This window comes from Nicotiana tabacum, chromosome 2 (genome assembly GCF_000715075.1).
Source record: "Nicotiana tabacum cultivar K326 chromosome 2, ASM71507v2, whole genome shotgun sequence".
NCBI lineage: Eukaryota > Viridiplantae > Streptophyta > Magnoliopsida > Solanales > Solanaceae > Nicotiana > Nicotiana tabacum.
This window is the reverse complement of record NC_134081.1, coordinates 68,838,530-68,910,618: the sequence shown is the minus strand read 5'-3', so window position 1 is coordinate 68,910,618 and position 72,089 is coordinate 68,838,530. Positions and strand designations below refer to the sequence as shown.

General features: G+C 39.7%; 3 protein-coding genes and 1 non-coding gene across 8 annotated transcripts; 2 read left to right on the top strand and 2 right to left on the bottom strand.

Annotated features, from left to right (window-relative positions):
* Window positions 1-2,021: 2,021 nt before the first annotated feature.
* On the bottom strand, window positions 2,022-2,128 carry LOC142174065 (small nucleolar RNA R71). The gene has a single exon (XR_012703421.1). It is a non-coding gene; the product is annotated as a small nucleolar RNA R71 (small nucleolar RNA).
* Window positions 2,129-4,107: 1,979 nt separating this feature from the next.
* LOC107817796 (uncharacterized) lies at window positions 4,108-4,719 on the top strand. The gene is made up of 2 exons (XM_016643670.1): window positions 4,108-4,353; window positions 4,435-4,719. The coding sequence occupies exons 1-2, from the start codon at window positions 4,108-4,110 to the stop codon at window positions 4,717-4,719; spliced, it is 531 nt and encodes a 176-aa protein (XP_016499156.1).
* A 17,199-nt stretch (window positions 4,720-21,918) lies between these two features.
* Window positions 21,919-33,112, top strand: LOC107817810 (uncharacterized). Of its 4 annotated transcripts, none has more exons than XM_016643704.2 (16): window positions 21,919-22,241; window positions 23,867-23,980; window positions 24,889-24,948; window positions 28,328-28,372; window positions 28,441-28,536; window positions 29,149-29,232; window positions 29,323-29,441; window positions 29,523-29,624; window positions 29,876-29,992; window positions 30,849-30,914; window positions 31,082-31,148; window positions 31,327-31,380; window positions 31,469-31,564; window positions 32,220-32,282; window positions 32,366-32,404; window positions 32,580-33,112. In XM_016643704.2, exons 1-16 carry the CDS (start codon window positions 22,224-22,226, stop codon window positions 32,697-32,699), a joined length of 1,260 nt encoding a protein of 419 aa, XP_016499190.1. In that variant the 5' UTR covers window positions 21,919-22,223; the 3' UTR covers window positions 32,700-33,112. The 4 variants fall into 4 exon arrangements, with proteins under 4 accessions (XP_016499190.1, XP_016499182.1, XP_016499175.1 ...); XM_016643696.2 differs by having other exon boundaries at window positions 28,322-28,372; window positions 29,152-29,232; XM_016643689.2 differs by having other exon boundaries at window positions 28,322-28,372.
* A 335-nt stretch (window positions 33,113-33,447) lies between these two features.
* LOC107817833 (glycosyltransferase BC10-like) lies at window positions 33,448-35,886 on the bottom strand. Of its 2 annotated transcripts, none has more exons than XM_016643729.2 (2): window positions 34,423-35,886; window positions 33,448-34,285 (listed from the first exon to the last, which is right to left on the bottom strand). In XM_016643729.2, exons 1-2 carry the CDS (start codon window positions 34,603-34,605, stop codon window positions 34,055-34,057), a joined length of 414 nt encoding a protein of 137 aa, XP_016499215.1. In that variant the 5' UTR covers window positions 34,606-35,886; the 3' UTR covers window positions 33,448-34,054. The 2 variants fall into 2 exon arrangements, with proteins under 2 accessions (XP_016499215.1, XP_016499207.1); XM_016643721.2 differs by having other exon boundaries at window positions 33,452-34,288.
* Window positions 35,887-72,089: the final 36,203 nt, after the last annotated feature.

The window sequence follows — 72,089 nt, the reverse complement described above, 5'->3', positions numbered from 1 at the left end:
AGAAAAACTTGCACTAGCACTCAAAATTGTTGCGCGAAAGCTAAGATGATATTTTTAATGTCATCCTATTTTGGTGGTCTCTACTTTCCCGTTGAGGAGTATTCTCCATATGCCAGAACTATCGGGTGACTCGTCAAATCGGCGGTCAAATTAAGTGCGTATGATTGATATTTAGCTTAAAGTATGTATATTTATATGCATATCGCCTCGCATTTTACTCATATTTCATAGATTTCGGATGTGAAATATAATGATTTGTTCTAATTCGTAATTTTGTTATATGTAGGAATCATCCAAAAATAATATGGGACAAAGGTGCAAGATTGGAGGCAAAAAGGAGCGAAATGGGAAAAATGCCACAGAGAAGCGCCCAGGCTAGCGTGGGGCGCTACCTGTGGCGCAGAAGGCAGAATGCTAAAAAGTTCAAGCGTCATGGCTAGCGCCCCACACTACTCTGGGACTAGTGACGGGAAAAATCTTCTAGTTCGTCCGGGGCAATGTTATTTTGGCCCAAGACCCCCCTCCCTCCCCCCCCTCCAACTGGTATAAAAGCAAGACTAAACATATTTTGGGGGGAGAACACGCCACTTTGGAGGGGAAACCACAAACCATGCTTGGGAGGAGGCCTCCAACTAATTTTTCTTCTCTTATCTTCCTTTAATCTCATTGTTTATTAGTTCTAGAGTTTTGGGGTGCTACATGAACATTGTAGTTGAAGCTTGAATTGTTCTTATTATTTTATCATATTGGTTTATTTATTCAATCTTGCGCTTAATTGTTTGATTGCTTGATAACCAATTAAATACTATCTACAAATCTAGGATTGATCGGGAGAGGGAATTCTAGATTGCATATATGATAGAGTAGAACGAGATCTTAAACCTGAGTGTTAGAAACGGATTTGCTGTTAGGATAGGGATATACCTAATCACCTTTCTTGGTTATTGTACAAGAACTATTAATGCATTCTTGTTAATCCTAATTCCATAGGAATATAGGCGTTAGGTTAGCTTGAATAGGCGAGTAGTACTTCGGGAGAATGCTACGAGTAATATTAACCCCGTCAATCAATAACTCAAATAAATTAATTAGACAATTTAGGTAGAAGGTTCAACGGGATTGTTAGCTAACCCATAGCTCTAGAATATCGTCTCTCATTAAATTTGTCTCTAATATTGCCGACTTGTTTTTCTTTAATTTCTTAGTTCTCGACTCTAGATTAGTTTTAGTTAAATATTCATACTTTAGAAAAGTCACTTGAATAGATTAATTGTCTTAGTTTAATTTAGTAAATAGTTAATCACAAGTCCTTGTGGGTACGATATCTGGACTTACAATCTTATATTACTTGTACGATCACGTATACTTGCGTGTGTGTTTGGGAGCAACGAGTTTTTGGCGCCGTTGTCGGGGACTTGAATATTGACTACTTTCTAGCTTTTACTTTAGTTGTTTATTTTGTCAAGTCTAACGTTTCTTATTGGGTGCTCTGCTCTCAAGTACTTTGATTAAATATGAAGGGTCAGAAGCCAGGATAGACTTCAAGGCTTTGACCCTGAACCTGAGAGAACATTTCACAGGAGGTTGAGGGAAGCAAGGGACAAAGATAATCTTTAGGCACTTAATCAATTACATGTGAACATAGCAGAGGAGCAACATATGGTTGTTCAGGAGGTGGCGATGCCCTGCATTGCAAATGTCACCTCCAGCATCGTGAAACCTAGAATCACTGGGCACTTTGAGCTAAAACAGAGCATGATTTAGTTACTACATGCGAATGGATAGTTTTTGGGGCTTCCACACGAGGATACACAATAGCACATCCTTAACTTCTTGGAAATTAGTGATACTTATATCACTAACGGTGTCACTCCAGATTACTGAGGCTCACACTGTTCCCGTTTTCTCTGTTAGGCGAAGCAAAGCGGTGGTTGAAGGCGGAACCAACTAATTCTATTATATCATGGAATGATCTGGCGAGAAAATTTTTTGCATGGTTCTTTCCTTCAGGCAAACCTACAAAGATCAGAAGTGAGATAGTCACCTTCAAACAGAAATCAGGGGAGTCTCTATATTCAGCTTGGGAGAGATTCAAGGGGCTGCCCAGAGATTGTCCTCATCCCAACCAGACAAATGAAGTGTTAGCTCACACCTTCATAGAAAGGCTCCATCCAGAGACAAAAATTATGGGGGACGCTGCAACGGGAGGTCAAGTGTTGGAGAAAAGCTTTGATGAAATTTATGCCTTATTGAATAAATTCTCCAAAAGCAATCCTGATTTCAGATGTTCAAGCGATATTTCGTTGGACTCGGGATCTTCAAGCGTCCACTTCTGCCTGCTTCACATCCCATGAAATGTTGAGATTAATTTTTTTATTTATAGCAAAAGCTATTTGTAATATATAAATATGTAGCAATAGTCGTTCCGATTATCAGAACTAATGGTGAAAATAGATAATATTCTCTTGTATTTTCTTGTGGGTGTTAATACATTACGTCCAATATAAGAGTGTGTCTATATTTGGAAATGTAATGCTCCAGACGAAGAGTGCAAACCAACTATATTTTCTCTAATCTCACTTTATTAGTATAAATGTTATTTAATTTTCCACCCTTATAATTTAGTGTCTGATACCATATGAAAACTTTACACCCACTCGAGCAAAGTTGCAATATATGTAAGACATCATATTTTCTAAAATCACACACTTGATTAATATAATTAAGTTTTTTTAAAAAAAAATTATCACCATTAAAATTTATAGTTGATACTGGGAGTACACAGAAACTCGCAAAGTAGCATTATACGTATGACATAGAAAAATTATTATTTTATTATTTTCTAATTAAATTTCATGTTATAGTAGATTACAGTAGGAAAATTTGCTAAGCACGTGCATTTTGCCGTAGAAACTTTGTAAGAATTAATTACGAGGCTCATTTATTGCTTAAGAAAGAAGTCCAATTTGACAAGCCTAAAATCGAAAACTCAAACCGAAAAGAACCGCACCAAACCGCAAGAAAACTGAACCGCACCGAAAATACTTTGGTTCGGTTTTGGTTATTAAAATCCAAAACCGAAAACCAAAAAAACCGAGTCGAACTTATATAAAACCGAATCGAACCGACCGACGCCCACCCCTACCTGATATGCAAGGAGAGATGGGCAGACACACAGTGCAAAAATCTGTGGGGTTCCTCGAGTTAGACGTTGTTTCTGTATTATCAGCGCAAGTTGCCACATTAGCCAACTAAGTCAATAAGATGACCTTGGTTATTAACAAGCAACAAGCTCAGTCAGTGCAACAGGTTCAAATATTTTGTGAAGTATGTGGAAAGGGTCACACGAGCGACTTATGCCCAGCTAATCCAAAGTCTATCTATTTTGTGGGTAATGAAAATAGGGGCCAGACAAATCAGTATGGGAACACTTACAATCCTAACTAGAGGAACCACCCAAATGTCTCTTACGGTGGAAACCAAGGTGCTCAGAATCAGTACAGGCCACAAGCTCCTCAACAACAATATAGAACACCATAAGCTAAACAACCTACAAACCCGACGAGTTATATTGAGGAGATACTAAAGAAATTGATGGTTGATCAGTAGGCCCAGGCAGCATCCCACTCTATAGCTATTCGGAATTTGGAGAGACAAATAGGGCAACTAGCTAGTGTCCAAAATACTCGACCAGCTGGATCTCTTCCAAGTGACACTAAGGCTAATCCTAAGGCATCTATTACTGATGTGTCATTGAGGAATGGGAGACAGTTAGAATAAGTCCCATCGAAAAAGAGAAGGCAAGTGACCTTTAATGAGAAATTGGCCACCATAGAAGCAAAATCAGAAAACGTAAAGGAGTCAGAGAAGCCAATTGAAGAGGCGGTGGCTAAGCAACCCCCACCATTAGTTGCGAGGGAACCACTCCTGTTCCCTCAGAGATTGCAGAAAGTGAACGATAACGCTGCTTATAAAAAGTTTCTTGATATTTTGAAGTAGGTGCAAACCAATATTCCACTAGTAGACATCCTGCAAGAAGTTCCCAAATATGCCAAATACATCAAAGACATAGTGGCAAATAAGAGAAGGTTGGTAGAGTTCGAGACTATGGCACTCACTGAAGAATGTAGATCAAGAATTCAAAGCAAACTACCTCAGAAATTGAAGGATCCAAGTAGTTTCACTATCCAAATCTCGATTGGTAAGCACGCAGTCGGGCGCGCTTTGTGTGATCTTGGGGAGAGCATCAATTTGATGTCGCTATCTATTTTCAGACAGTTGGGGTTGGGTGAGCCGCGCCCAACCACGGTGATTTTACAGGTTGCTGATCGCTCCCTTGCTCATCCTGAAGGAGTGATTGAAGATGTGTTAGTTCAAGTGGGTTCTTTCATATTCCCTACGGATTTCATTATCTTGGACTATGAGCCTGATCAGGAAGTTCCATTTATTTTGGGGCGTCCATTCTTAGCCACGGGACGAGCTATTATCGATGTATATGAAGGAAAAATGACAATGAGAGTAGGTGTTCGAGTGAAGGTATTCAATGTGTATAAAGCACTCAGATTGTCAGCCCACTATGAAGAGCTATCTATGATTTCTGTGGTGGAAAGTGATGTGACTTCATTAATGCCTTATATGAGCCCCATAGATCCTCTTGAACGAGCTTTTATGGGGTATGAAGAAGACAGTGAATATGAGATGATGGAAGAAATTGAGTAAGTCCTTAACATGTCTTGCAAGTATGTCCATGGGCTTAGGAGATTTGAGGAGTTTGACAGACATGTTACTCTGACCCTTCCCAAACCATCTATAGAAGAAGCTCCAAGGTTAGAGCTTAAGCCTCTTCCAGCGCACCTGCACTATGCTTACTTGGGGAACTCTAAAATGTTACCAGTGATTATCCCATCCGGCTTGACCAATGTCCAAGAAGAAAAGCATCTCAGAGTGCTTCGTGAGCATAAAAAAGCTATTAGGTGGACAATTGCTGATATCAAAGGAATTAGTCCATCATTTTGCATGCATAAAATCTTTCTGAAAGATGGACACCTCCCTAGTGTTGAGAAACAAAGGAGATTAAATCCTATTATGAAATAGGTCGTGAAGAAAGAAGTAATTAAGTGGCTTGATACAAGTATCATCTTCCCTATTTCTAACAACAACTAGGTGAGCCCAGTGCAATGTGTGCCTAAAAATGTCTAATTCCTACTCGCACCGTGATGGGGTGGAGAGTTTGCATTGACTACAAAAAGCTCAAAAAGCAACCCGCAAGGACCACTTCCCACTTCCATTCATTAACCAGATGTTGGACAGATTGGTTGGGCATGAATATTATAGCTTCCTTGGTGGTTAGTCGGGGTACAACCAGATTGACAAATGCCCAGAGGATCAGGAGAAGACCACTTTCACATGTCCTTATGGTACTTTTGCTTTCAGACGAATGTTATCTGGTCTTTGTAATGCACCGGCCACTTCCCAAAGGTTGCGATGGCCATTTTCACTGATATGGTGGAAACATTTGTAGAAGTTTTCTTGGATGATTTTTCAGTCTTTGGGTCTTCTTATGTTGACTGTTAATTTGAGCAATGTGTTGGCCCATTATGAAGAAATAAATTTAGTGCTAAATTAGGAAAAGTGTCATTTTATAGTACAAGAAGGTATTGTGTTGGGACATAGAGTGTCAAAGAGTACCATTGAAGTTGATAAGGCAAAGGTGGAAGCGGTTGCAAACTTACCTCCACCCATCTCTGTGAAGGATGTACGGAGTTTCTTGGGACACGCGGGTTTCTATAGACGCTTTACTAAAGATTTTTCAAAAATTGCTACTTCTTTGTGCAGGTTGCTTGAAAAGGATGTGACCTTCAATTTTGATGAAGCCTGCCTGAAGGCATTAGAGAAGCTCAAAGAGAAATTGGTGGCTGCCCCTATTATTATGGCACCGGATTGGTCCTTATCATTTGAAATTATGTGCGATGCAAGTGACCATGTTATTGGGGCAGTGCTAGGCTAGAGGAAGGACACGATGTTTTACTCATATACTATGTGAGTAAGACTCTTGATGATGCACAGTTGAATTACACCACCACCGAAAAGAAGTTGTTGACCGTTGTGTGGGCCTTTGAGAAATTTCAGGCAAACTTGGTAGGAACAAAAGTTATAGTCCATACTGATCATGCAGCAATCAGGTATCTATTTACAAAAAAAGAATCCAAGGCTAGATTGATGCGTTGGGTTTTGTTGTTAAAGGAATTTGATGTAGAAATACGAGATCGGAAAGGCACAGAAAACCAAGTAGCCGACCATCTATCAAGGCTGGAAAATCATGAGCACGTGGAGGAAGGTGGACAAATTAAGGAGGCATTTCCTGATGAGCAACTTTTTGCCATCACCCATAAACCTCCCACATGGTACGCGGACTATGTGAATTATATTGTGAGTGGGGTACTTCCTCCTGAAAATGAATCTAAGGCTAGAAAGCGGTTTCTACATGATGTGAGCTTCTACTACTGGGATGAGCCATTCTTCTACAAATAGTGTGCTGATCAGTTGATGAGGAGATGCATTCCTGAAAAGGAGGTGGAATTAGTGTTGTATGATTGCCAAGCCTCGCCTTATGGGGGCCATCATGGAGGCGATAGGAAAGCTGCAAAAGTGCTACAGTTTGGGTTCTATTGTCCAACATTGTTCAAGGATGCCCATGCATTTTTTAAGAAGTGTGAACAGTGTCAGAGAACAGGAACAATCACAAAGAGGCATGAGATGCCTTTGAATAACATCCTGGGTAGAGATTTTTTATATGTTGGGGATAGACTTCATGGGATTATTCCCATTATCTAGAGGAAACAAATATATCTTGCTAGCGATTGACTGCGTGTCAAAATGGGTAGAGGCGGTTGTATTTCCAACCAATGATGCCAAGGTGGTAGCGGCTTTTGTGAAAAAGACATATTCTCGAGTTTTGGGACTCCACGTGCCTTGATTAGTGATGAAGGGACACATTTTTGCAATCGGTTGTTGAATAACCTTCTAGTCAAATATAAGGTCCGCCATAGAGTTGCCACAACATATCATCCGCAAATAAGTGGACAAGCTGAGGTGTCCAACAGAGAAATAAAGCAGATATTAGAGAAGACAATGAGTGTGAATAGGAAGGATTGGGCTGCAAAGTTAAATGATGCCTTATGGGCATATAGAAATGCATACAAAATACCAATTGGGATGTCCCTGCATAAGCTTGTTTATGGGAAGGCATGTCACTTGTCGGTTGTACTGGAGCACAAAGCGTATTGGATAATTAAAAAGTTGAAAATGGACTTTGAAGCCGCGGGCAAAAAGAGGCTATTGCAGTTGAATGAGTTAGATGAGTTCAGGCTGCACTCTCATAAAAATGCTAAGCTTTACAAGGAGAAAACAAACAAATGGCATGACAAGCGTATCAGGCCACGTTACTTTGAACAGGGCCAAAAGGTACTATTGTTTAATTCTAGGCTTAACCTATTTCCTGAAAAGTTAAAATCGAGGTTGTCAGGTCCATTTGAGGCGGTAAGAGTCACTCCTTAGGGTGCAATTGAGTTGCGTGCTTTAAATGGTGAAAGAAAATTGTTAGTGAATGGGCAAAGAGTCGAGCACTATTGAGGAGGTGTCATTGATCGTGAAAAGTCAAAAGTAATACTCGTTGATGAGTAAGCAATGCCCTGCGTCGTGTCGCGATATTAAATCGGGCACTTGTTGGGAGGCAACCCAATTTTTATTGCTTTCATAGCTTAGCTTTTCAATTTTTTTAGTTAGAGAAGACTAGAGTTTTTTTTTGTAGGCATAAAAATCATAGGTAGAATGGTATGGGATATGTAAAATGGATATATTAAGTGCTTGGGGGGGATCGGGGATTTCCTTAAAAAAAAAAAAGAATGCGGAGAAGTAGCACCCAGCGCTACCTGGGGCGTAGAAAATAAAAACAATTTACCCCTCAGTGCCAACCTTAGCACGACGCGCTGGGCTGGGGGGCAGGTAAGTTTTATTCCCTTTCTCATTCATTATTTAAAATAAATACCCCTAAAACCGGACCCACATACCCATCTACCCTCACATTATAACCCAACCCATTCTCACTAAAATTAAAAATAACTCTAACCCCCATTAAACATTTCTCTCTATCCACGCTTCTCTATCTCTCTTTGTCCGATTCTCTTCCTCCCTCTCTCAATTTTTCTAGTTTTTTCCTCTTGCATTTATCTACAAATATCCCAGGTATGTTTCCCTTCTCCCTTTTTCTTTTATTTTGTAGATTATAATACCCCTCCCCCCTCCCAAACGCCCCAACCCCAATTCCCCCATAAGTTGTCAAAAATTGGTTGTTGTGTTGTATACGGAGTAGTAAACTATAATTTCCTCTACTTTGCTTGAAATTCTGGAGGGCCATCATGTTTCACCATTGTTGAATTGAGTTGCACACACTTAATGCCCACCATTTGTTTGGTAAAATGCTTGAAAGAGTAAATTGTGCACCGGTGAAGTTTGAGTAGCTGAGTGTAGTTATATATGATGTCGAGCTAAAGTGTAGGGTGTTTGGGGGTGGTTTTACATAATTCGAAGCTTGGCTTTAATGTTCACATTCCACCCACACCATGTATTTTGTATTATTTATGTTGCATCACTTTGTTAGAATTAGCTAGTGTAGTGTATTAGTTGTAGAGATTGGGGATCATGTGTTACTTGCTTGCACTAAGGCTAAGTCAATTCACCATGTTCGACTGCTTGATTTGAGTGGCGTAGTTAGTGAATTAGGATTGTGTGGCATGGGGAAGTCTTGAGTACTCATCACCTTGTTGTGCAACAATTGCGCGGTTTAAACCAATATTGTGAGTATATTACATAGAGCCTTCGATTTTAAGTGTGGGGTTATCTTTGACTCTCACGATAACCTTAGGAAGATTTCTTGATTCATTCTCACATTCATGATTATTGTGTTGTAGGTTGATATGGCTCGTGATAGTGCAAACAAGGGCAAAGGAGTGGGGAAGTCCTCAACCACTGCTCCCACTCCTAAAAAGCACAAGCAAGGGGAAGGGTCATCTCGGCGAGCTAAAGGGAAGCAGGTTGCCGACATATCGAGGAAAGCACCATTGGGTCCAAGGCCCTATTTGGATCTGGCTCAGGAGGATGCCATCTAGTGGTATCATAGCTTTGAGCCGTATGGGAGGCACGTCTCAAAAATGGGAATCAACGTGAAAACTCTGGAGAAGAACTTCCCGGATGTGCTAGGACGGCAGAGAAAAATCAAGATGGATAAGTTTCTAGAGTGTCCGGGACATGCAAATTTGAGCATGGTGAGGGAACTCTATGCAAATTGGAATTGGGGACCTATTCATGTCGTGGGTTCGATGAAAAGAAGTGTTGTTGGATAGAGACTCCTTATGCAAATTCTTGGGAGTTTACTGCCCTAACCCGCGAAGGCTGCAAAAGTTTGTCAAATGCCCAGGCTACCAGGCTATAGGTCACACTCTATGTGGCGCTGATTCTAATGCAAAGTGGACACGAACTAAGGGTGATGCCCATCTTGAGATGATCCGCTTCGACTTCAACAAGACAGCCAAGGTATGGCAAAACTTCGTGTATGCCAAACTAATGTCGGTTGAGCACAATGGTGAATGCACTCGAGCTCGAGTGTGTTTGATATTTTTTCTGATGAATGGGTGACACATCAATGTGGACGAGATCATGATAGGAGAGATGTCCTGCACACGAGTTAGGCGAAAAATCAAGAGGTTCTTCTTTGGCAACTTATTAATGCAGTACATGCTTTCTCTGGATATGGCTGAATACCCCGGTTATTATGAGGTTGTGGAGGCTCCAAAGGGGTTGATGGACACTACCTCCTTATTGGAGTCTACGTCCAAGCTGAGACAGGCGGCGCGGAATGAGAAGGACGAAAACTTCAACAGGTATCTCTATAGCTCTTTGAATGTGATAATGAGGAAGTTGGGCGTATCGGATGAGGAGCGTATGCATCTACGCAATGATCTATCTAGTTCTTCGAAAGAAATATTGGGAATCACACCTGTAGTCTTGTTCACCCGTCAGAGGATGGGAACACCCACAAAGGCTCAGACGATGAGGATGATCTTGAGGTTGACGTCACGGGGCCAATGGCTTTGGTGCCCCTGGAAGCGGATGATGATGATGAGCCCGGAGCTGTGGTTGGGGGACATTCTGAGAGTAAAGGATCCGAGTATGATCGCATGGGTCCGACTAGCAGGGAGTTCTTCTTTCCACCTTACTTTGCTTTAAATTCTTACATGCATCGGGGACTATGCATGATCTAAGTGTAGGGCGGGGGAACTACTTTTTGTGATGTAAATTGTATAAAGATGTTTCTTTTTATTAGTTTTTCTTTTAGGAAACCTTAGTAGACATAGTCTAGTTTAGAAAATAGAAAAACAATCAGAAAAAGCTCGAACTTTTCCCAATGATGGATCTTTTGGACAATTTTTTTGAGGGATTAAAGTCTGACTAAAAACACCAAAAAGATTTTTTTTTCTTTTAGGATAGTTAGGTAGTATCCCTTGGTTTTTCTTTGGGCGCCGGTTCTCTTCCAAGGGTGTAGCTTGAACCGGATACTTTGTTTTTTTTAGGAGTAGGATAGGAGGAAAATTGAGTTGCCCTGAGGTACCTATTGACATGTTTGGTGCTGGCACATTAGGAAATGGTCTGCGCTCTGTCTTCCCGTACATTTGATTTGAATTGTGCCTGAGTAAAATAAATAGCCTACTCTGTGATACCTTTTCTTAGTTGTTTGACTTGTATGCCACTTAGTGCAATATTGCTTAAAATTTCTCAACTATATGTGCTTGCTTGACTTGGGAGTTGAACAGAACTGTCTTGATTGAGTCATGTACAATGTATGTATTAGGATTTGTGTTATTCTATGTTATCGTGTATAGTCTAGAACTTACCCCGTATGTTAATCGAAGCGAAATCATTAAGTTGTGCTAGTCTAGGAGATAACGTAGGCAATTTTTTGTTCGATCAAAGATGTGCTTGTCACTTAAAATAAAATTTTCCCGTTGCTAGCCCCTTTGAGCCTATAGACCTTTCCCTTGTCACCCACATTACAAGTTGTATCCCTATTTTGTTCTTAATTTTAGCGTGTTGAACCTTGACCTCCGAAGGCACTTAGTCGCTAAAAGAAGTAAGGTGAGAGAATGGGAAGTAGCTTTCGAGTGGAACCATGGAAGGGCCCTTAAGGTGCACTAAAGTTATGAAAAAAGGTCACTAGCCGATGAACATTAATATATGGAGTGTGTGTAGAAGAAAAAAGAGAAAAAGAAAAATTGCAAGTAAAGAAAAAAAATAATTCAAATAATGTAGAAAAACACACATCTCATAATCTTACTAATTCGTGCTAGTGGGAATATAGAAGTGCTTAATTAAAAAATGGGCTATGTTGTATATGGTTTGTGGCGAGTGAATTGGTTGAGAAGAATATGTGCTCGAGTTTTAGTGTAGTGTATTAAAGTGCCTAGGAGGGCTAGTCACTATTCCTAAATGTATCTTACCCATCCCTTAGCCTACATTACAACCCATAAAGTCCTAATTATTCCTAGACTTGGCTAACTTAGATTAGTAGAGATGTACACTGCAGGCAAGCTTATGGTATAACCACGGGAAGCACATGAATTCTTTGTGAGAGTGAGCGATTTTTGTTCAAATTGTGTGATGTCCTTAAATTATGTTCAAAGTCATACTTGAACGTGTGGACTATTCTATATTCACTCTTTTATTTGTTGGTGAGGGCACATGATCTTATGACGGATTAGTGATGTTGTGAATTTCTCTTGTTGGGTAAGTGCGCGAGTTGAGGGTGCTTAGTGGTAACGAGTCGGCTCGGGTACCGTCTACATCTAAAGAATACTCCCCAATCCCCCAACTTCCCTATACGGGAATTTGACTAGTGGAAGAAATCGAAGGCACCAGATGGCATTCCAGTGTTTGAATCTTCATTCCTCAAATCTGAACACTGGGAAGTGGGGAGAATGACACCTTGTACAAGGTTCATACATAAAACCCAGAACAGAAGAAAAGAACCTCAAAATTTCGGTGAAGAAAAGATTGGAAGACCCATGCTCCCAAAACCTCAATGGTGCTTGCAACCTGGCAGCCAAAGACCCTAAGAGAAAAAAGCGGGGAGGATCCTTAGAAATAAGTCTACCCAAAAGAGGTGCAATTGTAAATTTAAATTAGCATAAGACATCTTTGATCATGTTACTGAAAATGTACCCAATACAACAAACGTATTCGACGTCCTTGTCTCGTTTGAATAAATAAAATTTTATTTATTCCTTCTACTTATGTTTCACTCTTATTCTTTCTTGATAAGCTTTCCGAAAAAGCATGATATAGTGGCCATTTATGTGAGAACAACCTTCATCACAAAATTACGACTAACAACGATTTCTCCCAGTGCAACGACTCTAAGAAGTCTTTGAGACCAAACAAAAGTTAAAGAATCCGACAAAACCAAAATAGGAACAATCAAATTTGCAAAAAAAGACATGCAAATAAACATATTTTATTCATGTACAAAAAGGGGCCTGGAACCCAAAAAAATACAAGAAAGCACCTAAGAAGAACTACGGACTCGGACTACAGCCAGGGACTTGAGAAGCAGACGTAGAAGGGGCATTCGGGTCATCATTGGCTATCGAAGGGATTGAGGAGTCAGGGTCAACCTCTTCCCTCTCCTCGTCTTCATCATCGAGGTCCTCCTCGTCCAAATCGGTACTTGACCCTTGCTTGTTAGGAGAAGGAAGGCCAAGCAGTACCTGAAGCTCCCTCGCCTCGACCTCAACTTGAGAAAGCGCGAGAGGAGTATCCAATTCTCCAATGTGTGCCTCATGAAGGGTGTTAAGTCAAGTCTTCATGACTGCCCAGGCCCGGTCAACGACCATCCTCTTCTGTAAATTCACGAAGGCCTCTCGAGCAAACTCCATATCTCAGTTATTAGCTAAGCCCCTCCCCTCAAACGCTTACCATTCGAACCACAGGCCCTGAACGCCATCCTCGAATCGAGAGCAATCTTTCCTCTCTCACACTTCCATGTTCGTCTTCAAAGTCAGCTCCCCTTCGAGGATCGAAATTCTCTCAAAAGTCCTAAACCGCTCAACCCAGAGGGCAGCCTCGCTGGCCAAAGCCTCCTGCATCCTCTTATTGTCACTCATTTCTGCAGCCTCCGTCCGCGATTGGAGGCCCTCATTCTCAGCCCTGAGCTCCTTGACCTCCTTTTGGAGCCTCTCAATTTTAACCTTCAGCAGCTTATCGTACCTCACCATCTCCTTAGCCATGGTTATGTCAAGCCGAACCTTTTTTAGGACCCCCAAGGAGAGGGCAGCAAGCTGCTTTAAAAATTGAAGAAAGAAAGAGGAATGAGAAGAATAACTCCATCAATGCGAATGCAAAAAAAAACTGGCCATAATATAGTTTACCTTAGCGGCTTCGTAGGTTATCTGAGTCACCAATTCCATAGAGTTCATAGAATCCATCTGAGACCACTTATGCTGGTACAACAACTTGGGGAGTTGCACCGCCATGGGTCCGGGATTCGCGAAAACATCGATGCCACCAGGCAATAAAATATTAATAACCCTCCGGTCATTAATGATTGGGCATGAAGTGACCAGACCTTGAACTGATGTCTCGGAAGCATCCCTCTAGGGTGCCTCTCATCCGTGGACTGCTTTGCATGGGAAGGTCGACTTTTTGGACTCCGGGGGGCGCAACAAACCTCCTTACCTCAATTTGGCCGGGTTTCCCGATTATTAATCCCTCTACTGGTATCAACTTAAGGCTCAAGGATGAGGGGCCTCTTCGTCAGAATCGATTGTGATGGGCTTAGGTGGGGTCGACCTTTATTCCTTAACTCTAGGGTGATCTATTCTACTCTTGGAAACTAGCGACCTTCGAGGAACGACAGGGAGGGAAATGCAGAAGAAGGGCTAGCATCCTCTCCTTGCGGCACTTTAGGAAGTAGCTCTCAGAGCAGTGTGGTGTTGTCGGCCACAGAAGGAAGACCTACTGGGCTTGTAGTTGAAAAGGGACTCTCTTCTCTAGTCTCACCCCTGCAGAATATCATTTATATTAGCAAAATGAGAAAATCAAATTTCAACCCAAAGTTAAATTTGTTAGGGAAATAAGAGGGTTAACGTGGTATTGTGCTTGGATGCCGTCGGCGATGACCTGCAGGATCTTAGACACCCAATCCTCGATGTCGGGCACCCTTTCAAGAGGCACCATGACAACTGTGTTAAAAAAAATGAGGGTCAACGATGATTCAAACCAAAATAAAGCAAAATGATCCGCACACTTACGATTGTTTTTCCATTTCTCGTTTATGTAAAGAAACTTGGTCGAAACAACCAAGTACCTTTCGGAACAACGATGATCAAGGTCGTCCCCACAGTCCGAGATGAGGGCTTTCGAACCTCGCTACGTCATGTTAATTACTCCCCCTCAGTAGATCTTGGAAGAATACAGATGGAGCAAATGCTGATAAGTTAGAATTACACCGGCCTTTTCGGTCAGGTGGAAAAGACATATAATGAGCCTCTGAGGGCCAATTTGTTCTAAGCATAATTTATACCGAATACACATTTCGGCAACCACATCATCAATGGGAAGGGGAAATCCCATGGACAAGGGGTACGTTGTTATAAATAAGTATCCGCGATGATGGCTGGTTAAACTTTTGCCACCGTGGGGAAGATCAAGGATTAGGTCTTGCAGTTTTCCCACCCACAATCTCTCCGAACATGGGGAAGTATTTCGTTGGTAATAAGAGTAGGGTAGTGAAAACTGGGAGCATTCCGATTCCCCGTTGACTTTTCCTTGAAGTTAAAGTCACTATCCTTTTTCAGCTCCCTGGGAATGATGTTAGGGATCGTCCTCTCTGGTTGAGAAGCTAAATCCACCTTTTTAGTGGTCCTCTTCCTTTTTGGCGGTGCACACCACTATCTTTTCTGTGCCATCATAGTGTGAAGCTTCATCTCGTGCATCGGAGAGAGAAACAGACGGTGACTGATCTAAAGAGCACTGATTGTGATAATCCATTAGGTAAAAATTTGACTTGATTTTATCCAAAAGGTTTTTGAGTTGGAAGGGAAAAGACAATCAAGATTTAGAAGAAATTTCAAAATTGAAGGCTAGAAGGGATGAGAGGACAAGCAATGATCCACCCCCTCCTTTTATATCCGTAAAATCAATACATCCCCAAACAACGGTTACGATTGGGTACGACCACACATCGGTTGCATTAAAGAGGCACGTTGTCAAATGCCAAGTACTTCAAAAGGACGCCTGACAGAATGACACGCCTTTTCAAGTTATCCTTCCCAAGAAAGACAAACCTAACCTAAAAGCTGCAAATACCGAACATGTATTTCTATAGATATACGAAGTTGATGTTTCATGAGCACCATGTGTCGCCTACACATATGCTTTCTCGGGGACTACGATAAGACCCTTCGAGGCTCGGAGAAGCACAGTTAATGTAATTCGAAATTGTAATTTATCATGAAAAGATTAAAGGCAAGAGTACTCTTCATTAAAGCAAGGTTCATTACAATACTGAGGTATAACCTCAGTTGAAACAAAAAAAAAAAAAGCATAACTTAGTCAACTGGGCGACACCTTAAGACTTCTATACATTAGAACCATGCCCCAAATGGTCCTCACTTGGGGATCGCGGGCCATGGGATTCGTCCCAAGGGGTCGAAGGGCTAGTGTGCAAACTTCAAGGTCCTTTGCCTCCTCCTTCTGAAGGGCTATCAAATCCCTTGTCTACGGGAATCCCCCTTCAGAAGAGGCTATATTTACATCAAATTCAGCCTCTTCCATGGCCTGCCTTGTCCTGTTTAACCATCTTCCAGATCGGGAATCCCCGCACGAACACTCTTCAATGTGGATAACTTGGACTCGAGTCAAATAACGTTCTGCACCAGCTCCAATTGCAGATTCAACTGATCAAGTTCTTAGACCACTTCGTCTCTCTCCCCCTGTATCCTCGCCACCTCGGTATGTTGGGCGTCGGTGAAATCCTTTTGCGATCCGAGGGTCTTCTCTAGGTACAATGCACGCAACTTGACCCGAACAAGTCATAAGACAAAGTGGCTTTCCCTTCAGCCAACCAGTTTGCTTGTGCCTCATTCTCGACCAAGAATGCCTCCAAGCTCTTGACCCTACCACTGTATGTGGTGCCCATCTTCTCAACCTCTTCCGTCAACTCTCTAGTGCATCCTTGTCCAGGTGGGCTAACAGCTCATAAGTGTTCTTGTTCTGAGAACGGCACTTCACAACGAGTTTTCCAGTCTTTGGCATGCTGCCTCAATCCCTCAATGGTTCTTTCATAGAATGAGAACCTTTCTTTGATCTGGGTCGATATCAAATTCGTCTGCATAGAGACAACTTAGCCTTATAAGTGGAGAAAACATAGAAAGTGAGGAGATAAAATCAGGGACATTACCCGGAGGGTAAAGTGAAGTATGTCATTGGCCAGCGCAGTTCCGAATTGGGCAGACAGTTCCTCCCTCTCCAATGGGGCTATTAATCCTTCTATCCACGCCTTTCCCTCTCCCGAGCAATTCAAAATATTGACCACTACTGAATATTAATCAGAACAGTACGAACGATGGCGCTCGTCGAAGAACTAGTAAGGGGAGGGCGCAAAGCAAAAGGATGCAGCAGATGAAGATGGGAAGGTATCTCAGAGACCTCAGCCACAACTATCACTTTTCTTGGATCCAAGGGAGAGGGTTTGCCTCCTGCAGGCTCCAAAGCGGTGGACTTCGTACCTTGGTCCCCAGAAACATCTTCCACTGACTTAGAACCGTGGGACTCCGACCCTTCATCCTCCAAATCAATGGGGGTAGTGTCTCGAGGACGTTTAGATCGGGAGATAGCTCGGAGAATTGTCAGGGACTATCAGAAAATTCGGCATTAGGGACTATCAGAAAATTCGGCATTTTTCTTTTTTTAGGAAGACCTGCCAGGATAGAAATCGGAGGGTCCGCTTTTCTTTTCAAGACACAAAGTTGCCTTACCCTTTCCTAAGCAGAGTCAACGGAGGTGGGAAGCATTATCAATACTTGCGAAGCTACCTTCCTCAAAGGGATGCCTATAAAGGGATTTAAAAAAAGACGTCAAAATAAGAAGCTTGAACAGTTGAAATGCAGTTGATACGAACACTTAACATGATCCCTGGCTCGTCACTCCGAGACCTCATATATGTATGTCCAAGACCTCTCCGTTATTGAAGAGGGCACCAAAATCTTTCCTACCCACTCTTCAATGTCCGGAATATCTTTCGGGACTAGCAACATGGCTGCCGGAAAAGAAGAAGAAAGATCAAAGTAATGAAAGATAAGGAAAGGGGGAGGGGAAAATAAGGAATATTGGTGCAAATAAAGGAAACTATGCTTAAGTCTTTCATTCCACCTTTCCGAAATAAGCCCATCCTCGGGTTTGACCAGCTCATGAGTGGGGACTGCAACAAAACGATCAAACCAACCCCTGTTATGGTCATCCTCGGCGTCAACAAGAGTCTTAGTACCTCGATCAGTCATCGAAATAATGCTCGCCCTGAGCGGTTTGAGAGAAAATATATGTAGAAGGTGCGAGAGAGAAAATGGAATGTAGGCTACACGTAATGAGAAACAGAAGCACGCCATGAGCCTACATACATTTGGCATAACTTGGCCTAAAAACACATTGAAATAGCGACAAAAGTAAAAAATCACAGGATCTATCGAGGGTTTGAACCCAAGGGTGAACGGATAAGTATAGACGAATGAAAAACCCGGTCTGTGATTGAAAATCCTTTAGATCGCCCGAGGAACATGTATGGCGACACGATCACCCCATTAATAATTACGAAGGATCTGGGAAACATGTTCTTCATGGACAAGGAAATCTATGTTATCAACATGTGAACTCCCGCATTGTCCTATCACTTTTGTTCCACGCTTCAATCACTCCATTGTAGTCCCAGCTTTTGGAAGAACTTTCCAGGTTGTAGGCTCATAGGGCTACTTTCCTTTTCTGCTTTTGTGAGATTTGGAAGCCTTCTTATCAGAAGGACCCGCGGATGAAGCCCTTGTAGGAGCGATAGATACAGAAGAGGAGACGTTTCCTGGCGGAGGTGGGGAAACACCTCTGGCTAAAGGTATAGAGGGCTGATCGTCCATTTAAAAGAAGCCAAAACTTTGGGGGTGCATGTGAGTTGCAAACAGAGGAACAGAAGAATGAAGAATTGACTAGAAAATAATGGGAATGAGAAAGGTAGAGAAAAAGATCGGAAAAGGGATTTTGAGTTAATGGGAAGGCCCACAGCCCATATATATATATATATATATATATATATATATATATATATATATATATATATATATATATATATATATATATATATATATAGAGAGAGAGAGAGAGTTAAATCGCCAAGATCGAAAAACGGTTCCATATCATAAGTAGCCATCATTACCTAGGAACTGTAACAGGTAGGAGTCCAACGAAAAACGACCATGTGTTCTGGCGTATTAAGTATGGACTGCACATGAGTCGCATTAGTCCTAGAGTTTGAGTTTTATTAAAATTCTTTCTTATAAAGGAAGAATCTCTACAAAATTGATCCTTACCAAGGAAAGAAGATTACCACTTATCGAGCATTCGTCATCGAATTGCCCGACAAGTGGGGGGACTGACGGTATGGGTCAAAATTACCCTTTCCATGTGGCATGGCAAAAACGTTCCACGTGGCAACTAAGGCCTAGAGGTCAAGCAATGGGACCCGCTCCAAGTTTGAAAAGTATCGAGATCATGGTCATCAAAAGGTCAAATACGTGAAGGGTGGACGATTTCATTCGAAGACCCAGTCAACCTTATTTACAGATTATGGATGTCAATATTATGTTGAAACGAAAGCCACTATAGGAGATCCCGCTCCCCACTACCTAATCCGCTGACGTACTGGCTTGAAACTCGGACTGGCAGTTCACCTCTTATCGCTATAAAAGCTGCCCCAATCTCCAAAGCAGGGGCATCGAATACACACACAAAACCCTCTCTGTAACAAAAAATATTATGTTGTGCTAGCCTTTTTGTGACTAAGCTTTGTAATTCCGCCATACTTGTAATCAAAGATCACTTGGGACCGAAAATATAGAAGAACTTTCTCTGTTGTATTATTCTTTTTTTAATCTATTTCGCTATTTCTTGTTTATCTTTATTCATTATATGCAACTGCGTCGAATCAAAGAAATTGCTAGTGACCCTTGAAAAATACAAATTTAATTGCTTAATCTCCAAATCAATTTTGGGGTCGAACATGTTTAATGGCTACTTTTTTTAACCACCTAATAAATAATTCACATAATATGTATTTATTACTCCTGCGGTCTTTCTGAAACCTTTCACTTTTACAGTTTACATTAATCATGTACAAGTTTTCATGGCACCTTTAGCACATTGTAAGACTATAGCTAATTGGAATAAATTGATTTTTAATAATTTTACTAATGGCTGACAGCTAGGCTACTGTAGTTACCTAATATTCATTAAAAACTCTTTTCAACCTTTAGTTAGTTTTAAAAAAAGATAAGAAGAAGACAAAAGCTGTGTGTGTATGAGGGTGGCTTTTTAAAGAATATTTTCCCCTAATTATACTGGTATATTTATTGGCTCTTACAAAATAATTGTGTTGTTTATTACAACTTGGTCACATGGAGATTAAAAATGAATCTTTCTCTTGAAGCAAAAATGATGAAAACAAAAATACTTTTTCAGCGTAAAGGAATGAATAATGATTTATCCTCATCTTCTTCTTCCCCTCTCTCCTTTTGTCTTTTTTCTTCTTTTTTTTTTTCATACAAATTTACGAGCCCAAACGAAACGTTAAGGATAATAAACTAATTACTTGAAAGAAGATTTTCAAAATGATAACTTAAATTTTTAAATCCTTGTATTGTACATTTGAACATGTATTTTATCTTTATTTAAATGACTCTAAATGAATTTTCGTATATATATATATATATATATATATATATATATATATATATATATATATATATATCCACTACCAGGGGCGACTCAAGCTCATCTGGGGCCTAAAATCAAAGTTTAATATGAGACCTAAATTTTTTAAAAGAAAGTTATAAGATATATTTTTATTTGAAGTCTATTCTTCTAAATTTTTGAGATACGAAATTGTTAATAATCTTTTTTATAATCGACTTTCTCTAATAATTCCTTTCCAATTGATAATATAGCGAACTTATTTAATCTTTCTTGAGATATTGTTGATCTTAAATAAGATTTTATATAGCAATAGACGTATAAAACTATTGGAAGTTTAAAAGTATTGTTGACCACTCGAACTAATCAAATCTTGGAGAAAGAAGGTGATGAATGGAATCTTGGAGAAAGAAGGTGAGAAAGAATATTAAGGAAAAAGAAAGAAAATATGTAGGAGTTTTCTAAAATATAAATAGATTGGGGAAAGAAAGATTGATTTGGAGTGACACGTAATCTAATGAAAAAAGTAAAAAATTAAAACGTTAGAAAAATTATTCATCTACCCATTTTAAGTAAGCAAAATTATTACTTTATTTATATATCTGAAGAGCTTTTGTATTATTATAAATTTTATTTTTATATTAAAAATATTAAATATTATTTTTTAAATACTTATAAACTTATTATTTTTAAAAAAGAAGGCTCTCCAAATTTAGGGCCCAAGTCACAAGACTTACTATTCCTAACTGTAGAGTCAGAGTGGGCCACTACAAATGAATAACAAATGTAGAAATTTTCGAGAGTAAAGCATTAACGTCCGGTGTTGATTATGCAATTTGGATTTCTATAACAAAAATAAAAAATAATAAAGGTGAACTTTACACGTCAGTAAAGTTGACAATTCACAAAATTACCTCCTTTTAAAGAAAACTTTCTTCTTCAACAAATAAATTTTAAATCATTTTATAGTGTTTGGATAGAGTAAAAAAGTATTTTTAAGCATTTATTTTTAAGCTAAAAGACAAAAATAAGTTAAAAGCTAAAATTTTTAACTTATGGTTTAAAAGTTATTTTAGCTTAAAAGTCACTTAAAATAAGGTCATCCAAACTGGCTCATTATCACATCCCACTCTTGCACACTATTCCAATTATAATTTGAGTTTGATATTTTCCAACTCAAAGAAGAAAGGGTACTAGAATGGAAATCAAATTATGTATTAAAGCAATGTCAAATTAAATCACTAATATCCAACAAATAATTATTATTTCTCCCAACTCTTTTGCACTCTTTATTTTTCAAGAGTCAAATTCACAACTTTTTGAAGTTAAATCGAGCTTATTATTTTCTAAGAGTAAAATTTAAATATTGAAAAAAAAATAAAATGAAAACTCACTAAATTTTAATTCTTAAATTAACATTATAAAAATGTGTTGTTAATTTGTTAGTATAATTACTAGAATAATAATTAGTAATTAGCAATTGAAAAAGCCACTAACCAAATCCAATGGTCGGATTCTCACATCCTATCCTAAACAATCAAAAGATGGACGTAAAATATCAAAATTTACTCACGAAGTCTCTTTTGTCCTAATACGGTTGCCCCAATATATGTGGACAATTTTCACTTTCCTCCAATTCTTTCTTTTTCTCCCGTGTAAAATGAAAAAAATGAATGTCCCAAAGTGGGGTCCACATAATGTGGCGAAAATGTAGAAAGGATACAACAGATATGATGATAGTGGCGAGAAGACAGCTCGGTCATGTTATCTATCTGGCACGACAATACATAGCAACTCCGCCACTTTTTCACGTCTCTTTAACCATTATTAAACTCTTTCAACTGTGCTCGTAAATAATGTATATTCATCTTAGTTTCTCTTTCTTTTTTGGTTGAAATTTTTGAAAAGCTTTGGAGGGTAATACTGTTAGGGAAGATAAGGAATCTAACTTTAACTTTTTTGGAGACAAAAATTCTACTACCTTTTAATTGCCTTCTTTCTCTAGGCTTTCTCTTTATGCTTTGCTTTTCCATTAGGACTATTCTCACTTTCTTGAAAAGCACCCAAAGAAAGTCCCACTTTTTATTTTTTCTTGCCTCCATCTTCTTTTTTCTGAAGAAATCAATCGCTCTCTTGTGATTTTTTGGAGCTTCATACATGCAAAGATGAAGCCTTTTAGCTCTGTAAGTCCCTCTTTTTCTTCTCCTAAATGGGGCTTCTTTTATGCTCTTTCTTCTTATGATTGTCTATATATTGCTGTTTCTAAGTTCAAATTGTCTTTTTTTTCTCTGGAAGATCTTTTGGAGGTAGTTTGTGTCTTTTTTAAGAGTCATTTATGTTTTGCTTCTTTTAGGTGTTTGAGGTTGACATGGTTAATGTACTTTACCTTTGAGGTTGGTAACTCGGCAGGGGAACAATAAAGATAGTCTTTTTTTACTTCTTTTTCCCAATATATTTCAAGTTTTCATTTTTTAAGTTTTTGGGAGTTTGAAGGAGAAACAGAATTATTGAACTGTGCTACTAAAAAAAAGTACCATAAAAGTAAGGAGGGGTCAGTGGTTTTTTATTTTTATTTTTAATGACTATGGTGCCCATGCCCGTTTGTGCTCACCTCGTCTGTTCCACCGGTCAGTGGTATTATTTTTAAATGGATTTAAGAAAATGTTCAGTCGCTCTAATCCTATGTATCAACTTATTTGTTTCATGTTAAGTTACTTTTTAATCATCTCCTAATTTTTATGTGCTCTTCAGATGCATTATCTAGTTAATAGATTAAACATTTAGATAATAAGTCTTAAGATCTTGAAATGTTTCTTAGTTTCCCAAGAGAAGTTAGGCAGTGTACCCTGTTAATTCAGTTAATTGAAGTTCTTTTTAAGTTTGCATTAACCCAAAAGCACAGTGGAAGGAGAAGAAGCTAAGGGGATAGGACTACTGGGAGTAATGTGTTTTTGGACTGGAAGCTAGATCTTTTATGACAACAGTTTGTTAGTGTTTAAATTTGTAAAATGATTACAGTTCTGGTCTTGCCCATTGACCTGGTTAATGTGTATAAGCACTATGTTACTTGGACTCATCACTAGTATGTATCCAATGCAGATATGTCTAAATATTCGGTAGGGTACGTCTAGTTATTTGCTAATATTTGGTATATTTTGAAAGATCCACACGAAGTACCCCACACCAATATCAATTCCGTTCAAAATGGTACGTAAAGGCAAATGGAGGATTCGTTTAACATAGTTAAGCACCTACTGCTAGTACTAGAAGTACAACCATTCTCATATATGATAACAGAGATCCTCCATTTATACCTATCACAACTGCCACTGGTATATTCTTCTTTTCAATCATCAGAGTTTCACTGAAAATTGACCACATTAGTCTTATTGGTTTGTTTTTAAAAGTCATGTAGAGCTTCATCTTCGATAACATGTGTGTGATAAGCCGTTAATGTGGGATAATTCACAAACTCCTCCTATTGATTAACTTTTACTACAAAAGCAAATATAGTAACCACATCATCAAGATACTCCATCTGTCCCAACAAAAATGTCAATGTTTGTCTCTGTGCTTCTATTAATATGAGAATTGAACATTTTGTATTGCTCAGCATAAATAGGGGGTTAAGTTATCAAGTTTTGTAGACATTGCATTGTCAAGCTAATGGACATTACTTGGAAAGGAAACGGGACATTGAATTTGGGATGTGATAATACTCTTTAATGTATTAGTTATTTTAATATATGCGATTATGTAGTAGGATCTGTACTTGTTTGATTTATCTATCATCATGTCATCTTTTCAGGTTTCCCTTCCTGATCCTAAAAGTAGATCATGTCTCTGCAGCATCTTCATCACTGTTGCTTTGATTTGTGCTATTTACTTCACTGGAAACGCTTTTTTGGCCAATGATTTCAGGGTACAAATTTGTTGTCACATTCTTTCATTGTTATCTGTTTCACATATGTAGAATTTACATAAAGTTCAATCCTACTTGTGTTGTTCTTTTCTTTGCCTGAAGTGTTAAATTAGTTATCCCTTGCATGCTCCGCGTAAAAGCAAGTAAACAAACATCAGATTTCACTTGCTTTAGGATGCATGACTACCATATATTGTTCTGTGTATGAAAAAACAGCTCGTCTCTGAACTAGTTCTCTACATAGCGAGTAGAGTTTGTAAACTATGGCAATAAGAATGAGATGACCCAACAAAAATTAAAAAAGGACTTCCCTCACACCATTGCATTGGTGCTATACCATTTACTCAGGGGTTACAACCTTTAGTTTATCAATATTATTTTTCTGAATGACCTATAAGAGGTCAAGAACTGTGAGAACTGAATGATTGAGTGGAGAGTGTTTTAATTAGTCTTTCATGTTGGTGTAATTAGAAAATATGCTTTTACTTGTAACGTAAAAGTGGACAATTAAAACCCTTTTATGCCTATTTAGAGTAAGGCTTAAGTGATGCTGCTATATGCCATGAGCAATCAAACTTGAAGTTCTTTTAAAAAAAAAACCGTTTTATGTCATTCTATAATCTTTAGGTTCACCTGAGATATATATCCATGTCAGCGAAATATATTCACTTTATTATTCCTGGATTTCTTTCTATAGCCTAATAACATTCTCCGAGGTTCGGGTGAATTCACGTAATACAAATTTCATGCTTTAGTAAGCGGCACGCTGATTTTTGGTCGAAGGAGCTTTCTTGTTTCTTGTGTTGCCAAACTGTCAATAATTCTGTGTAGGATAACGTCTCAAGTATGAAAATGTTGTAGTTGCATGAGATCTGGTACTATAAGCTTAATAATTTGAGTATTTGCAGGTGTTTTTAGGATTGGGAATGAACAACTCACAACAGAATGCACAATGTGGTACATGTGAGGTTTGTTTCTACAGAAAATGAACTTGAACTTGTAGGCTTCTTTTCATTTGTGGAAATTCTGCACCTGATTTCTGGTTTTATAAGCCCTTTCAAAGACAGAAGTCTCAGGTGTTGATTAGTTTTCGATTTATCTTTTTAAAATTGAAAGTTGTGACTCATGCTGTATAAAGATGTATAGAAGATTCAACTAAGAAACTGAGGATCTCTGAAAATCCTGTTGGCTACTTTCCTCTTCCTGTCCTCTCTTGACATTTGTGTAGATTGTCTTTTATCTTTTCATTGTTCTACAACTTCAGATGGTCTTTGTTTGCTTCCTCTAGTCGTTGACTTTCCAAGACATAGTTATCATGGATTCCCTTTTATCTTGTCAGTGTTCTATGATGTCAGATGGTCTCTGGTTGCTTCCTCTGATTTTGACTTTTCAAGACACCGTGGTATCTATGTCTGCCTAAGAACTAGTATCTGTTCTCTTGTAGTTGTTAGATAGTGAGGGACTTGGTGAAAAAATCGATTTTTCTCCCGTGCATTCTTACAGTAGTACCTCGTATGTGTGTGCTTTAAGCTTCGGAAGTTCTTTATGTAGCATGCATGTTAGTTCTAAGATTCTAAGGAGTTAATATGAAATTTGTATGCTCCAATTACCTGTCCCAAAAAGACAGAAATATCTTATTTCCTTCATTTTGAGGGTTCTAGTAAAATTTGGAGGCATGCTGCTTGAATAAAGATCTGTTACTAAGCTTAATAGGCAACTTAAGTAGTTTTTGCTGTTTACTCTGCATATTTCCTAGTTTCTCTCTTTAAATCATTGCCTTACTAGACGAATGATTTGAAGTTGACTTGTGGAATGGTTTGCTTGTAGTGCATATATTTGGCCATTCAGTAGCGTACACATGATTCTTCGTAAGAGGTGTCGATATTTGATTACTTTTCAAGTTTTGGGTTTTTAAGGCTGCTTAAATCTATATATTTATATAATTTAGGGGCATTGGGGAGGTGATGTGGCATGCTCTAATCACAGAATTCCCAGTTATCTTTTTTCTCAATTTTTTGCTATTTTCCCCTTTATTTTTATTTATGTGATATTTGTAAAAGCCCAAAAGACACCACTGTAAACATTTGGTCCAGACTACAACAATCCAAAAAGTCACGTCTATTACACAAACGAACAATTAAAGAAACATTTCAGTTACAAATCAATTTTTCTTTATATTAATGATACTTAATACTAATTTTATTACAAGATTTATTGTACTTCACAATATTACAAATGAAGCTTTTCAGTCACTCAGAGGACCACGAGCAACCAACTGTGATTTTTTCCATGGTAGTTGGACTATGATGATTCATTTACCTTTTACAATTCATGTTTCTGCAATTAATTCTACCACGTTTACCGCCATGCTTTTTGTATTTCTAACTTCATTACCGCTCCTGAAGCCTGAAGGTATTATTAACTTACTCTATTTCCTCTTGTAGAAGAACCTATACCTATGCTTAATCACGTATTACATTTCCATGTTTTTGCTTTGTTGTTTCTCTATTTGAAAGTCCATTGACTTTGTAGTTGTTTGTTATTTGGCGCTTGACCGTTAAATTGAACACAACTTTTCATTCAAGAAGATTTGAGTATCTCATTAACCTTTATGGCTTAAATCAAACTGAAACAATGACGACAAATTTTTGATAAAATATTTGAATCATTAAATTTACAACTGTTACTATTCTTATGATCTTCTTGGCCTTCAAGGTATTCCGTGTCCGGAGTCTGTGATAACATGAATTTATAGTCGAGAATGATTAGTGTCGAAATAGTATGAGAATCTGTTTCGAAAAAAGAACAATGTTTAAGAAAATCTGGCGTAAAAATATTTGTTTGGTTATTTTGGATGGGAAATAGTTCCAATATGCCGTGAAAAGGGGCTCCAGTATGGGAGAAGTTGAAAAAGTAATGGATGAAAAGGAAGGGAATGAAGGAGAAAATAAAAGGGAAACAAAGAGAAAGAGGATACAAGAAATGAGAGGGAAGAAACGAAAAAGAATTGCTGAAGAGTCGAATTGCATCCATCACGTATGACCGCATATGTTTCTCTTTTTTTTTTCCCTATATATATTTTAAGTAGAAAATAAGAAAATGAAATTAATTAATTTCATTCTCTTCTGAGTTCTTCCAAAAATAATTGCAGCATCCTAAATTTTGAAAACAATTTAATTTGAACATTACATTTAGTCATAATGATAAGCTTTTATGATTACACAAATATTATAACATGTTTAGGATCATAAATTCCAACTTTCAAAAGCCCAATGCTCCACAAATATTACAAAATACTTAATAAGGCCTCAAGTTTTAAAAATCATTATTTCTTTCTTAAACTTCATGTCGCTTCCAATTATGCCAGAATAATCTAAATAGAGTGGATAAATTAAAATAAGAAAAGTTAGATAACATACTTACAAATATTAAATCTTTGTAAAAATAAAAAAAATCTCGAGATTTCTAATTATGTCTAATTACCTTCATGCGAGAGTAGAATTTCTAAGTTTCGAGATAGGGCCTTCTCTATTTATCTTTTCTACGCACCTACATGAATTGCTTATTTATTTATTTGTATTTTTTCTCTAATAGCAGAAAGAGGCAAGTCGATATGTGAAAGTTATAGATTGCCTCTCAAATGATTCAGAAAGTTAGAAGCTTTGCTCTTTTTACCGTTGGTGTGTGTGTATATATATATGTCATGATAGTTATTCTAATACATCAATTGTACTATGATTTATGTTGTATTCTTGAGTAAGGTGGCAATGGCACTACATTTGTTTTCTTTTTTATTTGTTCCCTCCCGGCTGGTACAGCGCAAAGCGCGGATATATATACTAGTTTTTTATAACTCAGGCTAAATCAACGGGGTTCAAACCATTGACCTCTCAAAAAATGATATACCAGCAAACCAGTAGATCCTTCTTTTACAAGCAATGTCATTTTTTCTATTTATACCCAATATTTTCGTTTTGCTTGACCATGTTTAGTAAATTTTTTGATGAATGACACCGCTTGGGGCAATATAAATCCCCTGTGGCTATTTGTTTTGATAAAGCATACCTGGTCTTCCACAATACTGCAAATGTAGTGACAGTATATTTTACGTCCAAGATTTACCTTATAAAATTTATGCCCAAGAGAAAATTATAACTTGGGTTTAAACTAGTCAACCTAATTGATGAGAACAAAAGAATAATTTGGTTGAGACAAGTCTACCTAGTCTTTCAGAAAATAATACAATTTGATTGAGACCAGTCTACTAAAATAAATTTGGAATGTCTTGTTCTTTAATTACACTAGCATATCTGTGAATTAACTTAAAAAGTTCCTATGTAGGTACAGTTAAGACAGCAAAAAGAAGCGAGTCATACATCTACCAAATGCAAGGTTTGCTATTATTTTTATTTGGTTTTTGATTTCTGGCTTCTTTTAAATTACTCATTTATTCCTCACAGGAAAAGTGCAGGCCATTTGGGAGTGAGGCACTTCCTGAAGGAATTGTTTCGAAAACTTCGAACCTGGAAATGCGCCCGCTGTGGGGTGATGTCGATGTACGTAAACAATTCCATATATCATATATCAAGTTTTTCATGTAATCCAGTAATAATGCTCTATTCTTCTCCGTGGTTTTCTGATGACAGATTGCGCCTTGATTTTGATAGTCGAAGTAGGATCTAAGGGTGATGCCACAATTATGTTTATGTTGTAAAGTTGATGGAATATAGAATATCCAAGTCCAGAAGGAACGCATTAGTAATATGATCGTTTTATTTCATATAGAAAATGTATATAATTACTCTCTTTAGGCCACTCAACCACTGGATCTAGGATGTTGCAAAGCTTCTAATAGTGATGTAACTGTCAATTTTCCATCCATAACTTGAAGAGTAAAAAATAAAGAAAGATAGAATTACTGAGGCATGTGGAATGTCATCTGGAAAAAATGGTGATCGGATACTGCAGGTAAAATTTATGCGTTGTAATCGTCGTGCTTGCACTATGTTTCCCTGGGTGCAATGTTGTCCAAATTCATTTGTGAGAGCAGAAGTCGTCAGCAGTTCTAGCTTTTACCATTTTATCTGTCCACAAGCCCCATAACTAGCATAACTTTTTCTGATATTTTCTCTGTTTCTTATTGCTTATTATGCAATATTTCCATTCAGAAGAAGTCGCCAAATTCAGTTAATTTGTTGGCGATTGCAGTTGGAATAAAGCAAAAAGAGTTGGTGAACAGCCTCATTAAAAAGGTATATATATATTCATCTTTGCCTCCTTGTTTGGCTTGAAAATAGGATCATAAGTTCTGCTCCTCATATCGGTTATATAACTTGCTGCAGTTTCTTGAGCATGACTTTGTTGTGATGCTGTTTCACTATGATGGTGTGGTGGATGAATGGAACGATCTGGAATGGAGTAGCCTTGTCATACATGTCTCTGCTATGAACCAAACAAAATGGTTAAGTCAGTTCTGGACAACTTCTTTGTGTTTACTGTAAGTTTTGTGCAGCTTTTCACACATCTAACTCTCTGGTTATAGGTGGTTTGCGAAGAGGTTTCTACACCCTGACATAGTTTCTGAGTATGATTACATTTTCTTGTGGGATGAGGACCTTGGAGTTGAAAGCTTTCATCCAGACAAGTTAGTGCCTCATTTTCAGCTACATTATGAAAATACATCGCTTGAACATCTGAAATCTGTGTTAAAAGAGCTGTCGGGTGGTTTAGCAAAACAACTGCTTAATATTTGTTAGAAAATATAAAAAATTTGTCATGCTCAACAGCTCAAGAGAAGTGGGTACCTAAGTGATAATTCACAAGAGATTGCTAGATAGTTAGGCCTATTAGTTTGCCATTTGAAATAACCTTTTTAGTGGCCATTGTCTTTTCCAGGTATCTATCTATTGTTAGAGAAGAAGGGTTGGAGATATCACAGCCTGCACTTGATCTTGGTAAATCAGAAGTTCATCATCCTATTACTGTACGCAGAAGGAACTCTAGAGTACACAGGTTAGACAGATTTTCAACTTGGTAGGACAGAGTTAATCTTTTATGAGTGGAAGAGCTACTGAGTAGCTGAACTATCTAATGTTATATGAATTAGAGCTCATGGACCAAAGACTACTGCGCTTGGCTTTCTCTTCCTTCTTCTCATTTACTTGCTTTGGCTAGTGAGATTGAAAACTCGCTGAAAATGTAGTTGGTTTTTAAGTTAAAAAGTTCGAACAGTTTCTTTCTTTAAACCATTATTCTCCTTATGATTAGCGGTTGTTTTCATGCAACATCTACTTGTGGTTACTGAGGACATGACCTTGCTAGGAGAGTGTGGAGGTTGGGAATTCGGGTAGAAGGTTAGTAGATAGGCGGGAGTGTCTCATTTTCATGTTTGTAGCATTAGTATTAATCTCTTATCTTCATACCTTCTTATCCGTAGGTTTCTTTTACGATATGTTGATCCTTTCGCTATCTTGTCACCTTATCTCTTTATCTTGTTGGTGTTACTACATGTTGTGTCTGCTTCTTTTACTTTTATCTTGAGCCGGGGGTCTAACGGAAACAGCCTCTCTACCTTCACAAGGTAGGGGTAAGGTTTGCGTTACACTGGTTTTTTTTATTGTTGTTGTTGTGTCTACTTTTGTTTTAGTTGGAACACCTGTCTGTTTTCTAGAAGATTGTTGGATACATAACATGGGCCCCAGCATTAAGTAAACCCAACCAAGAATAGGGATAGGGATGGATGATACCATGTTGAAGTGTATAAACATCTCATCTAAAAGCTTAAGCTGTTAGAGAAGTCACATTTTTACTTAATTATTGCTGGAGAATCTCATGCCAAACTGACTTGTAATTTTGATGCTTTCAATAGGAGGTTTTATAGGTTCAAAGGTTCCTCAAGGTGTGATAACAACAGCACAGCGCCTCCTTGTGTAGGGTAAAGAACTATAAACTGTTCCTTCTCTTTATTATCAGCTTAACAAGTTCCGCTCAAACTAAATCTGGTAGCTCTAATCCTCTTTTTTCTTATGGCTTGGAATGTTTATTATGGTCACCAGTCAGAATGAACTTTATTTTTATTCCGCAAGTAAATCTGTCATGCAGGTGGGTGGAAATGATGGCTCCTGTATTCTCAAAAGCTGCCTGGCGTTGTGCTTGGTATATGGTCCAGGTATAGGAGCTTTGCTTAACAACGTAATCAAGTCGACTTATACATGGGGAACAAAGTTGTTGATAACATGTAGCTTATACCGAGAATCTGCTTAATGATAATATACTTTTAAAATTTCCTGATAATCTTGTGGCTGAAAATTGTGCTTGCCTTTAACTAATTATTCTTTTATCAACAGAATGATTTGATCCATGCTTGGGGCCTGGATAAGAAGCTTGGTTATTGTGCACAGGCAAATTCCTAAAATAGTGTTTTTGACTAACTCTTCGTTTTGAGTCTTCAATTGGTATGATGGTAACACATAAGCTCTTAGTTCTCAGGGTGATCGTACAAAGAAAGTTGGTGTGGTTGATTCAGAGTACATAACTCATCTGGGTGTCCCTACACTAGGTGGTGGTAATTCAGATGGAAATAAGGCAAGTAATTTCTTCGTCTTGTTTGATACTCTTCACGTGAACAGACATTGACAACTGTTCCACCACTGTTTGTTGTTTCATCTACTACCCTGGTGGCGTACTTCTTTATCCACTAAATTAATGCAGATTACCTCTTTATTTTCATCAGTAAATAGGATTACAATGTTGCACAGTTGTGCATATGACAAAGTGTATTGGTGTACAATATGAAGAGTTCCTAAAGTAAAAAATGTGCCTGCTATTCAGCAACGAGTGAACTTCGTATAACTGTAACGTCCTTTGCAGTTATCGACTGATCCATATCTTATCTGATAGTTCCATTTCTGTGTTTCTTTTCTGTGACGGGATTGGTTGTAGATCATTCTTGGTTGAGAAGTTAAGAATTTTCTCCAGAGGAACTAAATATGGGTTAAAGGTTGTTACACTGCCATTTATGCACTGTTCTTTGGAACCTGTGAGAGAGCGTGCAATGGCAATATGATACATTAAAACATTGTGATTATCAATATAGTTTGCGGTTTCTATTATGATAGTGGAACTGAAACATTTGTATGTAACTGGTCCTCTCTCTTTCGTGTTTGCTTCTTGTGGTAATGGTTATAATGAAGTTCTAGTTTTTGACTTGTCTCACACCGTTTGGTTCTAAATTCTCTAGTCGAGCAAAGAACTGGCAGATCATTCTCCACAAAGCAAGAATATGTCCGATTCAGAAGCATCGGTACGATGTTTAAATCTGAATTCCTTAATCGTGTCTGTCCTGTCTATGGATGTTGTCTAAATTTTACTCTCTGTCTATTGCAGGCAACTGCACTTTATGAGAAATTTGATAATAGATCCCTGGTGAGTTGAAATTCTCGTGTACAACATATCCTTTCTGCAGTGCTGCTTTTAGAGATCCGTCTTTGTTCTAACCTTACTACTAGCCTATTGAAAGCACCAGTATCCCTTTGTTTAAGGCTTTCACCAACAACAATTATCCTTCTCATATTGCTAGGTTATTTATAATATACTGCAGGTTAGAAATCGATCTTCTATCGAAATGAAGATTTTCTGGGAAAGATGGGTTAAAGCCAGCAAGGAAGATGAATGTTGGGTTGATCCATTTCAAAACCAAGAAACTGAACCTCGTGGTTAGTACATGATTGATCACCTTCTACGAAACAAGCAGCGTTTGTGTATACAATGTGTACAGAAGAGTGCTAGTGCCTCAGAAGCTGTAAATTTATTACAGCGTGGATAGAAAGATAAATCAAGAAGCAGCAATACGATCCTTTTACCTTAAGCATGTAAAGATGAATCCTCGAAGAGCGTTCTACTGACGGTGTATGGTTCATGCAGCATCTCTAGCGCGGGAAGGAGAAATCAAGTCTTTTTGTTCTTTCCTTTTGCTACTATCTTTTTTTTCCCTCTCCGATTTTCACACTTTGGTTGGGTCTGCTAAAGATTAAGTTTTGTGCAATTTGTAAATACCTTTTTCTTCTTTTGACTAAAGACTGTTGCTTGTGTAATGTACATAAATTTTTGTCAAAATCAATTTGTTTGATTTTATCTGGTTGGTATAACTGTCTTTCCTCTTCCTTTTCTTTCTTGTTTCTCACATTAATTGATATCTGCTATTCTGCTTTTATGGTAGCTCTAATTGGTCTTTATTTGTTTTCAGATTATACTATTTTGCCAGAAATTCTTCAATCAGTCAATAATATCCCCAATTTTGGTCTCGTACAGTCAAACCTCTTTATAATAACATCCATGTATAATAGCCATTCACTATAAAAGCGAGTTATTCTCGGAACCGAATATTATATTATGTTATAATATATGTCCTCTATAACAACACTTCACTATAGCAGCCAAAACATTTCGGAACAAACGAATCTGTTATAGAGAGGTTTGACTGTATAACCCATGTCATTGTCTCCTATTGGGAAAATGCACCTTTCAGCGTCTCCCCTGCCAACTATCACCAATACAATGTGATAACAAACTTCACCAGATATAAGCCCCATAAGGTTTCATTAAATAGCGAAGAATTCTGCAGGAATCATGTTTGCAGCATTGAACTCAAAGAAGAGAGGATCATGACTTCCCTGTCCAGGAGATTAGTCATTTTTATCGCTTGGAGAAAACAGATAAGATAATGTCATTTCAAGGAAAACAAAACAAAGATTACATGTTCATTTTAATATCAAGAAACTTAATCAGAACAACTCATGCAGAAAATTCATTTTACTAACAGCTGATGTTTAGATGGTGTGATTTGCTGTCATTCAAAGCATTTTTGTTACTTCTGACTTACTGTCCAATGCTATCTTGGACACTGGAAAATATGTAGTAGTTCATTTGTTTGCTCTGTGAAGTAAAGGAAGTGCCAAGCAACTATATTATGTATGTGGAAAGCAAAATTTATGTACTAACCTTAACCACTATCAATGGATACACCGATACTAATAGTAAACAAGACTACACCCATGAAAAGAAAATGAAGAAAACCTATCTCACAGACACACTACTATAACGCCCGCGCCCATAACGAGAAGGATCATCATATGATCCAACAAAACTATGAATGGACCCTATGAGATACTTGTAAACAGTTGAGAAATTGTAAAGTGGAATGCAACTATCAGAAAGAAGGACGAAACGCTCATTTGAGAAGTCCAGCAGGGCATTGGCCAAAAGTCGCCTCTCAGCATCAACCAGTGTTACAGATCCCCATTCAACCTGCTGAAAAGAAGAAGAAAAATGGTTTAGCAGAGTAATTAGTAGCATCCGTGTTTAAAGTGTATCTAATTCAAGTAATCTAAGTCTAACTAATCCAAAGCCAGTTTTCAGTCTCAAACAACAGAAATGTTGATAACCTCTATAGCGTTTTCCTGCATCTCCTTCTCCTTATCAAAGTATAATCTCACTGAAATGCAACTACACAACTGCATATTCCTTTTAACTCCACCTTTTTCTCCTTTGTTTTCTCCAAAAATCTCCATTGCAAACATGACATAATTATCACCAGCACTCCAGCCACCTAACTCGTCTTCTATCATTGTTGGACGAAAGTGAATCACACAGCTCCACAACTCAATTTTAGTAGTAAGTAGCAACACTCAGTACACCTTGTAAACCAAATTCCCATCCATTTACATCACAAGAGGTAACATATTACACAGTTCAGCATATTTTTCATTTATTCACAAACGAAAAGTTTTCCAGGAGACAGGAAATTCGATGCTTGCAGCAAAGAAGGTAACTGTGCTCCATTGCTGATCAGTGCAATATAAGATTCTTTATATATGCTGATCAGCATATGATACCTTTAGCCTCACACAAAATAAGCACGAAAGAACAGCAATAAACAAACTACAGTACTAAAGTCGTCAAGAAACCATACTCAACTTGGGATCTGGCGCTTGTAGAAAACTGAGGTATTGGAAACACTAAGCACATATCCTGGGAGCGAATGAACATATATCGAGTATTTGTTCACATCCTTCCCGTCAAAGAACCTCTCCCACAATTGCAACAATGGTAAATCTCCCCTAGTCAAGAGCATAAAAGCCACTTTAGGCACTCTCTTAAATGGATACTCTTCCTTGTAAGGCACCAATGAAGCCCTCCAAAACAATTCATCGTTCCGATAATCCATGTATCAATACTTTGGGCATACCGAAACTTCACATGCTTAAACAATCATCCTTTTTACAATTGCCACTACTATCTTTGTTCACTGTATTAGCCAATGCATTATTTGCAATAATAATCTGCTGAGGTTGGAAAGTAAAGTACCATTTAATATGTGAGGTTGAAGACAATCCAATTACTACCCCAACTACAAATATGATCAACATTAAAATCACCCTTAAAAGACTAATTGGTAAGTCTTTTGCTACTGAAAATGGTGAGTCTACGTCCTCTCCCTTATTCTTCATCTTCACCTCCTCTTTCTTCTACTTTTACAACACAACAATAACACCTCAATTCTAAACTAATTGGGTCAATCCTCTATAGTCCATTTGGATCCGTTTCAAATAAATAAACTAGTAAATTTTTAGCCTTTCACAAGCAAAAATCAAGACCCACTTTCCAGAATCAAAATTGAAATCTTTGAGAATACAACAATTATTACACTCTTCAATAGAAAACTAAGTTGAGTTTGGCTCTTCAACATATATTTTCTGAATACCAAAAATCTGAGACAATCTATAACAACAATACGCTATGCGATTATCAATCCTCTCTATCTATTGATTCTATTCTGTTCTGATTGGTCCAGCTCATTCATAATCTGTGAAGATAGTTTGTAAAATAACGACTACGGAGCACGGACAGAAGGTATTACCGTTTACTATGATGCGCTGGGCTGCTTTAATGATGTCTCTCACTTTGGTTTTTGCGCTCACAAAATTTCCTATTTTGCCATTTCTATTTCATTTTTCTTTTACTCTATCGCGCATATCAATATAGTCCATAACTAAATTACTTTCTCCTATCCACAATAAGTGATTTTTTTGACTGTTTTCACATGGATTAAGAAATTCACGTTTTAACATTAGTTAGCAATGAAATTGACCATATTAACATTTACTATCTCTTCACATAAACACTCTTAGCACATACTCCAACACTATTTACTCCAAGGGCAATGTAGGAAAAAATAATTAATTCATTCTTGAAATCTGGAAAAATCACTTATTTTGGACCACAAAAAAAGACCAAAAAATCACTTATTGTGGACCGGAGGGAGTATTTTTAATACTTTTAAATAGCGGAGCAACTATAAATTTTATTAGGAAGAGTCAAAATATAAAGGTTCGGCGAAGTTTGAAGGTTTGAAAGCTAAAAGAATGATTTTGATTGTCGATTCTTGATTTTGATATTATTCATGGCGTTTTAAGCCCTTGGATAAGTTTGGATAGGATATTGGGACTAGTTTGTATGATTGGACGGGGTCCCCTGGGCCTCGGGTGTGTTTCAGGATAGTTTCGGACTACGTCAGAGTGTTTTGTTTTTGCTGGTTGCTGGTTCTGATTTTGTTCTTCGCGAACGTGATTTGAGATATGCGTTCGCAATGATGGATTTGAGTAGGAGGTCGTTTGTGCTTTGCGTTCGTGATTGATGAGTCGTGTTCGCGAAGGCTTGGGGCAGTGGTGCTCCGCGTTCGCTACAGGCAGGTCGCGTTCGCGAAGAAGAAGCTGGGACTGGAGGCTTGGCCTTCGCGTTCGCGAAGTAATGGTCGCATTCGTGAAAGGCTGGCCTGGTAAGTCATTGCGTTCGTGGGCCTCGGCTCGCGATTGTGTAAAAGATTTTGGAGCAAAAGCTGAGTCGCGTTTCGCGAACGCGAGGCACATGTCGCGTTCGCGAAGGGTAATGAATGGGCAGACCTTATAAGTTAAAATTTCGGGATTTCTTCTCATTTTTTATTTGGGATCAATTGGAGCCGATTTTGGGGCGATTTTGAAGGGGTATTTCACCCACCTATTGCGGGTAAGTATTTCTAACCCACATTTGATTATATTTCATGAATATGTATGAATTTAGACTTGTAAATTCATGATTTGAGGAAGAAAAATATGAGATTTTTGGAAGATAACCTAATATGGTATTTTTGAGTTTTGAGTATTGGAATAAATTATATATTTGAGTTCGTAGTGCTATGTGTAATATTTATCTTTGAGAATTTTTTGAATCCAGGCGCGCAGGCCCGGGGTTGAATTTTATGAACTTTCGTGTGGGGTTGAGGATTTGTTTCAAATTGTTAAATTACGAGCTTTTTAGTATGTTTTGGTTGGTTTGCACGTTCTTTGGCTAGTTTTGGATCGTTTGGCATGTGGTTGAGGTGTTAGAGAGGAATTGGGGCCGATTATCAAAATTCGGAGCAAGACAAGTCTCATGTCTAACCTTGTAAGAGGAAATTCACCTACGTAGGTGCTATACTTGCTACATGCTACGTGTTATGGGAGCTACATACATATGACGTGACGAGCGTCCGTACATATGCTAGGTTCTTGATTATGTCCGTGTAGACTTAGAATCACACCATGCTTTAATTTTCTTGCATATTTAAACGCTTTAATTTATGTTTTAGCCTGAGACTAGAATTGCGTAGAGTATCGAACTTTGCTATTCTACAAACTTGATGTGGTACTTGATTAGACGCGGAAATTATACTTTTTCTTACGGATTTCTCCCGCATTGTATGTATTTTTCCAAAGTTTCTTGATTTAATAACTCGTACATATATTCGCGAGATGGGCTGATGACCCGCCAAAAGTTTTACTATTTTTATGGGATCGGGTTGAACGCCTCTGTAGTACTATTATGGGATCAGGCTAAATTCCTTAATAGTACTATTATGGGATCGAGCTGAATGCCTTAGCAGCACTATTATGGTATCAGACTGAACGCCTCAGCAAAACTATTATTGGATCTGGCCGAACGCCTCAGCAGTACTATTATGGATCAGGCCATACGACCTCGACAATATTATGAGATCCATCTACGGATCGGGTCATACAACCTCGATAGTATAATAAGATCGAGCCGTATGACTCGACGGTATTATGTTATCGGACCATACGACTACGACAGAATCGTGTGAGTTTGACCTTAACACTATTATGCGATGCATCTATGGATCAGTCCGTACGACCTCTGCAATTTTATAAAATCGGGTCGTGCGTCCATGGCGGGATACTGTACAATCACTTTTATGGGATCGGGCCATTCGCCTCGGTAGAATCGTGCGTAATATTCAATAGGGAGTCAACTTACATATGAGTATTCTTGACTTGAGATTTGATATTGGTTATCATTATTTCCTTCGAGGCAGTTTATGGTATTTGATGATTTCGTAATTATTTTTACGTTAGGAATCATGTTAATTATATTTATCTGTGTTGTTGTTACTTGTTGCGTTTCATACCTGTCTATTTTTATTGTACTTGATTATTGGACTACTAGTAAGTGTTGATGTCGACTACTCGTCACTACTTCTTCGAGGTTAGACTAGATACTTACTGAGTACGCGTTGATTTACGTATTCGTACTACACTTCTGCACTAATTGTGGAGGTACTGAGACGGGTACATTCGGGAAAAATCACATCCTATGGTAGGAGTTGGGTCGTGACAGATTTTTAGAAATAACATGAATATTTTTCTTATGATTGGAAGTGCTTACCTCCTTGATTCATCTTCAGCATCTGAATCACTCATTTCTATCATTCCTAGTACTTCCTTTTTAGTATTTCTTTCCAGATCTGACAGTGTCACAAGGGAAAATTTCAATGTCTTCATTTCCATGCTCTGTTGACTGTTGTCATTAAATCCCATATACCCTTTGCAGATGTACATGAGGACAACTTGTAGAGCATACTCCTTTGAAGACCTTTGTAGAGCATATCTTTCACCTTTGCATTTTTCAGAATCAATTCAAGATCTTCAGTGTTGTATTCTTCTTCTTTCTTGGCCCTTTTAGTTCCATCATTGTTCATCTTTATTGGCATCCTTGATCCATGACTGGTAATTAACCATAGATCATAGTTAGTAGCATGGAGAAAGACTTAACATACGCATCTTCATTCATCAAAATGATGTCCTTAACAGGAGGTCTTCCAATGAGCAATCCCAACTGCACAGTTGATGACATATTGGAATGTTTTCTAGTTCCTCATACTCAATTACTGCATACAGAGATATAGCTTCACTGTCACTACCTTCCTCTTCTTCATTTTCACTATCTTCATAGGCTGCCAGGAAGGCCTGTTTCATAATCTCAGTGAAGACTTTTGCTTGACTTTTACTGTGATTTAGGGCACGTTCTTTCAGTCTATCCCTTTTTTCTTCTCAGCTCGTTCTTCTTTTTTATTCAATTCCCCATATTAGGCATTCTTTGACCATGTGGTTCATGTTTTTGCACTTCTAACAATCGTCAAATGACGCCTTATCTATGGGCTTAGTTTTGCTAGAGCTTTCTTTCCTTGGGTTGTTTCTAGGATTCTTCATATATTTTTTAATTTTTTTCTACAAACATAGCCATGTCAACTTCATCATCATCAATTTCACTTCTATTAGTAGATTTAAGGACCAAGCCTTATCCCTTTTTTGGTCTTCCTAACTCCAGGTTTCTCATTTCATGAGTTTTCAAGTTCTCTATCAGTTCAGTTAGTGTGATCTTGTCCAGCTCTTTGACTTCCAATATAGTAGTGACCTTCGTTTCCCATGAAGCAGGAAGAATTCTCAAAACTTTTACTGGCTACTTCTTCAGATGTGAATATCTTTACTAGTGACTTGAGTTCATTAATGATGATGGTGAATGTTGTAACCATTTCCTGAATGGGTTCAGATATCTTCATCGAGAACAATTCGTAATTTCTCATTTGCATTTCAATTCATGACTTCTTTACTTGATTTCTTCCTTCATGAGTCATTTGAAGAGCATCCAAAATTTTCGTAGCATTTGAGCAAGCGGATATCCTCTTGTACTCATTAGGACCAATACCACAAATGAAAATTTTCTTGGCTTTAGTATTCTTTTCCATCATCCTGAAATATATTGCTACAAACTCAGATGGAACTTTGGGTACTTCTGCTCATTTTGCTTAGTGGGAACAAGAGGCCCCATATTGACTATGGTCAACAATAAATAGTCTTATACATTTAGAAAATCCTCCATTCTTGTCTTCCACCAACTTTAGTATGTATCGTTGAATAAATGAGGCCCGGTGATTGACTGTCCTTCATTAATGACGGGTGTTGCATTCATTTTTAAGGATCTCTCAAGGTGTTAGACAGATGTAACGATCCAATAGGTCATTTTGAATTCTAGCATCCCACTTTTTAATTTTAGACCTTATATAACTTAAATTGATGATTTATGAGTTGCGTGCATGGTCCATTTTTGATTTTTGGAAAGCTTAAATGTGATAATTTTTTAACTTGAAAATGGTTGGAGTTGACCACGATCAACATTCTTGGTAAATCACCTCAAATAGGGTTTTGACGATTCCGATAGGTTTGTATGATGATATTTGACTTTTACGCATGTTTGGTTGGGGTCCCGGATGGTCCAAGGCTGTTTCGACGCTTATTTTGCAAAGTTGAAAATTTTGAACTTAAGAACTTTGAAATCTTTGAGTTTTGATTGTTGATTGTTGATTCTTGATGTTATTTTTGGTGTTTTGAGCTTACGAGCGAGTTTGTATGAAGTTTATATACTTGTGTGAATGTTTGGAGTTGGGCTGAGGGAGCTCGGGTGAGTTTCGGGTTGGTTTTCGGCCATTTTTGCACAATTTGCCACAACTAATGTGTTGGTAGTGTAGTGTGTATCGCGAACACAGAGCTACTCTCGCGTTCGCGAAGGTTAATTGGGGGCAGGGGTGCTTTACACTAAGCGAACGTGAGGGAAATCTCGCTAGCGCAAGGGCCTGGGGGGAGTTGGCCTCCACGAACGCGTAGGCCTGGGCTCTTGGAGACTAGTAGGGGTCTCTTCATCACAAACGTGAACATAGGATCACGAACGCGGAGGCTTGGGGGCGATAGCCTTCGCGAACGCGAGGAGGCCTTCGCGATTGCGATGGACATTTGCTGTTGACCTAGAAGAACGCAACACATGATTCGGAAATGCGAAGAGCACCTCACTCTCCAGTATATAAAGGGCTGAAAATTGAGATTTAGCTATTATTCACCATTTTTGAGACTTGGACCACGAATATGGGAGTATTTTGAGAGGATTTTCAACCCAACTTCTAAGGTTAGTAATTTTTATCTAGTTTTGATTTATTCCTGTGAATTTTTATAGATTTTTATTCCTAAATCTAGTATTTTAAAGAGTAAGAATTATGATTTTGGGAAAAAACTTATGAGGGTTAGTTTTGGGGTTTTGGACCTCGATATGAGGTCTAATTTTGATGCAAATCACATAGTTGGTCTCATGGGAGGATGGATAAACGGGAATTGGTTATAATTTCGAATTTCGACCATGTAGGCATGTGTTGACTTTTTGTTGACCTTTTCAAATCTGATAAAGATTGAACCTTTTTAATATTAGGGTAGTTTCTAAAGCATACTTTGACTTATTTGAGTATTAGTTGGCTAGATTCGAGTGATTTGGAGGCTTGTGCTAAAGGAAAGGCGGTTTTGGAGGGTTGATTTGTGCCCAAAGAGGTAAGTGTCTTAGTTAACCTTGATTTGAGGGAATTAGGATGTAATTGTGTCTATTTGCTACATGTTATATATGTTGCGGGTGGTGTATATGCAATATTACGAGTATATATGCATTTTCTATGGATTAAGCATTGGGGTAGAACTAGTCTTATTTATGTTATGTTATTTTTGTGTATCACGTCTTACCTACTTTAATTAAATCGTGAAATTCATTTATGTTATTTATGTTGGTATCTACATTGGAATTGTTGAAATATTAGGCATCAGAAATTCTTGAAATGTTAGTTGGCTATTGGTGCAAAAGTGATGGATATCTCTCTTGTGATTTATAATACTTAATCATTCTTGCCGATGTTGTTGTTGCTCATCACTTTGTTTGATACTAATTTTACGTGTTCTTGGTGAGGATAGTATTAAGCACGACAGGCGTTTCCATGCTGTGAGGTTGAGAGATATTGTACGATGGGTGTTTTCGTGCTGTGAGGTTGAGAGATATTGCACGACGGGTGCTTTCGTGCTGTGATGTGAGAGATATTGTACGAGGGGTGTATTCGTGCTTGTGAGGAAGAGGGAATATGCACAAGGGGTATTTCCATGCTATTGTTATGCTACCTTATGTTCCTTGCTTTACCATGCGGTTTGAGGACTTGGCTATGTTATTTCGTGGTTGTTTTTAAAAGGTTTGTTTGGAGTTGTTTTTGGGAGAATGAGTTGTTGCTTACCTTAGTCATTTCTTTCATTATTTTGTCGTTCTCTATCTTTTCGTTATTATACTTGTTATCTATCTTGTCATCTTACTTGCTACATTTCTTCTCATCTTATTTGTTATTTTTCGTTACTTAACTGCACACAAGTTTATATGTAAGTGTTTTTTATTAGCCTCTTTTCGTTATTATACTTGTTATCTATCTTGTCATCTTACTTGCTACATTTCTTCTCATCTTATTTGTTATTTTTCGTTACTTAACTGCACACAAGTTTATATGTAAGTGTTTTTTATTAGCCTCGTCACTATCTTGTAGGGTAAAAGCTTGACAATTACTGAGTATATTGGGTCGGTTGTACTCATACTACATTTCTACACTTCTGATGCAGATTTTAGTGTTGGACCTAGTGGTACCAGAGGATGGATTGGCTTGCTAGTTGTGGAGACTCGAGGCAGTGCTACACTCTCTTTCACAAGCCTTGGAGTCACCTATCTTATAGTCATATTACTGTTTATTTGCTTCAAAGCGTGTATTATTTATTTTAGACTTTGTATTCAGTAATTCTGTAGATGCTCATGTACTTGGTGACTCTAGTTATGCGAGGTGTTACACGGTCGTTGGATTTATACTTGATATACTTTACTGAGTTTTTATATTTTATTTATAATTATGTTATTTTTATGTTCTTTATTGCCCTTTATTTCTGTTATTTGTTGGCTTGCCTAGCAAGTAGTGTTAGGCACTATCACGATCCTTTGGTTGGGATTTTGGGTCGTGACACCAGATCTTGGAGAACTCACTCTGATATCAATTGTTAAAGTGAGTATTTCCTAGGATTTGCTTGTGTCATTGGTTCTTTAGTTATGCAACGAGTGGTAAATAAAAACATAGAATTTAACGTAAAAAATCACCCAGCTCAAAATATACAAAAATCACGATCGGCTCTGTAGGATTTAACTCAAACTCCACTAAAATAAATTAGCCGAAAAGAAATTTTTAGATTACAAATCTTGCAATCAAGACTCTAAACCCACCCTAAACTGTACGACGACTGTTATACACTCTCAAGTGATTCTGCCTTGAGAAACTAGAGCTCACACGAACTAAAATTGTTCCAAAGTGTTAAGTGATCAAGAGTACAACTCGATAACCTAATACAACAAACTAAGTCCGAACAAACTTGCAATCAGATAACTTGTAATAATCAACTCCTCAAGTATTGCGCTTCACACTCTCAGCAATGTTGACGGTTGAACACTTCAATAGTCAAGGAGCTTGAATTGTTCTTTTGCCAGAATGCTATGCTCTCAATTTGTGTGAATGATTTTCCTGCAAGGCTAAGAAAAAATATATATACTCACACGTTAGCCCAATCCTAGATATAATAGCCTAAGATTTCAGAGTCCTAAATATGGACGGACTCTGATTTTGTGTGAGGATCTTTCCAAGATGCACACGGTTCCAGCTGTCCCTAAGATCATAAAAAATACAAACACAATCTTTATTATCTCAGTTAATAAGAATATATGTGCAGGAAATCTTTTCCTAAAATAATGCAGGGCCATATCGGTTTACTATTTTACTGCAAGTTACAGTAGTGTGCAGAAGTTCCCTGTTCAGCCTGTGAGAACCTGGTTGTTAGCACATGTTCAATGCAAATTTGTTAATAATCAAAACGTGTAACTCAACACTTCCTTTTTTTCTTAATGACATGTAGTGGTGTCAATGGTTTGGTTCGGCCGTTATTTTATAAAGTTTGTATCATACCAATTTTTCGGTTATTTCATTATGTATAACCAAAATTAAACTTTCCAAAACCGTCTCAATCATGTCGGTTTCTCTTCAGTATTGGTACGGTTAGGTTAATTTTCGATACTTTTTTTATATATCAGGTAAAAATCACTAGTAGAAGTAGAATGCAATAATATACGTACTTTTATAGGATATCGCAAAACTCTCTACATATTTTTACTGTTTAAAAGGTGATGAATTAAGAAAACATGAAAGATGGCCAGAGTATTAGATTCATCAACTATTCTACAGTTGCATAAAAGAAACTAAGTAAAGACAAAGAAAATATAAATCACACAAATGAAAAGTTATTAACCAAGCTGGGATTCAAGAATAAAGTATATGGAAGATTAAATATTCAAAAAGATAAATTTAAATCATACGAAAGGGAACATATTCAATACATTATAGTTTGCTACTCATAATCGCTAGAATATCTTGTGTCTTGCTAGCGAATATGCTAAAAATAATTTAGTTTCAATAGGAGTAGCATAATAGTTTTGGGAATTAGGATTTTGAGTTTAATTATTCGTTTGACTTTTAACCATTTTTATAATTCCAATGCTCAAAAAAATATTTAATGCATTATTATTTTAAAACTTAATATATAAATATATTTTCTATATGTAAATTTATTCGGTATGATTCGGTATTTTTTCGGTTTAGTTTCACAGAATAAAAAACCTACCCTAATTATCGGTACGGTTATATATTTATATAAAAACCTACGGTTTTATTAAAAGAAACCTAAAAATCAGTTCGGTACGGTATGGTATGATTCGGTCGGTTTAGTCGATTTTTAAATATCCATTGACACCATTCAAAATTTGCTAATTGAAACGAAAGGAGTAACAACAACAACGAAAGGAGTAACTAATTAATTAATGATTATATGTCTTCTAAAGGCATAACTGAAATAATGTCATCTTAATTGGTTTAAGTGACAATGTTTTGGAATAAAGTGTCAGTAAAGCAAAGAGAGTTTCTCTTTTCATTCTCTATTTATCCTTCTTGATTAAAAATTATAATTTGTCCCCTAAATATTTATTTTTGGTTCATAAACGTTTTTTACAATTCAATTGGGTTGTAAGTGGGGATAAATGCTTGGCCAGTGCTTTACCAGTAAGGGAACACAGTAAAATAGTTGCTAGCTCACACTACCCAACCCCAGAAGAGAAAAGCTGTTTACGGTTAGGTTTTATCATTTAGAAACATAGGAAGCTTCTTGAACTTGTATCTTCCTCTAATGAATCTAACATTTGGGATTTGCATCTTGTCTTGTACCACAAAATAGTTGGAGGAACAAAAACTTAAAGATTTGGCTTAGTTCACTTATTATTGAACCTAAAGCCTTGCCATGACCAAAATATGTGTTGGTATTGCTTTTTCTGTAATAAGTGCCTATCTTACAAGAAACTAGCACTCTAGTTAGCTCTCTAATCTTCTATACCACTGAAAATTTTTTCTGAGTATTTCTGCCTGACCTTCAATTCTTTCAATCAACAGTACTGTAATTAAACGAATGAAGCTTGTTTTGGTGATTGAGCACCTCTGCTACCAATTAGTAAGTTGGATGTTCGAGCCAAATGGATAGTGTTTGTAGGAATTCTAACAAGAGAATTTAGAAATGTAGAAGAATATAGCACTTGGTATTTCAACCAGTGACCTAAGGCATTTTTTTGAACGACCTATGTTACTACTATAAAAGAATTTTTCCTTATATTAAACGGATTCAACAATTTATAAATACAAAATAATTAGTTTTTCCCTATTTGGATAACAGTTTATAAGATGAACCCCTGGCTCCACCCAACTCCCCGTGCATGTGGAGGATAAGTAATGTTAATGGGGTGGGGTAAAACCTCACGAGCCAGCATAATTTAAATCCCTCTAACATTGCTACAACTTCAGCCAGCACGATAGTGTATACGTTTTTATCTTGTTAAGGCAATAAATGTTTTGTTCACTTCGTCCGAAATTAGAAATGTCTTTTCTTTTTGGAATTGTTTCAGAACAAAGTTCACCTTTTTTATTATAATCTTTTGAATATATTAATATTGTACGATAAAATATGTGAATGAACGGTGTTTGACCAAAAAGTGTAACTTTCGGCTAAACTATTAAATTTATGTAATAATGAGTTAAATCTAGTTAAGAATAATAACTCTAAATACAAATCTTGAAAACGTGTGGGAAATGGGGACAAATCTCATAAATGATTGATGACAATAAGTGCAAAATATCCTTAAAGTATGAGCAATAATAGAGGTGTAACTAGCAATAAATGACATTTAAGTAAATAGAGAGAATGATTCACCCAATAATAATGGATTGGACGAATGTTACTCTTGACAATGATGAGTGACAGAAAGATCCAAGATTTGTTTAAACAATCCCCGGATCTGGCGGAAAAGTGTGGAATGACATGAGAGAGAATCTTAATCAAAAGGTAATCTTTGTATTTTCGCAAGAGAGAAAGAATTTTCTTCCGAAAAGTGTTCTTATCAAATGAATATTATATGCCCCTGTCATTGTCTCTTCTTTCTATATATACAGAACATTTTCCTAAGAAACCCTAATAGTACAAGTGTAGAGAATATCCACTAAAATTGTTACACCCTATATTTTCGTACGTAAAAATGCGTCGTAAGCAAACTAATATAGGACCAAAAATGAGATAATATTTAAAAGTATATAAAGTAAGTTAATCATGTTACCTCTGAGGTTACAAATATTGAAGATCATGAACAACAAGTACAAAGAGGGTTGGACAGTTCAGAAGCTAAAGCAATTAAATAAAATAATGTTTCGTCGAAAGTCGACAAGTTGGAAATGTTATAACATGTACCTTTGGGGTGAGACTAGGGTGATTAACATGATAAGGAGATTATGTTATGATTTATATTAGTCGTATGACATCCGTGTGTTATGTTTTGAAGTCAAGCGAGTTGTGGAACAAAAGTCGATGAAAGTCATCACAAGTTACATTCATAAGTTTTACTGAAACTTTGGGTCAAATGTAACTGTGATTTTCTCCCAATATACTTAGAGTTATGGGGTGTTCCACCCATCAAATTAAAGATCTATGAGTCTATTTTCCAACGCATTAAACCGTTTGTCAATATGATATTGGAGTAGAAAGATATGGGCATTTGTGCGATACTGCGCAAGCTGCTAGGTGACAAGTAGGTGTGTCACCTACTTGCTTAAATGAAAGCCCAAAAATGGGCCATTTCGGGTCGTCCAAAGAGGCCTTTTAAGGGCCTATTTTTTCATATATTAGACTTAAAATAGAGCATAATAACTAGACATAAGCTCTGCAAAGAATCCTCCCAAAGTTTTTCCACAAACCCTAATTGATTTTCTCTCCCTTTCAAGTTGTAATTGGAGGTAAAACCTAGAGTTTGAAGAACCAAGATAAGAGCTGAGTTATCCAACAAATAAGGTGAGTTTACTGCTCTCTTTCATCCAATTTTTCTTCTGTAAATTCATGATAAGTCGTTCTATACTTGTAAGAACTCACGGGACGGTGATCGAAAGCCGTGAGTTCGAGTTATTTACTTGTAGCAGACTGTTTTGTGTTGCTGTTGGGCTACATGTTTTACTACTATTTTGTGGAGTTTTGGAGGAGGAAGGGGGTTTATAAACACCATATAAATGTAGGGTGGTTGGCTGGTCGTTCGTCATAACATTTTCGGGTCGTTTGACACTACTACGGTGGTCGTTTTGTGTACGAAGAGATTGGGGTGTGTTGGGATGTTTTGTAGTATTTGATGGTGTATATAGGGCTGGAAAATGATGTATATATGTTGTTATTATTCTGTTCTTGTATTGTTGGTGTTATCTTGAATTTGGAGGAAGTAAGGATTATAGGGGAGATGCTGCCCGTTTTAATACAAAATAAGTTTGTCGTTCATTGTGCGATAGTTGTACCTTTCGTAACTTAACGATAGTATTATTATCATTCTTGTAGATTAAGGTGCAAAGAGGTGAGTTCATCTTGGTGATTGGAAAGATTGTGATAAGGTATGTTAAGGCTAAGCCTTCCTTCATTTTGGCATGATCTCGTAGCTACATATGTTAGTAATGAGACAAAAAGAGAAGTTCATATTCATGAATTTATTCACACTATTCTAGTCTCATAAGTTACAATATTATTCCTTATCGAGACTCTATATTCAATTTTAGTATTGTCTTCTTCCAGTCAAGAGAGCAGCAAGCCTATATATACAGTATTACAGTATTTTCATTACCATCGAGCTATAATCGATGGGCAGGCCCCTATTGGGCAACCTCTGATCAGATGGAAAGTTATATACCGAGCCTACTGTGGCCGAGCGCCTATGAGCGAGCCCAGCATGGTCGAGATACATAGCCTAGTATGGCCGAGCGCCTATGAGCGAGCCTACTATGGCAGAGCAGTTATATATACCGAGCCTTATAAGGCCGTACAATTATTTTACTTACTATATTGAAGGAGTTGAGTCAGTATCAGCAGGTAAGTATATCTCCAGATCATCTTTGACTCCCAGTTACTTCCAGTTATTATATTATCAGTTCAGTTTTGATTTTCAGTTATGTTATTGCCTTACATACTCGGTACATTATTTTGTACTGACGTCCCTTTTCCGGGGACGCTGCATTTCATGCATGCAGGTTCAGATAGACAGACGAGTAGACCTCCTCAGTAGGTGTTTCCAGAGTTTAGCCTGATCGGTAAGCTCCACAACCTTCGGAGTTATCGGGTCTAGGTTTTTGTGTGCATCTTATGTATGTATTTATATATATAATATGGGTAGGTCGGGGCCCTGTTCCGATCACAATATATCTATCAGTAGAGGCTTGTAGACATATCCTGTTGGTTAGTGCAGTATGTTGGGTTTGTAGGCCCGGTATGTATAATTTGGTGGTTTGTCAGTTGTAGTAGCTATGACGGCCTTTTCAGCCTAGCTTTATATTGATGTTTAGTTAGCGCTAGTTTCTATTCAGTTTTATATTTTGCTTCGCAAATTGTCTTGCAAGGTGGCCCCATGGCCAAAGTATGACATTATGTGTTCAGAGTCCCTTAGTCGCAATTTGGTACGCCAGGTTAGGTGAAGCACCGGGTGCTTGTCTCGCTCCTAGGTTCGGGGCGTGACAAACTTGGTATCAGAGCAGTTCTATCCTAGGGAGTCTACAAGCCGTGTCTAGTAGAGTCTTGTTTATAGATGTGTTGTGCACCACATTATATAAGCAGGGCACTACAGGGCATTTAGGAGTTGGTTACCCTTCTTTGAAATCTAAATCGTGCTACAGAACTGAGTTATAGAAAATTTAAATTAAACTTATGTGTTGGTGTTTGCATGCACAGATGACGGTGACTAGGAAGACTACGGCTAGCCAGAGGAGAGATACAGCAGTAGGTGAGGGGACCAGCAGGGTACCCCCAGTAGATGGGGCCCAGTCTGAGGCTCAAGGTGAGACCCCTACTCAGCCATTACCGGCTCCTCCACCAACTACGGAGATTCCTAGGGAAACCGCACATCCAGTTCCCCCTCCACTTCCATCAGATCAGGACTTGAGGAGTGCGGTGCATTTGTTGACACAGTTGGTAGCTACCCAACAACAGGCTAGGGCATCAGCTAGTGCAGGAACTTCTGAGGGGTCTGGGAGTTCAAGGGTCCGAGAGTTTATTGCTTTGAGTCCCCCAGAGTTCAGGGGGACAGATCAGAGGGAGGACCCGCAGGATTTCATAGATCAGCTTCACAGGATCTTTCGTGTTATGCATGCCACGGAGAAAGAGACAGTTGAGCTAGCAGCTTTTCGACTCCGAGATATAGCCATCCTTTGGTACGAGGGATGGGAGAGGTCCAGGGGACGTGATGCACCTCCAGCTATTTGGGAGAATTTTTCAGATGCCTTCCTTGACCAGTACTTACCACGGGAGATCCGACAGGCTCGAGTCGATCAGTTTCTAGCCCTCAAGCAGGGTAATATGAGTGTTCGAGAGTATAGTCTCCGTTTTGACTCATTGGCCAGATATGCACCATCCATAGTTGCTACTATGCGGGACAGGATTCACAGGTTTATAGCAGGGTTAGCCCCAGAGTTAACCGAGGCATGTGCCACCGCTGCATTGCAGGATAGTATGGATATCTCCTGGATTCAGGCATTCGCCCAGAATATAGAAAGGGGTAGGCGTCGGCAGCAGGGTATAGAAAGGGCTGAGCAAGGGCAACATAAGAGGATGAGATTTCCCAGGTCTCAGGAGCAATATCAGGGTAGTTATAGGAACCAGTACTTCGGATGGCCACCTAGGCCTCCGCCACCTCAGTTACAGGGTTACAGGTATGACCGCTATAATCAGTTAGGACCAGGTGAGAGCTCACGGGCGTCGGGTTTGCAGCAATAGCGAGGATCTGCGCAGACATGGTCATTTCCTCCACGGTGTGACATCTGTGGTAGAGGACACTTGGGCCAATGCCGAGCAGGTTCTGATGCTTGTTATACATGTGGGCGTCCAGGGCATATGATGCGAGATTGCCCAAATAGAGATTCGGGGGGAATGGCACAACCAGCGAGTTCAGCAACAGGATCATCTATGTCCGTGCATCCTTCAGGGCGCGAGTCTCAGTCTTTGGCTGGTAGAGGTCGGGGCAGAGGTAGAGGTTCCAGCTCAAGTGGTAATCAGAACCGTATCTATGCTTTAGCAGGTCGACAGGACCAGGAGTCTTCACCAGACATTGTGACAGGTATATTAACCATTTGCTCTCACGATGCTTATGCTTTGATAGACCCAGGATCTACTTTATCGTATATTACCCCATTTGTCGCGAGGAAGTTTGGTATAGTGCCTGAAATACTAAGTGATCCTTTTGCAGTATCTACACCGGTCGGAGAATCGATTATTGCTAGACGGGTTTACCGAGGTTGTACGGTGACAATTTGTAGTTGTCAGACCTCAGCTGACCTAGTTGAGCTAGATATGATGGATTTTGATGCTATCATGGGCATGGACTGGTTGGCAGCTTGCTATGCCACAGTTGATTGCCGAGCAAAGGCAGCCAGATTTCATTTTCCGGGTAAGCCAGTCCTTGAATGGGTAGGTAATACACCAACACCCAGAGGTAGGTTTATTTCCTATCTGAAGGCGAGGAAAATGATCGCAAAAGGGTGCATTTATCATATTGTGCGAGTTAGAGATGCAGATGCTGAGATACCTACACTTCAGTCTATTCCCGTAGTCAAAGAGTATGCAGATGTGTTTCCAGATGAGCTTCCAGGTATTCCTCCAGAGCGAGAGATTGATTTTAGCATCGATTTGCTTCTAGGAACTCAACCAATATCCGTCCCTCCGTATAGAATGGCACCTGGCGAATTGAAGGAGTTGAAGGAGCAGTTAAAAGATTTGCTGGAGAAAGGTTACATCAGGCCCAGTACCTCACCTTGGGGTGCACCAGTACTATTTGTGCGGAAGAAAGACGGCTCGCTGAGGATGTGTATCGATTATAGGCAGCTGAACAAGGTAACTATTAAGAATAAGTATCCACTTCCAAGGATCGATGACTTGTTTGATCAGTTGCAGGGGCTAGATGCTTTTCAAAGATAGATTTGAGGTCGGGGTACCACCAGGTCAGAGTTCGGGAAAAAGATATTCCGAAGACAGCCTTCAGGACCCGATATGGCCACTTCGAGTTCCTTGTCATGTCCTTCGGGTTGACTAATGCACCCGCTGTATTTATGGACCTGATGAATAGCCTTTTCCGTCCATTTTTAGATCTGTTCGTAATAGTATTTATTGATGATATTCTGGTTTATTCCCGTTCAGAGGATGAGCATGCGGACCACCTGCGAGCGGTACTCCAAACCCTCCGTGATCATAAGTTGTATGCTAAGTTTTCTAAATGTGAGTTCTGGTTGAAGTCTGTAGCATTCTTGGGGCATATTGTATCAGATGAAGGGATAAAGGTGGACACTCAGAAGATTGAGGCCGTGAAATATTGGCCTAGACCTACCACTTCGACAGAGGTTCGTAGCTTTCTAGGCTTAGCAGGATACTATCGGAGGTTCGTAGAGGGTTTTTCTTCCCTTTCGGCACCATTAACGAAGTTGACACAGAAAGAAACTAAGTTTCAATGGACAGAGGCTTGTGAGCGGAGTTTCCAAGAGCTTGAGAACAGGTTGACCTCAGCTCCAGTTCTAACACTTCCAGAGGGTCTAGAGGGTTATGCCGTGTATTGTGATGCATCAGGTGTCGTGTTAGGATGTGTCCTGATGCAACATGGGAAGGTAATTGCGTATGCTTCAAGGCAGTTGAGGAAGCACGAGAGGAATTATCCGACCCACGACCTCGAGTTAGCTGCGGTTGTCCATGCACTTAAGATATGGCGGCATTATTTATATGGTGTTCATGTTGATGTATTTACTGATCATAAAAGCCTACAATATATCTTCAAGCAGAAAGAGTTGAATTTGCGACAGAGGCGATGGCTTGAGTTATTAAAAGATTACGATGTTAACATTCTCTACCATCCAGGGAAAGCTAATGTTGTAGCAGATGCATTAAGTCGCCGATCTATGGGTAGCTTAGCACATGTAGATCCCGAGAAAAGACAATTAGCTAGAGAGATTCATCAATTGTCTTCGTTGGGGGTTCGGTTAGTAGATTCTGAGGATGGTGGAGTTGTACTCCAAAACACTACAAAATCATCCCTCATAGCGGAAGTCAAGGAAAGGCAGTACGAGGACCCAGAGTTGGTCGAGCTGAGAGAGCGAGTTCCGCAGTAGAAGAAGCCACTGTTAGAGCTAAAGGGAGATGGGGTTCTCAGATATAGGGGTCGTTTGTGTGTTCCAGATGTAGCAGGGCTACGAGACAGGATTATGTCAGAGGCACATTATTCATGGTATTCCATCTATCCTGGGTCGACGAAGATGTATCATGACATTAAGGATGTGTACTGGTGGAATGATATAAAGAAGAACATAGCTGAGTTTGTCGCCCAATGTACTAGTTGCCAGCAAGTGAAGGTAGAGCACCAGAAGCCTGGAGGGCTAATGCAGACTATAGAGATCCCGACATGGAAATGGGAGGCGATAAACATGGACTTTATCACGGGTTTACCTCGTTCTAATCGTAAGTTCGATTCCATATGGGTGATAGTCGATAGGCTCACGAAATCAGCTCACTTCCTACCGGTCAGATCTACATATACAGCAGAAGATTATGCAAAGTTATATATTAAGGAGATAGTGCGGCTACACGGAGTACCAGTTTCTATTATATCTGACCGTGGGGCTCAGTTTACAGCACATTTTTGGAGGTCATTTCAGAGAGGTCTAGGGACTCAGGTGAATCTCAGCACAGCTTTTCATCCACAGACTGATGGACAAGCCGAGCGCACAATTCAGACGCTCGAGGATATGTTACGAGTATGTGTGTTGGATTTTAAAAGAAGTTGGGATGAACATCTACCTCTTGTCGAGTTTGCATATAATAACAGTTACCACTCCAGTATTCAGATGGCTCCGTACGAGGCTTTGTATGGGCGTAAGTGCAGATCTCCTATAGGGTGGTTTGATGTTGGGGAATCTGGGTTATATGGGCCAGACCTGGTTCAACAGGCCATAGAGAAAGTAAAGCTTATCCGGGAGCGACTGTTGACAGCTCAGAGTCGTCAGAAGTCATATTATGACGTGCGGCGACGAGACTTAGAGTTCAGGATTAATGACTGGGTATTCTTAAAGGTATCACCTATGAAGGGTGTGATGAGGTTTGGCAAGAAAGGCAAGCTTAGCCCACGGTATATTGGGCCTTATAGGATCATTCAGAGAGTGGGCCAAGTAGCTTATGAGTTAGAGTTGCCCTCAGAATTGGAGTCTGTCCATCCGATTTTTCACGTATCTATGCTACGGAAGTGCATTGGCGATCCTACCCGAGTGGTGCCCACGGATGATGTACAGATTACAGAGGACTTGTCATACGAGGAAATTCCAGTTGCCATCCTAGACCGACAAATCCGCAATCTACGAAATAAGGAGGTAGCTTCCGTAAAGGTTTTATGGAGGAGCAAGAATGTAGAAGAGATGACGTGGGAATCGGAGGAAGAAATGAAGTCTAAATACCCCCACCTATTTCAAACTGAAGATATGGTTCGAGATGGGACGCTACAACATAGCTCTATGTAGGCTAGCAGGTCATCAGGTAAGCTTTTATTTTTCACTTTCAATATTTATGATTTACGGTCGGTGAGGCAAATTGCTGCTATTTATAAAGATTGGCCATGTGTGGCATGTATCGTATGTTTCTGGCTACGTGTAGGTTGGTTTTAACCTAGTGTACGAAGGATACTTTGGCAAAATTTTCCAGTCTCTAAGAGTAAACATTCGAGGACGAATGTTCCCAAGGGGGAAGTGATGTTACACCCTATATTTTCGTACGTAAAAATGCGTCGTAAGCAAACTAATGTAGGACCAAAAATGAGATAATATTTAAAAGTATATAAAGTAAGTTAATCATGTTACCTCTGAGATTACAAATATTGAAGATCATGAACAACAAGTACAAAGAGGGTTGGACAGTTCAGAAGCTAAAGCAATTAAATAAAATAATGTTTCGTCGAAAGTCGACAAGTTGGAAATGTTATAACATGTACCTTTGGGGTGAGACTAGGGTGATTAACATGATAAGGAGATTATGTTATGATTTATATTAGTCGTATGACATCCGTGTGTTATGTTTTGAAGTCAAGCGAGTTGTGGAACAAAAGTCGATGAAAGTCATCACAAGTTACATTCATAAGTTTTACTGAAACTTTGGGTCAAATGTAACTGTGATTTTCTCCCAATATACTTAGAGTTATGGGGTGTTCCACCCATCAAATTAAATATCTATGAGTCTATTTTCCAACGCATTAAACCGTTTGTCAATATGACATTGGAGTAGAAAGATATGGGCATTTGTGCGATACTGCGCAAGCTGCTAGGTGACAAGTAGGTGTGTCACCTACTTGCTTAAATGAAAGCCCAAAAATGGGCCATTTCGGGTCGTCCAAAGAGGCCTTTTAAGGGCCTATTTTCTTCATATATTAGACTTAAAATAGAGCATAATAACTAGACATAAGCTCTGCAAAGAATCCTCCCAAAAATTTCCCACAAACCCTAATTGATTTTCTCTCCCTTTCAAGTTGTAATTGGAGGTAAAACCTAGAGTTTGAAGAACCAAGATAAAAGCTGAGTTATCCAACAAATAAGGTGAGTTTACTGCTCTCTTTCATCCAATTTTTCTTCTGTAAATTCATGGTAAGTCGTTCTATACTTGTAAGAACTCACGGGACGGTGATCGGAAGCCGTGAGTTCGAGTTATTCACTTGTAGCGGACTATTTTGTGGACTATTTTGTGTTGCTGTTGGGCTGCGTGTTTTACTACTATTTTGTGGAGTTTTGGAGGAGGAAGGGGGTTTATAAACACCATATAAATGTAGGGTGGTTGGCTGGTCGTTCGTCATAATATTTTCGGGTCGTTTGACACTACTACGGTGGTCGTTTTGTGTACGAAGAGATTGGGGTGTGTTGGGATGTTTTGTAGTATTTGATGGTGTATATAGGGCTGGAAAATGATGTATATATGTTGTTATTGTTCTGTTCTTGTATTGTTGGTGTTATCTTGAATTTGGAGGAAGTAAGGATTATAGGGGAGATGCTGCCCATTTTAATACAAAATAAGTTTGTCGTTCGTTGTGCGATAGTTGTACCTTTCGTAACTTAACGATAGTATTATTATCATTCTTGTAGATTAAGGTGCAAAGAGGTGAGTTCAACTTGGTGATTGAAAAGATTGTGATAAGGTATGTTAAGGCTAAGCCTTCCTTCATTTTGGCATGATCTCGTAGCTACATGTGTTAGTAATGAGACAAAAGAGAAGTTCATATTCATGAATTTATTCACACTATTCTAGTCTCATAAGTTACAATATTATTCCTTATCGAGACTCTATATTTAATTTTAGTATTGTCTTCTTCCAGTCAAGAGAGAAGCAAGCCTATATATACAGTATTACAGTATTTTCATTACCATCGAGCTATAATCGATGGGCAGGCCCCTATTGGGCAATCTCTGATCAGATGGAAAGTTATATACCGAGCCTACTGTGGCCGAGCGCCTATGAGCGAGCCCAGCATGGTCGAGATACATAGCCTAGTATGGCCGAGCGCCTATGAGCGAGCCTACTATGGCAGAGCAGTTATATATACCGAGCCTTATAAGGCCGTACAATTATTTTACTTACTATATTGAAGGAGTTGAGTCAGTATCAGCAGGTAAGTATATCTCCAGATCATCTTTGACTCCCAGTTACTTCCAGTTATTATATTATCAGTTCAGTTTCGATTTTCAGTTATGTTATTGCCTTACATACTCGGTACATTATTTCGTACTGACGTCCCTTTTCCGGGGACGCTGCATTTCATGCATGCAGGTTCAGATAGACAGATGAGTAGACCTCCTCAGTAGGTGTTTCCAGAGTTTAGCCTGATCGGTAAGCTCCACAACCTTCGGAGTTATCGGGTCTAGGTTTTTGTGTGCATCTTATGTATGTATTTATATATATAATATGGGTAGGTCGGGGCCCTGTTCCGATCATAATATATCTATCAGTAGAGGCTTGTAGACATATCCTGTTGGTTAGTGCAGTATGTTGGGTTTGTAGGCCTGGTATGTATAATTTGGTGGTTTGTCAGTTGTAGTAGCTATGACGGCCTTTTCAGCCTAGCTTTATATTGATGTTTAGTTAGCGCTAGTTTCCATTCAGTTTTATATTTTGCTTCGCAAATTGTCTTGCAAGGTGGCCCCATGGCCAAAGTATGACATTATGTGTTCAGAGTCCCTTAGTCGCAATTTGGTACGCCAGGTTAGGTGAGGCACCGGGTGCTTGTCTCGCTCCTAGGTTCGGGGCGTGACAAAAATATTCCCTTTTAATATCCTATCCGACAAACTAGTTGTATAGCTCCTATCATCAATATTCAACCTCGACCTTGACCCTTGTTGACATCTCGATTACGGCTCTTGTCGACATCTCGACTATGGCTCATGTCGACACATCAGCCAATGCCTTTGCTGCTTCTTGGGTGACCTTGACCGACTCTTTCCTTAATGCCATATTACGCTAAATATCCTTCGGGTGGATTTTGGCCTATACAGTTAGTCCCTCCGCTTATTAAGGCCAACACCAGGCGACCTTAATGAGCGGACTCTGAGTAATGTGATCAAAGTGTTTAGACAAGATGGATGAGCCGTGATGGTTAAGGCGAGTAAGCAGTGTGTCCCATTGTGAACCGTAAGTTCTGGGGTTGCAAATCCCATGAATCAAGGTGACGTTATGGCGGCTGACATCATTATGGCAATTTCCCGAGATGTTGCTTCGTTTGGCACGCGCCTCCTGATAGAGCATGCCGCTTCGGTTACAGTGTCATGTAATGATGGCTAGTTTCTTGGTTTCGATGCTTGCATCCTTATAAATAAGGGGTGTGTGGGTAATGTTTCAACATTTACGAAATTTCTTGTACCCAGCAAATCCTGCATCTTCTTCTTCCTCCATTGTTTGAAACTTCTTATTGGTTTTAGCGATTCTCGCTGCTTCTAACATTTCCTTGCTTGAATATCTTCCCTTAATTAACATGACTAAGGCATCCTCTGCTCCTGGTATGGCAATCGATCCTACCCCTTTGGCGGTGCTGATAACCCCTCACACCGATAGGATCTCTGTCGCCGCTGAGGAAGAGAACTTCCCTACAATGGAGGAAATAGTTCCCCGTAATGAGAAAATTAGGTCTAATTTCTCGAAGATGCCTGAGGATGACCCTGAGGTCCCGGAATCAACGATGAAGGAGATCGATTTCACTGAGCTTAGGGATAAGTTCAAAATTTCTGCCCATATCGATCTGATCCCAGTGGAGCGCGATGTGGTACAAATACACTGCCCCGGGTATTGCGCGTTTTATGCGTATCCTTTATACGTTGGTTATTCCTTTCCTCTTCTCCCATTGATGGAGGATTTTTGTCTCTATTAAGGTGTTTTCCCAACCCAACTCTCTCCATACATCTACAAGCTTATCAGCATGCTTACAAAATTCGCGGAATTGGCCGGGGTCGAGGTCACACTCCGCCACCTGATGCATCTTTTCGCTCCCAATTTCTATAGGGGGACGATGTTGCACCTCCGCCACCGAGGAAGTAAGTTCCTGGTTGTGAAGATGGATAATAAGGCAAATTATTAGTTCTGGCTTAACTACTTTTTCGTCAAAACTGAGGACGTGGTGGCCAACGCGAGCGGAATCCTGAGACTTGGAATTACGTCTGTAAGTATCTTTTTTTGTCGAGCGTTTGTTTTGCTCATTTGTTTTGCATGTTTCAATCGTAGTCTGACATTCCGTCCCTTCTTCATGCAGCCGAGACTACTCCCCCTCCTTTGGTCGGGGACATTCATGACTGGGTCCGCCAGGTTCTGCCTCACATAGTGGGGAGTCATGAATGGCCGGCCTTTCTCAAGAGGTTCGGGCCCGCATCTTCCACGATCGGTGAGTTCATCTATGTATTTTTATTATTATTTATATCTATATTGTTCTGGCCTCATGGTCGCTTGATCGTTATAGTTTTTCTTATGAAGTGACAGTCTCTTAATCTTTCCTTTTCAGCCCAAGGACCTTCGAATAGACTAAGGGCCCCTCCTCCTTCGTTTCGTAAGAAAAAAGTTGCTTCTTCTTCGGGTCTGTTCCCATTATGACCGTGACCAAGCCCGCCCGATTGTCCGCTTCTATTCCTTCTTATGCCACGGCTAGGTCTGGATGATCGTCTACTACATATGTAGCAGAACTCCCGGCTTCCCCTTTGTATCATCTAGTAGACGAGGATGATGAATAGGAATCGTCGGCGAATGGAGGTAACTTGCTTCCCTGCAAGAGGAGATCAGTGATGGAGGATTTCATCATATGAGAAATAATGACCATAGAGTTTGGAGGTGACGCCGAATTACCGCATGTGATTCCGCCACCGTCTGAAGCCGAAGAGGGTACACCTCTCCCTGATACCGTGATGGGATTTGAAGGGCCATCTGCGAGAGTCCCTGACGACTTGCGACAGGATGAGCCATCGGCCTCGTGACCGGCCAAGAATCTTTCTTCGAGGGCTGACTTAAAAGGAAAATGCGTAGCCAGGGGATGGTTATGATACGGGCTCTGACATGGATGCCGAGGAGGTGAGGATTATGGGGGAAGGGATTACCCGACTCGAGGTGAGATTGGAGGGGACCATACAGACTATTGCGATCCCCATGGATCAGGATTTGCTGGTCAACATGGAGGATGTGGTCCCTTCTCTTGGTCCACTCTGTTATGATGTGGAGGGTAAAACCCTCAAAAAGCTGAAGGAAGCCACTTTATCTAGGAGCATATCCAGCCTCGCTCTTAGGGTAAGTTTTTCGATCCGTTTTCGTTTTTGTATGGTGAGTTCAAAGTTTTGTTCTTACTTTTCGTTTTCTATTTTTCTTTCAGACTGTGATTTTGGAGATTGACAGCTCCCGGTGAGAGAAGAGGCGTAAGGCTATTTTTCAGAAGATGGAGCAAAAATATCGTGAGTACCATAACAATCATCGTGAGATCTGCAGATGGTTCGGTGAGAGCGGAAACTTCCTGGGTTTCCGGGATGAATTCAAGGAGAAGGATGATGAGTTTGTAAGATACATCAAACAATCCAACATTCTCGAGGGGGCACAAAGGGATAGAGAGAAAGAGCTTGAGCAGGGGGTCGAGGCCCAATGTGGCGACCCTCATGCCCAAGTGGTCTCATTGCATGCCGAGCTCGAGGAGTGTCAACTCAAAGAGGACGCTTTGAGTGGCGAGGTCACTGAGTAGGCAGCGGGTTTGGAGAAGGCGGAGTTGGCCCAGTTGTCGGCTATGAGGAAAGCGGAGGCTTTGGAGATTGTGATCCGCATTCTCCTATCTGAGCGGGAGAGTGCTCTGGAGATGGTAGGCTTAGAGAGGAGCGGCTTGATAAGCAGATATGAGAGCTTGAAAAAGTGGCTTTAGGCCTTTGTGAGTTGCTGCTCTCGAGGCCGAGAAGGCACAGTTTTTGGCTCAGCCGTCTTCTTCCCGTACTTCTACTTTTCCTGATGTTCCGCGGGATTTGTACGAGGAATGGATTCACGCCGAGGCCTAGCTGGATATATGTAGGGATCTGATGGGGGCGGGAGCTATTTCAGAAGTCGACTTTGAGGATGCTCGTGCCACATAAAGCTCAGTTTGCTTATGGCTATCATCCCGCTACACCGGAGTCCGGTGATGACGAGGAGGGTGCGGGCATGGATCGGATTGAACAGGATGCCTGGTACTAGGATGAGTATCCCGCTGGTGATGGCAATGGCGATGGCGAAGAGGCTGATGGAGATGGCCTGGACGATCAAGCTGGTGGTGCTGCTGGGCCAGGAAGCAGTTAGTTGTTTTTCCTTTCATTCTTTTTTGTTTAGCCACCGACTTGTGTGTATTTTTTGTAGGCGTGTATTCGAGCCTTTGTAAAAAATATTCTGAGTATGAAATGTTAGTTCTGTTATTCGTACCTGATTCGGTTTCTTCTGTTCGGGTTTGTATGCTTTTTTAATTTTGTTGCTTGGTTGCCTTAGTCATAATAACTTTGTTCGAGTAGGTTGAATGAGGTTGAAACAAATCCTAGGTTTAATTATGGCTGAGGGCCAGTGGGTGTTGGTTCGAACGAGGCCAAACACACCGCCTGTGTATTTACGCTCGAGGGCCGATTAGGTGTTGGTTCGAACGAGGTCGAATATAACTTGTATTTAGTTATTTCCAAGGGCAAAATAGGTGTTAATTCGAACGAGGTCGAATGTAACCTGCACTTAGTTGTGGCCGAGGGCTGATATAGGCGTTAATTCGAACAAGTTCGAATGTAACTTTTATTTAGTTATAGCCAAGGCCGACTAGGTATTAATTCGAATGAGGTTGAATGTAACCTGTGCTTAGCTGTGGCCGAGGGCCGATATAAGCATTAATTTGAACTAGGTCGAATGTAACTTGTGCTTAGGGAAAATAGAAATAATCTCGTGTGTTTATGCTTTGTTCATATACCTGGAGAGATTTACATATTTTCTGGGGGCCGACTGGCATTTCAGTCCCAGTCTTAGTCTATCTAGTCCCTTCATTTGTCGAACTGGAAAAGTGTTGAGAGGTCAAGAAATGAACTAGCCGTCCGATGCTTTTGTATGTGCGCACTTCAATCCTGAAGTATCCCCGTCATCGCCTCGTTAAAAACCTCATCGAGAAAACTCAATTGGTATACAACTCGAGTGTGGGAAAAAGAGTGCAACTTTGGGGACCTCATCCTTTAAAAGTTGAAGTACTTGAGGTGTGTAATATTCCAGTTGTTTTTGTAGTCGCTTTCCTTCCATTGTTTCTAGTATGAATGACCCTTTGTTTGCTACTGCAGTGATTTTGTACGGGCCGTCCCAGCTTGTTCCTAGTTTGCCTTCCCGCGGGTCTTTGCTTGCTTGTGTTTTGGATTTAAGTACGTAGTCCCCGACTTTGAGTGGTCTGATCTTTGCCTTTTTGTTATAATAGCATTCTGCTTGTTACTTTTGGGCGACCATTCTCACGTAGGCCATATCTCTTAGTTCCTCAACTTCGTCGAGTTCCTACATTCTACTGTCATCATTCTGAGGTTCGCTTTCGCGGGAGTATCTTAGGCTGGGCTCCCCGACCTCGATCGGTATTACTGCATTAGTCCCATAGACTAACGAGTATGGCGTTTCTCCCATGCTCGTCTTTGGCATTGTTCGGTGGGCCCAGAGTACTTCTGGTAATATTTTCGGCTACAGTCCCTTGGCATCTTCGAGTTTCTTCTTCATGATGATCAGTATTGACTTGTTGGAGGATTCCGCTTCCCCGTTTCCCGCGGGGTGATAAGGCGTTTAGAGTATCCTTTTTATGTGCCATTTTTCAAAAAAGTCGGCGACCTTCTTTCTTGCAAATTGGGGTCCGTTGTCGCAGCTGATTTCTTTGGGCAGCCCGAAATGGCATATGATGTTTTTCCATATGAAGGTGATCACTTCTTGTTCGCGTATTTAGGCGAATGCTCTTGCTTCCACCCGTTTAGAGAAATAGTCATTTAAAACCAAGAGAAATTGTATGTTACCTCGTCCTGCTTGGAGGGGGCCCACGATGTCCATTCCCTATTTGATGAACGACCAAGAAGAAGTTACTGAGTGTAGGTGTTCGCCTTCTTGGTGGATCATTGTGGCGTATTTCTGGCATAGCTCACATTATTTCACGAAGTTCGCGACCTCCTTTTTTATAGTGGGCCAGTAATACCCTACTCGTATGAGGCATCTGACTAGAACACGATTGCCGGAGTGAGCTCCACAGTGGCCTTCGTGTACTTCTTCAAGGAAGCATCGCGTCTGATTTGGGCCTAAGCATTTTGCCAGAGGGCTGCCGTATGTCCTTTTGTACATGTCGTTGTGGATGATGTTGTATCTGGCTGCTTGCATTCACAGCTTTTGGCCTCTTTTTTATCGTTGGGGAGTATGCCATCCTGAAAATATGTAATAAGATGGTTGCGCCAGTCCCAAGTCAGGTTTATGGTTCTTACCTCGATTTGATTTATCGACGAGTTGAGGAGGTGGACCATATTTCTTTCTCCGGTTGTAATGTTTTTGGTAGCTGTGGCTAAATTGGCGAGGCCATCTGCCCCGGTGTTCTGTGCTCGGGGGATCTGGTCGAGTTGACATTCATCGAACTCGGGTAGTAGCTTGCAGATTTTGGTCTGGTACTTTTGTAACCTTTGCTCCTTGATTTGGAAAGTACCTATGACTTGGTATACCACGAGTTGAGAATCGCAGTGTAATCTTAGTCGCTTTGCCCCGTATTTGAGTGCTAGTCTCCGTCCTAAATTACAGCCTCTTACTCGGCCTCGTTATTAGTCATGTCCGAGCATCTTATGGACTGGCAAATCACTTTGCCTGTTGGGACTTCGAGCACGTGCCCCAACCCGGATCCTGACGCGTTAGATGCTCCATCGATGTATAAGACCTAGAGGTCTTGTGTTCGGGGAGAAGTGTGGACGACTTCTTTTTCGACGTCGGGCATTATTTTTGCACTGAAGTCGGCGGCGAAGTCTGCGAGGACTTATGAATTTATCGCCGTTTGCGACCGATATGTAATATCATGCTCGCTTAGTTCAATGGCCCATTTGGCCAACTTGCCCGATAGCTCAGGTTTGTGTAAAATGCTTCTTAAAGGGTAATTCATGACGACCGAGATAGGGTGGCATTGGAAATACGATCTAAGCTTTCGTGAAGCTACGATCAAGGCCAAAGCTTGTTTTTCAAGATGGGGGTATCTTGTCTCGGCATCGACTAATATTTTGCTAATGTAATAGATGGGAGATTCGGTACCTTTATTTTCTTGGACTAGGACTGCGCCCACAACTACTTTAGACACGACAAGATAAACGAGGAGGGGTTGTGCCGATTCTGGTTTTGAGAGCAACGGTGGCGAGGACAAGTACATCTTTAACTCCTTTAGGGCTTGGATGCACTCTGGGGTCCATTGGAGGCCATTCTCCTTTTTGAGTATGCCGAAGAACTTATGGCACCTATTAGAGGGTAGTGATATGAACCTCGAAAGGGCAGAGATACGGCTAGTCAACCTCTAGATGCTATTTCTATTTTAAAGCTAAAGAGATTACAAAGTAAAGAAGCAAGACTAGGATAATTGTTTTTGTTGTTTTTCAAGTTTATAAAAAGCCTAAGGATATGAAAATCTTCTAGGTGTTAGCCTAATGGGATATAAACCTTAATGTTTGTTTTGTTGATCGGGGTGTATTATAGCTATCAACTCTCAATTACCCACTCAATACCTCTCGATCAAGGAGTGTTTTTGCCCAATTTGGCTTTCTAGAGTCCAAATGGGTATCACACAAAACGGTTGATGAAAAGTCAAGTCGGGTTATTACTATCTCTCGGTTGAACCCTTTAATTGGGTTAATCAATCTCTCAATTGACCTAATTTCTTGTTAGCCAAGTTTTCTAGACTAAGTTTCTCTTTCTCAAGTAGAGACTAAGTCAAATAGGCATGAACTAATGTTTACAACCATTAATTACAGAAATTAAAGCATGAACAAGGCTAAATAATAAACACCCAATCTTAAACAAGCACTAAATTAGATACCCATAAGGTTTACACACTAGGGTTGGGTCCCACCCTAGTAAAAATCTAGCTACTCATGCTTGAAATTGAACAAATAGAAGAAGAAATACTAATTAAACTCATATTGTAAAGTTAAAATGATAAAATCTATAGTAAAATACTCCAAACTATAGAAAACTTCCAAAAATAGGCAAAGAAAAATGGCTATAGGACTTGCTGATGTAAAACATTAACCTAATTTTGTGTAACTCGTCTTTTTATACAAGGATGGAAATTTCAAACAAAAATGCCCTTCGGGAGGTTCTGCGGCCGCACAATTCCATGTGCAGTCCGCAAAATTCTTCATCTTGCAGGAGATGTGATTCTGCGGCCGCACAATTCTGAACTGCGGCCGCGAGGCAATATTCCTGCGGTCCGCAGATTTAACATTGCGGCCGCAACCTGGTTTTCTGCGGTCCACATCATCATTTCTGTGGCCGCACAATTCTTGTGTGGTCTGCAATTCTGAAGGACTTGGAACTTGGATATTTGCACATCCTCTGAAGTTGATCTCAAGCTCTTCTTTTGTGGCCGCACAATTCCTGTGCGGTCCGTAGTTTGCTAGATAGTCTGTTGGGATTTCCTTCATTATTTGCGGCCACAGATGGAATTCTGCGGACCGCATTATCTTCTGTGGACCGCAATATCTTTTGCGGCCGCAGATGGAATTCTGCGGACCGCAATTTCTTCTACGGTCGCATAATTCCTTCTGCGGACCGTACTTTGTATGCTTCTATGCCCTGTTGTTGCCTTGTGCTCGGACTACTCCTCTTTGAGTTGGATTTCATCTCGGGAGTCCAACTTCTAACATTCATGAAATTTTGCACATTTCATTAGTTTTGGGAACACAATTCAATACTTTTAGACTAAAATAAAAGCTAAAAGGCGCTAATAAATAGTCAAAATCCTCACTTATTAACTCCCCCGAACTTAAGTTTTTGCTTGTTATCAAGCAAACAAAATATTTTCCACCTCCACAAGTTAAGGGTCATTTCAGCCAGTCAAAGGTGAGCCATTCACACATCAATTGGGACCAACAATTACCCACACTGCTTATGTATTATTAACAAGGCGACAAGTTAAAAGTTTATGCACATATAGTTCTAATGTGACACTTGAGCATCAAGAGTTGACTTTATTCATCAAGGAAGCTCGCTCTCTCATGTAGGCTATTATTGATCCCAAACGCCTCCTCTACTCTCCGCTTGACTAGCTCACTTAAGAATTTTAGCACTTAATCCAAAGATTTGTGAAAAGTTCACTCATCTCTCTCAAGAGAATGTCGCAAGTACGGCTTCAAGTACCATAGGTTTGCCCTTCATGTAGATTGCCACTAATGTAAGCTTACTCGGCTTGAAATCAAGTAGGGCTTTTTCTAGATGTAATGAAGGCTTTTGGACTCAGGTTGGATACACTACAGTTGAGTGGGTTCACCTTTCCTTAAGCACTCAACTCCATTTTTTTTGTTCTCGGCTCATGTTTTGCCAATTCTTTGAGGCACTTTCTTTTCCTTGGGGAATTAGAGAGACTTAACATCACTCTTTCTTGATCATGACATTCATTTTCTCCCTTTTTGATTTCTCCATATTTTGTATCATTACCTTTCTTTGAATCCCTTTAACTCTTCCACTTATTCACTTTCTTTTGCATTTTATTTTTGTTTTCTTGCCTTTCCTTCTCATCAATTATTTTCTCTTTTGTGCCTTGATACCTCTTTCAAGTTCCTCGTCTCTCCCCCAAGCTTACGTTTTAGCTAATTATTTCACAAGAGCGTTTAGGAAAGCTCGGGTGCCAAAAGAGGGTCACGACAAAATGGGTAAAGGCTTATAACATGGTTATCAAATGAAAAAGGCTCGAGGATCGAATGGGTTGACTAGGGATAACAACATTGGTAGGCAGTGGAAAATTTAAGCGGGTCAAGGAAAGCCTACAATCACTTCTCAAGCCAAGCAAAACTTAATATTTTGCCTTGAAAATATTCGGGGCAAGTTCTAAACTATTCACACGGGTACTTGGACTAGCAACAAAAAATCTCACCCCTCACGCAACTGTATGGTTAAAGAGGATAGAGTTGAGGTCCCAAAACGACCACATTCAAGATTGAAAATCACTATGGTTCGATTAAAGCACTCGATGATTGCCTCAGTCAACACAAGAGACACAAAGTCACTAATTAGAGCTATTTCTTTCAAAAACCTTGTTTCTAACAATAAACACGTAGTTAAGTGTGTTGGTACCAAGTGAAGCATGTTTGACTCTTCGAGGATGACTTAATTAGGTCTTTTTATTCATTACTAATATTGTTATTATCTACATACCAAAAATGGACTCGGTCCCTTAAGAAGGTTGTCACGCCATCCATCGTTGGGACGAGTCACTCGGTTCACGCCATCCACCCCCCGAATTAAAATAAGCATTGTCCCCAATGCTTAATAAAATAGAGTAAAAGAAAGGTAAGAGTGAAGAAAAATTCCCTATGGATCCATGGCCATCTCTGAGTCCACAGCAGGATCACCACCCTTAGTCTCCTCTAATTGGATCTCATTATCCTCAACTCTGGGAGTGACTGGGTGAGGTGAACATATGACGTACTGCCTCAGCGGTGTCAACAGCAAAGTCTGGCTCCTCATACTAGCCAGTTGGTATTATAGGTGCTGTAGGTGTTGTAGGATCTGGGCCTGGACAGTGTGGGTCAATCAGCATATCAAATGGAATATCTCCGGCCACCTCAAGCTTGGTAACCTGTCTCCGGAGCTTGTCCACTGACTTCTTGGAGGCATGGTAATTGTTTCATTTTCTTAACTTCTTTTCCCAACTCTTCGATCACTGACCCATGCTGTACCAATGTAGCCATGATCGTGTTCTAGTTATCTAGGAGATTCTTCAGAGTGTCTTCTATTGATGGGGGCATCTGAGGTGTCGGCATAGAGGACTATGCTGCAGCAATACTGGATAAATCAGACAGCTTTGCAGTAGCGGTTTACATCCAGTTGTTGAGGCTCACCAATGTCTGGGAGACTTGCAGCGTAGGGGGTGGAACAGTAGGAATCGACACCGGCTTCAAAGCCGCGGTGGAACCTATGACAGGGACTTCTATAGGCTCTGAAGGTGATGGTGGAGGCATAGCTGCGGAACTAGCTGAAGGCTCGGCTGAAGTGGATAGAATGTCAATTGCCTCTGCAGCTACCACTGATGGCTCATCAGACTAACCTGTGGTGGTGCATCCATCAATGAGTACCATGAGAAGGGCTTCTTCGCCCGCACCTTCGTATCAAAGTCCCTCGGTTCTACCCTCGCATCCGTAGGATACTCTGTAATAGTGTTGGGATACGGGTAGGATGTGTCAGCTTACCGAGCGACCACATAGATATTAGCCGATATCACGGCTCCCACATTCATGGGGTACCCGACCATGATGGAAGCCAGTAGAACTGCCCGCGGGATAGAAAGATATATCTCATTTTGGCTTGGGTCTAGTCGGCTACATACAAAGGTCTGCCACCTCTGTGCCCCAAAGCTCAACGTACTTCTATGAATAGAAACCCCTGTTGTGATCCATGGTGGTGGTGGCCCAGGAGCTGCTAGAATTTCAGCTAGCCAAGGACGAGCTGCTTCCCCAAGTGCACATTTCTCTAAGTACTCTGTGAGCTCGACATCATCAAAACCCAAGTAAGTGTTCAATGTGTGCTGATCAAATCACACCTTCAGGTTCCTCATTTTAGTCACATTTATCCCTTTCTTGATATGCGCCACATTGGCATAGAATTTCCGGACAAGGTATTCCTTCGCATCCACCACGCTCTGGGTAAACCACACCCACCCTTTGCGCTCTCAAAACTGTCTCAATACTGCAGGGTTATACTGCTCGAGATCTTTTAACTAAAACTGCCGCTCAAGAGTGAGTGACCTCACTGACCACCATTGATGGAAACTGGTGGAGGCAGCCAAACTGACAAACTGGTCCTCCCACACCTCTTTCTTCTTCGACCTCTCGAGACCGGTAACAGTAGTATCTCCCCCTCTGCCATCATTGGGGATGTCTTGAACTGATGTCTCTGGTGCCTGGGGGACAAGTGTAGTGGAAGGCTCAGAAGCCTGACTGGCACTCTCCGAACCCTCGAAGAGTGCTATGTGATGATAACGGCTTATCCCTGAGCTGATATCTCCTTGGTGGCCTTTATTGGACGACCGACTGCTCATGTACCGAGGCTGAGTTGCCCTCTGATACATCCTTAGACGGGACATAAAGAACTGGTTTCCGAGAGGTCTGCACCTCTCCCTCTGCTAGCTGTTCTCTTCTTTCTGATTTGAAGTTGTTGGGCACTAGGTAAGGGTCTCTTCCCTCGTCCCTGAGAAGGGTCACCCCTTCCTTTTGAAGTGTCGCCTCGGCCTCTAGATCGAACCATTTTATGTACCAAGAAAAGGTGTTTGTTAGTTGCAATCTAAGTTCAGACACATAATAAATGCAAGGCTACACCAGAAGATACAGTGAAAAACATAGTATAAACATGCTTGTAGGGTAGGGAGTTGCGGTCCACAGAATTTTCATTGCGGCCGCAGAAGGAGCATTGCGCCCTGCATAATTTTCCAGTGCGGCCGCAGAAATGGATTGCGGTCTGCACATTCTTATTGCAACCACAATTCAAACGTCACCAATATACCAACTCTCTAATGACAATTGGCTTTTTTGCGGCCGCAATTCATTTTCTGCGGTCCGCAAAAATTGTCTTGTGGCCGCACTTGAGAGTCTCCAATTTTGATAAATCTTTGGTCATAGGATATAAGTTGCTCTGCGGCCGCAATGAAATTTTTTCGGTTCGCACATTTTTCATTGCGGACACAGAATCATGCCTTACTAAGGTGCCCTAGTCTTTAACTTTTGCGGACCGCACAATTTCTTGTGTGGCCGTAGATTCTAACAATTATGAACAGACGGTCAATTTTACTTAGGGCTTGAAAATATTTTGCACAATTTTGACATGGAAAAAACATCCAAGCATGAAAATCTATTTACCCATTCTCCTTAGAGCATTTTCCGGTCTACCCACTACATATTTACCCCACATGGTTGTTCAAATAGATTCAACAGACAAATGGTCTAAATTTTTACTAAAAATCTAAAACTTAAAAGAAATTAATCAAGATGATGAATCATACCAGATGTTAATAAGTGTAAGAGATGAGTGATCAACAGTGGCTAGGCGTGTAGGCATACAATTTAACAAGAAATTTTAATTTGGTGCAATTTGTGCTCAGAGAGTGAAAAAAGAGAACAATGCCTTAGCTCGTCTATTTATACTCTACGATTTCTGCCAAGGGAAAGAGACGTGAGTGCGGCTGCAAAATTCCAATTGCGATCCGCACTCTGTTACCTGAGGGCCCAGTTGCCCTGATATTTTGCGGTCCGCATAATTTGTTGTGCGGCTGCAGATTCTGTTGCAGACCGCATATTTTTTTCTTGCGAACGTAGATTGGCCATTTTCCTGACGGACCAACTTCAGAGAGTTTTTATTTTCCACCTTTAACTCGTACGGTCCGCAATGCAATTGTGCTGCCGCAGAGTACCTTTTACTGCAGCAACCTTTATTGTGCAGTCTGCACAATACAATTGTGGTCCGCAGATCTTCCCACACTTAACCAAAATTCTAGGCACAATTCCTGTAAAGTATACTCATCCCTGCAACACACTTCAAATCCAGTTAGCACAATAATAATACCTAACTACAAAAGAAGAAAAGAAAAAGAAACATGGGTTGCCTCTCAAGAAGCGCCTGATTTAACGTCGCGACATGACGCAGATTGCCATCAATTGAAATGAATCATCGCCACGACGTGGCCATCACCAACCTTTCCCAAATACCGCTTCACCCGGTGGCCATTGACTCGGAATACCTCATTGTTTTTGTTCTTCAAGTCCAATGCACCAAAAGGCATCACACCCGCAATTTCGAAGGGGCCACTCCATTTAGACTTTAGCTTTCCGGGAAATATCCTCAACCTCGAGTTGAACAACAGAACAAGATCACCAACTTTGAACTCTTTGTTCCAAATGTATTTGTCATACAGATATTTCATCCTTTCTTTGTACAAGGACGAACTTGGATAGGCATGGTATCAGAACTCATCCAATTCATTCAAATGTGCAACCTTTAAATTAGCGGCTCCATCCCAATCAAGATTCAACTTCTTTAGAGCCCACATGGCTTTGTGCTCAAGTTCCACCGGAAGATGACAAGCTTTTCCGAACACCAACCGGTATGGAGACATTCCGATAGGTGTTTTGTAAGCCGTCCGATAAGCCCATAATGCATCATCGAGCTTCTTGGACCAATCCGTCCGGTTAGTATTCACTGTTTTGGACAAGATACTCTTTATCTCCCGGTTAGAGACTTCCATTTGACCGCTAGCTTATGGATGATAGGGAGTCGTAACTTTATGAGTAACACCATACTTGATAAGTAAAGTGTCAAAAGCCTTGTAGCAAAAATGCGACCCCCCATCGTTTATGATAGCCCGCGGAGTACCAAACCTTGTGAAAATATTCTTCTTCAAGAATTCCACCACACATCTCATTTCATTGTTGGGTAGAGAAATAACCCCAACCCATTTAGATACATAATCAACCACGACCAAGATGTAGGTGTTTCCACAAAAACTCACAAAAGGACCCATGAAGTCAATACCCTACACATCAAAGATATCAATTTGTAAAATAGTAGTGAGAAGCATTTCATTCTTCTTCGAGATTCCACCGGCACTTTGGCATTCATCACATCTTTTTGCTAAATCACTTGTATCCTTGAAAAGAGTGGGCCAATAAAAACCGCAACTTATCACTTTGGACGTCGTTCTTTCTCCACCATGGTGATCACCATATGGCGAAGAATGACAAGCTCCAAGAATATCACTTTGCTCTTCTTCCTGTACGCATCTTCTAATTACCCCACCCGTACAAATCCGGAAAAGGTATGGCTCATCCCAATAATAATCTTGACAATCCCATTTGAGCTTCTTCCTTTGGTTTGGCTCATCCCAAAGGTTTGGTTCATCCCACATGCAAGGAAAAGGTGTGGCTCATCCCACACGCAAGGAAATTTGCTAGATCCGCGAACCATGGCACCTCTTTCATTAAAATAACCAAGAGTTGTTCATCGGGGAAGGAGTCATTGATTTCAAGGCCATCATGCGGCCTCCCCTCCTCCTCCAAACGAGACAAGTGGTCCTCCACTTGATTTTCAATCCCTTTTCGATCTTGGATGTCAATATCAAACTCTTGCAACAATAGCACCCATCTCATCAACCGAGCTTTGGAATCTTTCTTGCTCATAAGATACCGAAGTGTTGCATGATCCGTGTGGACAATAACTTTCGCACCCATTAAGTATGGGCAGAACTTCTCAATTGCGAACACAATGGCAAAGAGCTCTTTCTCTGTAATGGTGTAGTTGACTTGGTCACCATTCACGGTCTTACTAGCATAGTAAAACAAATGAAAAATCTTGTTGATGTGTTGCCCCAAAATAGCTCTAACCGCTACGTCACTAGCATCGCACATGAGCTCAAAAGGGATACTCCAATTAGGATAGGTAATAATGGGAGTGGTTGTCAACTTGAACTTTAACAATTCAAAGGCTCTCATGCATTCATC

Coding starts and splice junctions, on each gene's coding strand:
- LOC107817796 (XM_016643670.1), top strand. CDS start 4,108: ATGGCACTCACTGAAGAATGTAGATCAAGAATTCAAAGCAAACTACCT. Junction 4,354..4,434: donor CCCTTGCTCATCCTGAAGGA/GTGATTGAAGAT, acceptor GAGCCTGATCAG/GAAGTTCCATTTATTTTGGG.
- LOC107817810 (XM_016643689.2), top strand. Junction 28,373..28,440: donor ATACATCTACCAAATGCAAG/GTTTGCTATTAT, acceptor TATTCCTCACAG/GAAAAGTGCAGGCCATTTGG. Junction 30,915..31,081: donor ACAGCGCCTCCTTGTGTAGG/GTAAAGAACTAT, acceptor TCTGTCATGCAG/GTGGGTGGAAATGATGGCTC.
- LOC107817833 (XM_016643721.2), bottom strand. CDS start 34,605: ATGATAGAAGACGAGTTAGGTGGCTGGAGTGCTGGTGATAATTATGTC. Junction 34,289..34,422: donor TGCAGGAAAACGCTATAGAG/GTTATCAACATT, acceptor TCTTCTTTTCAG/CAGGTTGAATGGGGATCTGT.